Consider the following 70,777-nt stretch of genomic DNA (forward strand, 5'->3'; position numbering starts at 1 on the left):
TGTGTTGAGGCAGAATTAATTTGTGCACTATTAATAATATCCCACCAAAGTCATTTGAAGTTGTGGAATACTCAACCAATTTGTCAAATGTTTGTATTGCATGTTTCAGCAAACCACAGATGTGTAATATTTGTACATGAATATCGAGCACATATGTTGAAACTTTATGTTTCAACAGCGCTATGGTTAACATGATGTGGTCATGCTAAGGCACAAAAAAACATTTGGTTATATAGTTGGAAAAAGATCATGGTTTGGCTAAGTGGCAACCTGTGGGGATGAAAAACGAAGGCATTGTGGAAGTACCAAAAACTGCAGTTCCTGGAATGGTCACTTGAGGCTGACTCCAAGAGAGCGTCAATTCCAATGGCCACCCGTGGCTACCTCGAGGCTTTAAAAAGTGAGTCCACAAACAAATGAGTGATATCCAACCTGTTCTCATTCAAATTCGTCAAATACTGCTGCTTTGTCCATGGACTTAAAATGCTTTGCACTGTCTTTGCAAAATACATACCTGTTGTCACAGGAAAAGAACAGTGTCTGCTCACTGCATGCATATAGTATTTTTATTATATTATCTGTTATCTGATACGTGTTACTAGTGTAGCATGCTATACACATACTAGCATTCTACATTGACTCAATTCTCACTTCTCAACTCAATTGACTCCATTGACTTATGGTATCATATGGGAAATCGAACAATGGCCTCCCAAGTGAAGGTCTGGCGTTTGTTTGACCGATCCATCTCCCCTCCCACCAACCCTTTATGGAAATTCAGGCTCTTTTTATTGTGGTAGTTGCTGGTGGCATCAGAAATAGGTGCCTTCTTGTGCATATGTTACCACCATTAAGAGTATCTTGGGGCATCGGTGACTGACGCAGACATCCACTGACAAAGCGTTGATATTAAACGAGAGCAGGTGTGACTGTGGGCATCAGAAATAACTCTCACCCAGTGAGTATCATAATGCCCCGAAAGGTGCCCCTCTATGTCAGCATCTGATGCCAAAATCACTGATAAAGTGGTAATATTTGACGAATTGGAAATGAGAACAGGCTGTGATATCAAGGTGGATATCCATTGTCTTTACACAGTCTACGGTTTTGGCCTAAAAAAACAGATTTTGATGCCACAATCGCTGCTGGATATGCAGCAAACCATCACTAAAAAACATCCACTTTTGGTGGCACAGTAAGCACTGGAAATAGAGCAATGTCTCATAAAAAAAACAAACAAACAAAAAAAAAAAACTGTTGTTCTTTGGTAAACTCGCACAGTGGTCTGCAATGTCATTAAATGGATTTTGATACGTCTATTTTCAGTTGTAGATAACAAAGACAGACTGTTTCACCTTTCAGGAAAGCATCTACTTGCCCTGATGTAAGGCATATGCAAAGGGGTGCAAGTTTTCTTCAGAATGACAAGCATACCAAATTACATTAAACTCACAGAATGCTCAAATCAGGCCTGAGTATGTCCACTAGATGGTAGCAGCATACCAAGACATTTGGTGAAATAATCCATCCTCCGTTGCACTGTGATTTCCCCATTAGACCTTAGCCTGTCCAATCTGCAGAGTTATAGATTTGTTAAGTGTTTGTACTACGGCTGTCAAACAGAATCTTTTAAGTCACAATTAATCACTGAATTTCAGTAGTTTATCACAATTACTTGCACTTTTAATCACGTTTAAAATTCCATTTTATTGTGCATTTCAAAACAGTTTTGAAGTCCACATCTCTCAGGTGAAGCAATTCTTAAAATAGTGTCTTGATTGGGAATCAAATAAAGGCAATGAAAATGACTTTGTGATATTGACTTTAAGATTTATTTCTCTCAATGGCGTGCTGGACTGCAACAGCAGTGTGGTCTTGAAATCATGACTGAGAGATAGGAGACAGCTTCAAAGTGCTTATCCTGTGAAACACAGTGTGCCACACTGAGAAAGTGCTGTTACTCAGATATAAGTTTTTTGAATATTCAGTGATGTACAACGATCCCTCGGTTGATGCAACAGCGTTTGCACTTTTCAGTTCAGTCCTCGACGTTCCAGTTGAGTTGCTATATCTGATTCATACAGGTCCTGTATGTGTGAAACAATTTTTCCCACTGACGGTAAGACATATACCTGGTAACAACAACATGCCAACCTGAGGATGTACCGATAATACATAATATACTTGTATGGTGGTGTGTTTATGTTGTTTTGCAGTTACGTCTCCAAAACACTAGTCGGGGGTGGAGTGCTGTAAAGTTTGATTGATTCAAAACACAGCCAAAACACACAGTAACCTCCCCTCTAGCGTATTTTGGCATTTTTAGGATATTTTATGTTTTCTGAGTCTTGACAATGTTGTTTACTGTTTACTGTTCACCATATATTTTTTGACAAATAACTTTATTTTGCAGGGCAAGCGCGGAGGAGTTCATGCTAGGCTATCCGCTAACCCACACAAGCCAGCAGTACCTACACTTCTGGTGGCAGATGTTCACTCCCTTGACAACAAGTTGGATTACATCAGACTGTGGAGAGCCTCCAACGCAACGTGAGGAACTGCTGTGTCTCAGTTTTCACGGAGACATGGCTGAACGAGAACATCACAGACGCTGCGGTTCAGCTGGAGGGGCTAACGCTACAATGGGTGGACAGAGTAGCTTCGCTAACCAGCAAGCTGCGAGGAGGCGGTCTGGCAGTGTACATAAACAAATCGTGGTAAGTGTTGCCAACTTAGCGACTTTGTCACTATATTTAGCGACTTTTCAGACCCCTCTAGCGACTCTTTTTCAAAAAAGCGACTAGCGACAAATCTAGCGACTTTTTCTGATGTTATTGAAGACTTCTGGAGACCCTGTTGTGAGAGCACGTACCATTCTTATTCTTCTCAACGGGCAGCGGATGCTGCCGTGGGCTCCTCTCTCGCCCCAAATCACTCACAGACGGCCCAGTCCTCCCTCCCAGCAGCAGTCAGAGCAGGAGACGTTAACCCCTCCACGTCCAGACTGCAAGTGAATCGCGCATGCGTGGAACCGCCGCTGTTTGATCTATCGCTCTGATCCTGACCTGGTTTACAGTCAGGGCGGCATGTAAATGTAAAATTTTCTTTGTCTAATATAAATCACTGAAAGAAGGTTCATTTGTAGTTCTAAACATATTCAGGGTGTTTTTTTTACTCAGTTTTTGTCTCTCCCACCACGTTATTCTTCTCTCCTACAGCAGCCATTATAATTACATGCATATGGACAATAATGCAAATTAGGCGATGACGTCATTTAGCGACTTCTAGCGACTTTTAGGACAGCCAATAGCTACTTTTCTTACTGAGGAGTTGGCAACAGTGATCATGGTGCCAGGATGCTGTGGTGGTTTCTACTCACTGCTCATCACACGTAGAGTTCATGACTGTAAAATGCCAACCTTTTTACATGCCGCGGGAGCTGACAGCAGTCATTGTAACGGCTGTTTATGTACCACCAAGTGCAAACGGCAGGGAGGCTATGGCAGAGGTCTACACCGGCATCAGCGAGCTGCAGACGGATCATCTCGATGCCTTCTTTATAGCAGCCGGAGATTTCAACCAGGCAAGTGTCAAATCTGTTATGCCCAAATTCTACCAACATGTGAACATTGCAACAAGGGGAATAACACATTAGACCTGGTGTATACAAACATCAAAGACTCATGTTGGCAGCTCTGATCACCTGATCACCTGATCACCTGGCTGTCATGCTAACACCAGCATATAGACCGAGGGTGAAGTAGGACAGGCCAGTGGTCAGAGAGATCAGAATGTGGCCACAGGAAGCAACAGCAGCACTGCAAGACTGTTTTGAAATCACACAGTGGGACATTTTCAGAGAGGCAGCAACACATGACAGTGTCACTGATCTACAGGAATAGACAGAATCTGTCATTGGCTACATCAATAAATGCATAGATGATGGTCAAAACCATCAAGAGGCGTGCCAACCAGAAACCGTGGCTTACCGGGGAAGTCTGTTCACTGCTGAGGGCCCGCAATGCTGCTTTTAAATCAGGGGATATGGCAGCATATAGTCTGGCAAAGAAAAACCTGTCCCGGGGGATCAGGGAGGCAAAGAGGCTGTATGCACACAAACTGAACAGCCATTTCATGAATGACAAAGACCCACGTTGTTTATGGCAAGGTTTCCAGAACGCCACAGACACGCCACAGTGACCCCTCTCTACCAGATGAACTGAATAACTTCTACACACATTTTGAGGTCAACACCATCACTCAGGCACAGACACTCCCACCATCATCTACTGACCACTGAAGTAAAAAAGGCCTTTGCTAGCGTCAACCCACACAAAGCTGCAGGGCCGGACAACATCCCTGGGCGTGTTTTAAAGGACTGTGCAGAGCAACTGAAAGATATTTTTGCAGACATTTTTAGCACATCGCTCAGCCAGGCAGTCGTGCCTACTTGCCTCAAAAGTGCCACCATTATTCCTGTCCCGAAGAAGTCACTGTGTCTGCACTGCTAGACACAGCACCAACCACATCATAAAGTACGCTGACGACACAACAGTGGTGGGTCTTGTCAGTGACAATGATTAGTCCACTTACAGGAGGGAGGTGGAGCAGCTCACTGCATGGTGCGAGTCCCACAACCTCGTCCTTAATGTGGATAAAACGAAGGAGATGGTGATTGATTTCCGGAGGGCGGGCAAACATTATGCACCAATAAACATCCTTGGTGCTGCTGTGGAGAGGGTCAGCAACATCAAGTTCCTGGGAGTCCATCTTGCTGACGACATGACCTTCTTCATCAACACCCCCCCCCACACACACACACACACACACACACACTTGTGCACTTTTACTCAATCCAAACTGCTGCTAAATGTCTGACTGAATGCTGTGAAACAAATGATTGTTTTTCTTTTAACTATTTTATTCTTACTACTCACCTGATAAGTTTGAACTTAGTTTTACTTATTTATTATTATCCTTTAATGCACTGTAAGGAGCTGGTGAGAAATGACTTTTTGTTTCAGCCTGTGCATGCAAATACATGTGTGGAATGACAATAAAGAAATCTTGAATCATCTTGAATCTTTAGTTATATCTCTCGTTATATCTCTGTGTGTAGTTGCCTCCATCTTAGATTAGTGTGTGGTCACTTCCGTAATGGCATTTGTAGCCTATGTGCAGTTAATGGCTGCAATCAGTGCACTGGCAAGAATAGCACAGCACACCATCTACCTCTCTCACTTGCTCTCTTCTGTACTGTCTCTTGGCCACAACGCAAGGATAGACTTATTACTGAGGCCCACCGCCTGAGATGCAATTGTTAAAAGTTTGCACCGTCCAAAAAGTCGAAAAGTCAAATTAAAAAAGATAAAAAGAATCACAGTAGTGCCCGGGGCAGTGCTGGTGCTGCGAGTTGAGGAAAGAGTGGCTGATGCTAATAGACTGTGCCCCTCCTCAGTGTCCCATAATTCCATAATTGCATTTCAAGCGGTAGACTTCAACAACATATCTATCCTACCTACAATGGACTGTGGCCAATGTGCACTTGTGTGGCCAGAGTGTGTAGGCAGCTCTGGATGACAAAAGCATTGATGCCACTGACTGGCCCCATGAGGCCGGGCATTGTCCTGCACCAGGAGGAACCCAGGGCCCACTGCAGCAGTGTAAGGTCTGACAATCGCTCTGAGGATTTCAGTCATGCTGGGTGATGTTACAGATAGCATAGCATTCACCACGGTGTGTCTAGACTCTTTCATGCCCGTCACATGTACTCAGTGTGAACCTGCTCTTATCTGTGAAGAGAACAGGGCACCAGTGGCGGACCCACCAATTCTGGTGTTCTCTGGCAAATGTCACTAAAGCTGCGTGGGGCTGGGCTGTCACACAGGTCCCTCTCGAGGCCCTCATGCCACTCTCATGGAGTCTGTTTCTGACAGTTTGGTCAGCACATGCACACAAGTAACCTGCTGAAGGTCATTTTGTAGGGCACTGGCAGTGCTCCTCCTGTCTCTCCTTGCACAAAGGAGCAAAGGAACTCTTGAGACTGTGCTGGGAGACACCGCAAACCTTCTTGCAACCGCAGGTATAGATGTGCCATCATGGAGGAGCTGGGCTACCTGTGCAACATGACTGGGCTGCAGGTACCACCTCATGCTGCCAGTAGTGACATGGACACTAGCAGAACATAAAACTGTATAAGAATCAGTCAGGAAGGATAAGAAGGGAGCAACAGTCTGTGGCCACCATATGTAAACCATTCCCTTTTTGGGGGTTGTCTTGCTTTTGCCTCTCCATTGCACCTGTTGTCACTTTCATTTGCACCAAAGCAGCTGAAACTGATTAACAATCACTTGTGCTTACTTATTGCGCGTTTGCATGTAAACTGAGATAAACGGAGATAAACGGAGTTATAGGCAGCCGACGTCACAGTATGCGCCGGAACTTGCGCCTGTGTCAAAAGTGCGACCTATGTTGCTATGGTGACAATGGATACATGGAAGGCTTGAGCTTCTCGTTACACTGCCACCTACAGGTTTGGCATGCTCTTGTGTATATATACACGGGTAAGTGTAAACGAAGATCTTTTTGAAAACGGAGACGGTGAAATGTCTGTTTATGAAAATAGCCGGCCACGTGTAAATGGCCTCTTAAATGGTCGGATTGATTTCCCTTAAGTTTAACTGACCTGGTGTTATACTGTGACCAATAAATGTTCCCTTCATTTTTTTGAACAGTGTAACAACAACAACAACAACAACTGTCTTTTGCTGGACACAGTTTCCCCAGTAATACAATAAGCTAACATTATTAGCACAAGCCTTTGGCATTTTATATTGTATAAATTAGCCTAGGGGCTAGCAGGAGTTTTTCTCTAATTATTACTGTAGCAATGGCCACATTTCCCATCATGCCCTGTCCTGAACTTTTGCTGTTTTATGTTCCAAAATGCAAATGTTATCTTTTGTTAGTGTGTATAATGTGTGTATTTAAAACATGGTGGTTTACGCTGGTCACTTTTTTGTTAGTTTATAAATTACAGTTTGTCTGAACTGGGAGGTGAGTGAGGCATACGCTAGGTGTGTAGCAGACACTAGATATCTAATTCTCTTTTCCAATATGGCGAATCTTACAATGTTCATAATCAAAAAATATTTCCAAGTTGACTAAAGGATACATGTCAGCAGGTCATTTGCTGAGACAAAATTTTACTGAATTGAAAAAAAAAAAAATCATACAGAACACTCAGTGCACTGATGACTAGGCGTGGGGAAAGAATGTAAACAGCATAGTATCATGACATTTTTATGTGGAAATAATGTATAATCACACATTGCCAAGTATACTTTTTATTATATTAATCACTGATATTACAAATACAAATTAAACATTAGGTAGCTTACCAGAGCAATATAATCAATTGCTTTTTTGGTCCACTGGGTACATTTTGCTGCTGCAAAAACATGGCTGAAGTGAGATGAATACACTGAAAACTTTATCTTTTTTGATAAAACAAACATTGACAAAGTTTTTCTAAGGGGACAAAATTAACAGTTTAAAAAAAGTGATAAATCACAATATATCTTTTTATATTTTATCTCAATACTCAATACATACATCTCAATACATATTGCAACATATTTAAAATGCAATAATATTGTGTTGTGACTGAGATAATATCGTATTGTGGGGCCTCTGATGATTCCCAATTACATCCAATTTCTCCACTTCATCAGTGGCTGGCAGTTCACATTAGAATTTCAAATGCTGGTGGAGGGATGCAAGCCTGAAAAGTCAGCAGAATTGGCCTGTCTCTCCCAGCTACTAAACACATTGTTGCTTGAAAATCATACATACATCTGCAGAGCTATTCTTCAGAGACAGTGTCATTTAAATTATTTGAGAATAAAGTGACACTGACCATATTTATGGAAATTAAGAAATATCTTCCCACTGGTGATGACCAAGGTTCTCTTTGATTGCAATTGTTGTAAGGCAACTGTGAAGTTCTGTGGCATGCATAATTAGCCTAACAACTGATATCAGACATAATATTGCTAATATTAAAAAAGATAAAAGCAAAGCTGGTGCTAAAGAGAGCAAAGTTCATACATTGTAGCTCTAGTTCTGTGGTGTGAAGCTGAGCTTTCTAACCTTGTGACAGTGCCATTCCTACAATTGCTAACTTAGTGGAAGTTACAGACTCTGTATAGTCAGAATAGGCAAATGCTATCACGGTCAGCTTCTCAGATGCTTGTATTTGGTACTGTGTAATTCTATCAATGGTGTCTGCAATTCCTTTATACTTTTTGAATTTAGGGGCAATATAAAAACTGGTGAGTGTATCCACATCAACTCTAGACAGATCAAAAAGTAACTGATATAATAATGTTAGATGAACCCACATAGTATGTGCTTTTTTATTCTGAGTAGCTTACAATTTAACAAGGTGTAATGTTACTTTACACCATGAAAAGACACAAAAGACGATAATATCATTTGAAGTGCAAGTGCTTTGTAATTTTAATTGTATCCTGGAGAAAAAATAGAATAACATCTTGTATTTAACATATTCTCGCATATTTGATCCAACTTTTCCCTTATCAGCCATTTTTTCTTAAAAACATAACATTGCTACCACTATTAAACTATTTTTCTGCCTGTATTTTTGTGCTTTACAGAGAAACTTAATTAGGTCTGTCTCATGAAACTAAGTGTGGGTTTTATGACTCAATGCCACGGCCCATGATTGCTTTCTTTGTGTTCCTCTCTGGCCTCAACAGGATAATGTAACATTTGGGTCCAAACAGTGACACCAAGAGGCCAAAACTGGAAGCTAGGATGGCAAATACCTCAACTGCATCTGCATATTTGCCTGGTGAACTGACATAAGCAGGGACAAAGGCCACCCACACTGCACAGAAGATCAGCATGCTGAAAGTGATGAGTTTGGCCTCATTGAAACTATCTGGAAGATTCCTGGCGAGAAATGCAATCAGACAACTGAGGATGGCCAGTAAGCCAATATAGCCCAGTAACACTCCAAAACCAACTGTGGACCCAACTACACACTCATAAACTATCTTGTCATTGTGGTATTGAGTGTTTTTATGAGGAGCTGGTGAGGAAGAGACAAGCCAAGCAGTGCAGATTGCTGCCTGAATAGAAGTAAGAACCAGAACTGTTCCTCTCTGCTGCAGTGGTCCAAACCACTTCAGATGGGCTCCACCTCCTGGCTTGGAGGCCTTGAACACAGCCAGAACCACCATGGTTTTCACCAGGATGCATGATACACAAAGCACAAAGCTGATCCCAAATGCTGCATGTCTCAGTTGGCATGTCCACAGCCTGGGACGTCCAATAAAGAGCAGGGAGCAAAGGAAACATAATTTAAGAGACAGCAATAGCTGGAAACTCAGTTCTGAATTGTTTGCACGTACTATAGGGGTGCCACGATGACAGATAAAAATTCCCAACACAACAACACATATAAATGTGCCCAACAATGAGGCAGTTGTCAGGCAGATACCCAGAGGCTCGTAGTAGGAGAGGAACTCTGTTTTCTTAGAAACACAGTGGTCACGTTGAGGGCTGGACCAGAAATCCTCTGGACAACTGGTGCACTCCATGGAGTCTGTGAAAATTGGTAAAGTGTTGAGATACATGTTAATATCATATCTCGAAAGTGCAATAATCAGAAGTGCAATATTTAAAACTGTATACCAACCAGTCTTATTAGTGATCTTTCCCTCAGAACAAGGGATGCAGTCAAAACAACACTCAGGTTCTCCCTTCTTTCTGGCCATGCGGGTACCTGGAGGACAGCTGTCACTGCACACTGACCGGGGTGGCTGTAGAGAGAAAAATAAATACGTCTTTTTCTGCTCACATTGACTCTGCTATAATAAGTTATCCACGAGACATGAAATAGGTGACTGAAAAATAAGATGTAACCTGTTTGGATTCAAAGTTCCAGAAGATTTTGTCTTCATCAAGTGTGAGTTCTTCACCTTTGGCTGACTCTTTCACCTCACCTACATTCTGAACTTTAGTTTGTCCATCAGGGAGCCACAACCAGTTCATGACATCATATATTGGTAAGACATCACCATTCTCATCAAATGACACCTGATCACCAAACGGTGTGGTGAAGTTGACCTTTTCCAAGTAATACACAAGCTATGGATATCAGAATAAGAGACAGAGGAAGACCAGTAATGGCAACAATGTTATTATGACCATTGTGAACACAGTGAAATCCAGTATTCAGTAATCAAACTGCATACTGTACTTATGAACATATGAGCACTAACAGTCCGTTCAAAGCATTTCTTTTATAGTAAAGTCACGTCACTGATACTATTGTATACCTGGTGCAAAGACATTGCTGTCTGTGACTTGATAACACTATAAAATGCTGTCACCCAGTGGTAAGGAAAATCATTTCAGCTATCTGCTATGCGGTCGTGTGTGTGTGTGTGTGTGTGTGTGTGTGTGTGTGTGTGTGCGTGTGTATAAACTGATATCACACCTGCCATGGTACCAGTCTTTGCAAAGTAGCACAGCTGTTCCTATTGAAAGGTCCTCTCCCTGGCTCACACTGCAGCATGTTATCAAGAGCATATGCCAGGGCATACACAGCCTTGTACACATTATATTCTGGCCTGAGGTTTGAAATGTCCAATAATTCAGTGTCCACATTTTCTAGATCTTCCTGTCCAGTGCATAGAGATCCCCCAGCTTCCACCCAACCTGCTTGAGGTGGTGCAAATTTACACTGAAATGTGTGTTCCCAAAACTTTTTTACCTGAAATGTATTGAAAATAGGGGTGTTACATTAGACAAAAGTCCCGGGTTGGAGTCACGGTTTGGTGTGTGTTCAGTACAGCAGAGAACAAAACAAAACAACAAACAAACAAACAAACAAACAAACCAACAAAACCCCTCAAGACAGAAGGATCTTTTTTCTGAAAATACATGGAATATTAAATAAAACTTGTGCTTTTGTATAGTGCATAGTATGACTGTTTTGCATGCCTATTCACTTTGTGTGCTAACCCTGGCATATGTTAATGGCATATGGCTAAATGTTTTTGGGCTGAGCTTGTGAACTTTGGTTCCACATTGTGTGCATCAATTTACATGTCATGTATTCTGCGTGTGGCTGCTTGCACCAGACCGTGACCCCATACCATGATGTTTTGGTACAGTTAATAAACTGTTACACCACTAACTGAAAACTGCTTGTTATACACAAAGATAGTACAATATTATTCTTACTAATACCAGGCTAAATTGCAAGGTTAAACTCTCACCAGGATATTTCCATAGCTGGTGTTGTGTTGTAGGTCAGACCGCATTTGTAGCAAGAAGTCCCTGAACCCTGGTATGTGTCCTCGACGGATAGCAATGCCCAGAGTGCCACCCAGGTATGGCATGAACTGAGGAGTCTGAAGCACGGTAGCTGCAGTCCAGGCTTCACTGGCCATCCACTGCAGGCCTGTCACATTCTGCCTCACCACCTGTGCATTGCATTGTACAAAATACATAAATTCATACTGTCATGACATGGTTGATATCTTGTCTTACTCATAAACTGGTGCAGTCCTGTGTTTTACACAGTATTATGAACAAAGTGGTGCATGTCATCATAACTGGAGGTCAGTAAAATTTGTCTAAGTTAGTGCCTATAACAAATAAGAGGTGTGATTTATTCAAATAACTCTATTTGTAACAGGACAATTTTTTTATTGTAACTTAAATCCTTTGGTTTGACCATTAAAACATAAAGCTGTATAATAACATGACGTTACAATTGAGATGTTTTTCCAAGCCTAACCTCTTTCATGAGGTTTATCATGAGATTTTCATGTGCAAACGCAATGACCACACGAGCTGTAGATTTCCTCATAACATCCACAATCCTCCTTAGTTCAGCTGGATCATTGCCCCAGGGCAAAACCTCTAAGTAGGCCAGACAGCCTCCACCAGACTGAGCCAGGTCAGATTGGAAGGATCGGGCAGCATGGAGTCCATAATCATCATCACTGACCAGCAGACCTGCCCAAGTCCAGCCAAAGCGCCTGAGAATCTGAATCATAGCACGCACCTAAGTAAGTACAGAGTGGAGGGATTAGAGCACAGGTTGGAATAATCTTAGAGTGGAGAAGCTGCTAAATAGGTTTCACAGTGGATCATGTTTAATTATTGTCTTTCAGCTTTGTTAGCTGAGACCAAACAGGTCCAGTGATGCAAAGAATATGACAGATTTTTCACAAAAGGAATATATTGTTCCTTTCAGTACAGGGAAGTTATTTCTTAAGAATGTTTAACTGGACATGCTTTTTCAAATGCATTTGTATTTGCTGATAGATGGTCACCTGGAAAGCATCACTTGGGATCGTCCGAAAAAACGATGGGAACTTCTGCCGGTCGCTCAGGCACGAACATGTGGCAAAATAACTTACCTGTGAAAGACAGACTGTTCATCCTAAAAAACATTATAAAACTTAATCGCCTCTTTCAGCTTTTGGAGTTTGATTAGTCAATGTTTATAATTGACGTTAAATTTAAAATATAATCAAAATGATCCAAAAGAATTATGGTGGAAAACTTACCATAGGTACTCTGTACAAACCTAAGACAGCAGAGATGGCAATGGAACGTGTAGAGGAAGCATCACCCACAATCCCTACTACCGGAGGGTTTCCTGCACAGGTCTTATCTAATATGAACTGCTCCTCTTGACCACTGGCTAATGACAATGCTGCACGGAATCCAATGCCTAGTGAGAGGCAGTTGTCATAAAGACTGTATCCCAGAGTCACATTAGGCAGCAGGTTGGAATTTCTGTTGATCTCATCAATAGCAAAGGCCATGGTCTGGGCCTGCCTGAATCCTAGAACATCAAAACTAAAAGAAAAATATCACTGTTGGAAAATACAACAACTGATATTTACATGCACAAATACAGATTTTACTAAAAATTAAACAGTTGAACAGCAACAATTATTATAATACTTGAATATGAAATGATTAAAAGAACCAATAACAAGTGATAGGTCTGAAATGGCATAAATACAAAATGTAATCTGTAAGAGTAAGATCTTATTATTAAAAACACATTCAAGTCATGGGACTGATTTCCCCCAGTCTTTGCTTTTCACTATTTCACTGACAGACTGACCTGTGGCAGGTAGGGTGTTGTGGCTCTGAGGTAAAAGACAGGTCAGGAAAGACAGAAAAGATGTGGATCTCAAACAACCCACCCAGAACCACATCTCCTGCCATGTGCATCCCATTTAGATGAAACTGTCCCAGTAACTGGCAGGAGGTGGAATCAAGAGGAGAGATCATGGCATAAGAAAAGTAGAAATACAACAACATGAAACACATGAGCAAGAACAAGTTGATATGTAAAAATGCAGACATGACTTTCCTCCTGTTTACCCCTATCTGACCTGACGTCAACTTCTTTTATCGACTTATTTAATCTTGCACACCACCCATCAGGGCATAAGCGAAGGTAGGGGCAGGACTTAATATTCATTACATTAGAGAATTATTTTGTGTTGAGGCAGAATTAATTTGTGCACTATTAATAATATCCCACCAAAGTCATTTGAAGTTGTGGAATACTCAACCAATTTGTCAAATGTTTGTATTGCATGTTTCAGCAAACCACAGATGTGTAATATTTGTACATGAATATCGAGCACATATGTTGAAACTTTATGTTTCAACAGCGCTATGGTTAACATGATGTGGTCATGCTAAGGCACAAAAAAACATTTGGTTATATAGTTGGAAAAAGATCATGGTTTGGCTAAGTGGCAACCTGTGGGGATGAAAAACGAAGGCATTGTGGAAGTACCAAAAACTGCAGTTCCTGGAATGGTCACTTGAGGCTGACTCCAAGAGAGCGTCAATTCCCATGGCCACCCATGTTAAAATGGCCAACTTTACAGCACAAACAAATATACAGCCTGGAATCAATCAAAATTCAGAATATGACACAGAAGGTAGCCTCCTGCATCCATTTTAGACATTCATGGATGGTGTTTCAATTGATGCTTTGCACTGTCTTTGCAAAATACATATCTGTTCTCACAGGACAGGCACAGTGTATGCTCACTGCATGCATATAATATTTTTCAAAACAAACTTACTGAATAGGTAAAACACTTCGTTTTTATATTTTTTTTATTAGATTTAGAAAAAGGACATGGTTGGGTTAACATCATGGTTTGGCTTGAAACAAATACGGTTCTTCCAAACATATTGTCATGTTATGTGACATGTTATCTGATAAGTGTTACTAGTGTAGCATGCTATACACATACTAGCATTCTACATTGACTCAATTCTCCCTTCTCAACTCAACTGACTCCATTGACTTATGGTATCATATGGGAAATCGAACAATGGCCTCCCAAGTGAAGGTCTGGCGTTTGTTTGACCGATCCATCTCCCCTCCCACCAACCCTTTATGGAAATTCAGGCTCTTTTTATTGTGGTAGTTGCTGGTGGCATCAGAAATAGGTGCCTTCTTGTGCATATGTCACCACCATTAAGAGTATCTTGGGGCATCGGTGACTGACGCAGACATCCACTGACAAAGCGTCGGTATTAAACGAGATTAAACGCGAAATAACTCTCACCCGGTGTGTATCATAATGCCCCGAAAGGTGCCCCTCTATGTCAGCATCTGATGCCAAAATCACTGACAAAGTGGTGATATTTGACGAATTAGAAATGAGAACAGACTGTGATATCAGGGTGTGCATTGTCTTTACACAGTCTATGGTTTTGGCCTAAAAAAACAGATTTTGATGCCACAATCACTGCTGGATATGTAGCAAACCTTAAAACACTAAAAAACATCCACTTTTGGTGGCACAGTAAGCACTGGAAATAGAACAATGTCTCATAAAAAAAACTGTTGTTGTTTTTTGGTAATCTCGCACAGTAGTCTGCAATGGTCTGCAGGTTGTAGCTCTCTCACCTAGGTGACACACTATCCCCTTCACCTTCCAGAGACAAAGTCAGCTCATATACATGTCAAAACCATGCTACTGTAGAAGTGTTCATAAGATACATATGTAATATACAAATGTAATGCATCCTTGGTTTGCAGAATTTGTACAATGCCAACATTTTCTTCTAGCGACTGGGCTGTGACTGTAAATGTACTTAAATTTGCTCAACAATCATATTATGTGTTCATTAGATTTTTTTGAATGTCATTAAATGGATTTCAATATGTCTATTTTCAGTTGTAGATAACAAAGACAGACTGTTTCACCTTTCAGGAAAGCATCTACTTGCCCTGATGTAAGGCATATGCGAAGGGGTGCAAGTTTTCTTCAGAATGACAAGCATACCAAATTACATTAAACTCACAGAATGCTCAAATCAGGCCTGAGTATGTCCACTAGATGGTAGCAGCATACCAAGACATTTGGTGAAATAATCCATCCTCCCTTGCACTGTGATTTCCCCATTAGACCTTAGCCTGTCCAATCTGCAGAGTTATAGATTTGGTAAGTGTTTGTACTACGGCTGTCAAACAGAATCTTTAAAGTCACAATTAATCACTGAATTTCAGTAGTTTATCACAATTACTTGCGCTTTTAATCACGTTTAAAATTCCATTTTATTTTGCATTTCAAAACAGTTTTGAAGTCCACATCTCTCAGGTGAAGCAATTCTTAAAAGAGACCTGTCTCTTTACTGCCACAGTTTTCAAAGATACTAGAAAAACTATTCAGCAGCAGACTGGACACATTTTTGGAAAAGCACAACATACTTGAAGAGAATCAATATGGGTTCAGGTCAAACAGATCAACTTCATTAGCAATAATAGAAGCAATATAAGAAATCACAAATGCTATAGACCATAAACAATATGCTGCTGGGATATTTATTGATTTGAAAAAGGGTTCTGACACAATCAACCATGATATTTTACTTAGCAAACTGGAAAGATATAGTGTTAGGGGAATAGTGCTTGACTGGGTCAAAAGTTATTTAAGTGGGAGACAGCAGTTTGTGAGATTGGGCGACTGCTCCTCATCATGTTTGGGAATTACTTGTGGTGTCCCCCAGGGGTCAGTATTGGGCCCTAAATTCTTCATTGTGTACATAAATGATATTTGTAAAGTCTCTCAGTTATTGCATTTTGTTCTTTTTGCGGATGATACAAATATTTTTTGCTCTGGGGACAGCTTACAACAATTACAAGAGGACATCACTAAAGAAATGAAGAAACTAAAAATGTGGTTTGACAGAAACAGGATGTCATTAAATTTGAATAAGACAAAAATAATGTTATTTGGTAATTGTAGAATGAATACACAGGTCATGATAAAAATAGATGGAGTTGAAATTGAAAAAGTTAATGAAATTAAATTTCTGGGAGTAATTATAGATGACAGAATTAGCTGGAAATCACATATCAAACATGTACAGACTAAAGTCGCAAGAAGCATTGCAATAATAAACAAAGCAAAGATGGTTTTAGATCAGAAATCACTCCGCACCTTATACTGTTCTTTAGTCTCACCTTACTTACAGTACTGTGCTGAGGTTTGGGGCAACAACTATAAAACCACGCTATCTCCTCTAACTATTCTTCAAAAAAGAGCTATACAAATTATTCACAAAGTTGGTTACCAGGAACACACAAACGCATTATTCATACAGTCAAAATTACTAAAGTTTACAGACATTGTTGAATATCAAACGGCACAAATAATGTTCAAAGCTAAAAATAATTTACTACCAAAAAATGTACAGAAATTATTCAGTGACCAGGAGGGGGGTTATAATTTAAGGGGAAAATTCAATTTTAAAATTAACTTAATTCGAACCACCAGGAAAAGTTTTTGCATCTCAGTCAGAGGGGTGAGCCTATGGAATGGGTTTACTATGGAACTTAAGCAGTGTTCAAGCATTAAACAGTTTAAAATAATGTACAAAAACATAATTTTCAAGAGGTACAGGGAAGAGGGAGGTGTTGGAAATCACCAGGTGTTATAGGGGTATTGTTTATTCACGTAGTTATTCTCAGGTCTCTGTTCTTTTTTTGTGCATGTGTACATGTATATGTGAATGCATGTACATGTATCTATGGTCTATGTGTTATGCATGTCTGCATGTATGCAGTGCATATGGGTATGTGTATGTTGGTGTACGTGTATGTACATGTATGTATATATATGTGGATATACAGGTGTATGTCTATATGTGTATTATATATAATATGTTCTTGCTGTATGTATTAAAACAGGACATTAATGGATACTTTGGTTTAGACTAGGTAGGGAGGTTGTTATTGTTATTGTTATTTATTATGTTAGGGAGAAGGGGTGGGAGTAAATAAGTTTTACTTCTTCTCACTCCTTTTCGGATATGCATATTGTTTGATTTATGTTACTTATTGGATTCAATATGTTTTTAAATTTTATTTTATTTTATTTATTTATTTTTTCTTCTTTCTTTCTTTTTCATATTGTTTATTATTATTTTCCTTTTATTATTGCATCGTATTCGAAATAAACATCTCAATCAATCAATCAATCAATCAATCAATCAGTCTTGATTGGGAATCAAATAAAGGTAAAGAAATTGACTTTATGATAGTGACTTTTAGATTTATTTCTCTCAATGGTGTGCTGGACTGCAACAGCAGTGTGGTCTTAAAATCATGACTGAGAGATAGGAGACAGTTTCAAAGTGCTTATCCTGTGAAACACAGTGTGCCACACTGAGAAAGTGCTGTTACTCAGAAATAATTTTTTGAATATTCACTGATGTACAACGATTCCTTGGTTGACGCAACAGCGTTTGCACTTTTCAGTTCAGTTGAGCTGCTATCTCTGATTCATACAGGTCGTGTATGTGTGAAACAATTTTTCCCACTGACGGTAAAGACATATAACTGGTCACAACATGCCAACATGAGGATGTACCGATAATACATAATATACTTGTATGGTGGTGTATTTATGTTGTTTTGCAGTTACGTCTCCAAAACACTAGTCGGGGGTGGAGTGCTGTAAAGTCTGATTGATTCAAAACACAGCCAAAACACACTGTAACCTCCCCTCTAGCGTATTTTGGCATTTTTAGGATATTTTATGTTTTCTGAGTCATGACAATGTTGTTTACCCCCCACTGTTCACCATATATTTTTTGACAAATAACTTAATTTTGTGCTGAAAATTAGATGTGAAGGCTGTTGCTAAAAATGGAAGATGATGTATGACTATGGTAAAAACTGCAAGTCATACATCATCCGCGGGTGCAGGTCATAAACACTATAAACATTGTAGTAAGCAAGCTAGTCAACTTATCTTGTAATTTACCAGTACTGCAACATTAGCTTTAGTTATCTCTCATTTTATCTCTCTGTGTAGTTGCCTCCACCTGGTGTGTGGTCATTTCTGTAATGGCATTTGTAGCCTATGTGCAGTAAATGGCTGCAATCAGTGCACTGGCAAGAATAGCACAGCACACCATCTACCTCTCTCACTTGCTCTCTTCTGTACTGTCTCTTGGCCACAACGCAAGGATAGACTTATTACTGAGGCCCACCGTCTGAGATGCAATTGTTAAAAGTTTGCACCGTCCAAAAAGTTGAAAAGTCCTAAAGATAAAAAGAATCACAGTAGTGCCTGGGGCAGTGCTGCTGCTGCTCGCAGCACCAGCACTGCTGCGAGCTGAGGCGAGAGCGACCGATGCTGATAGACAGTGCCCCTCCTCAATGTCCCATAATTCCATAATTGCATTTCAAGCGGTAGACTTCAACAACATATCTATCCTACCTACAATGGATTGTAGCCAATGTGCACTTGTGTGGCGCCTTGGTGCAGCAACAGCCAAACACCAGGGCATCACTGAGCTCCTGAATAGTCTGCGGCAGTACTTGGTGGCATCGGATGCACCAATACATAATGTCCCATAGGTGCTCGATTGGATTTAGGTCAGGGTAATGAGAGGGCCAGTCAGTAGCATCAATGCTTTTGTCATCCAGAGCTGCCTACACACTCTGGCCACATGAGGCCGGGCATTGTCCTGCACCAGGAGGAACCCAGGGCCCACTGCACCAGTGTAAGGTCTGACAATCACTCTGAGGATTTCAGTCATGCTGGGTGATGTTACAGATAGCATAGCATTCACCACGGTGTGTCTAGACTCTTTCATGCCCGTCACATGTACTCAGTGTGAAACTGTTCTTATCTGTGAAGAGAACAGGGCACCAGTGGCGGACCCACCAATTCTGGTGTTCTCTGGCGAATGTCAATCGAGCTGCGCAGTGCTGGGCTGTCACACAGGTCCCTCTCGAGGCCCTCATGCCACTCTCATGGAGTCTGTTTCTGACAGTTTGGTCAGCACATGCACACCAGTAGCCTGCTGAAGGTCATTTTGTAGGGCTCTGGCAGTGCTCCTCCTGTCTCTCCTTGCACAAAGGAGCAAAGGAACTCTTGAGACTGTGCCGGGAGACACCGCAAACCCTCTTGCGACCACACGTATAGATGTGCCATCCTGGAGGAGCTGGGCTACTTGTGCAACATGACTGGGCTGCAGGTACCGCCTCATGCTGCCAGTAGTGACAAGGACACTAGCAGAACATAAAACTGTATAAGAATCAGTCAGGAAGGATAAGAAGGGAGCAACAGTCTGTGGCCACCACATGTAAACCATTCCCTTTTTGGGGGTTGTCTTGCTTTTGCCTCTCCATTGCACCTGTTGTCACTTTCATTTGCACCAAAGCAGCTGAAACTGATTCACAATCACTTGTGCTTACTTAAATGGTTGGATTGATTTCCCTGAAGTTTAACTGACCTGGTGTTATACTGTGACCAATAAATGTTCCCTTCATTTTTTTGAACAGTGTAACAACAACAACAACAACAACAACAACTGTCTTTTGCTGGACACAGTTTCCCCACTAATACAATAAGCTAACATTATTAGCACAAGCCTTTGGCATTTTACATTGTATAAATTAGCCTAGGGGCTAGCAGGAGTTTTTCTCTAATTATTACTGTAGCAATGGCCACATTTCCCATCATGCCCTGTTCTGAACTTTTGCTGTTTTATGTTCCAAAATGCAAATGTTATCTTTTGTTAGTGTTTATAATGTGTGTATTTAAAACATGGTGGTTTACGCTGGTCACTTCTTTGTTAGTTTATAAATTACAGTTTCTCTGAACTGGGAGGTGAGTGAGGCATACACTAGGTGTGTAGCAGACACTAGATATCTAATTCTCTTTTCCAATATGGCAAATCTGACACTGTTCATAATTAAAAAATATTTCCACATTTACTAAAGGATACATGTCAGCAGGTCATTTGCTGAGACAAAATTTTACTGAATTGAAAAAAAAAAATCATATAGAACACTCAGTGCACTGATGACTAGGCGTGGGGAAAGAATGGATACAGCATAGTATCATGACATTTTTATGTGGCAATAATGTATAATCACACATTGCCAAGTATATTTTTTATTATATTAATCATTAATATTACAAATACAAATTAAACTTTAGGTAGCTTACCAGAGTAGTATGATCAATTGCTTTTTTGGGCCACTGGGTACATTTTGCTGCTGCAAAAACATGGCTGCAGTGAGATGAACACACTTAAAACTTTATCTTATTTGATAAAACAGACATTGACAAAGCTCCTCCGAGAACCGTCACCTTATCGTGGTGGAGGAGTTTGAGTGCCCTAATGACCCTAGGAGCTATGCTGTCGGGGGCATTTTGCCCCTGGTAGGGTTTCCCATGGCAGATTGGTTCTGGGTGAAGGGTCAGACAAAGAACGGTTCAAAGGACCCTTCATGATGGATATCAACAAGGACTCGTGTACCCGGCCCGGAGGGTTACCGGGGCCCCGCCCTAGAGCCAGGCCTGGGGTTGGGGCCCGTGGGCGAGCGCCTGGTGGCCGGGCCTTCGCCCATTCGGGTCGGGGAATGGGCCCTGACTGTTGTCTGTGCTTATGCGCCAAACAGCAGTTCAGAGTACCCGCCCTTTTTGGAGTCCCCAGGACGGGTGCTGGATAGTGCCCCGACCGGGGACTCCATTGTTCTGCTGGGGGACTTCAACGCTCACGTGGGCAATGACAGTAGGACCTGGAGGGGCGTGATTGGGAGGAACGGCCTGCCCGATCTGAACCCGAGCGGTGTTCAGTTATTGGACTTCTGTGCGGGTCGCAGTTTGGCCATAACGAACACCATGTTCGAACATAAGGATGCCCATCGGTGCACGTGGCACCAGGACAGGACATTATTGACCTGCAGCTGTATGTTCTGGACACTCGGGTGAAGAGAGGAGCAGAGCTGTCAACTGATCACCACCTGGTGGTGAGTTGGATCAGATGGCAGGGGAGGACGCCGCGCAGACCTGGCAGGCCCAAATGAGCAGTGAGGGTCTGCTGGGAACGCCTGGCGGAAGAACCTGTCAAGATGATCTTCAACTCCCACCTCCGGAAGAACTTCGACCGCGTCCTGAGGGGGACATTGAGTCCGAATGGGCCTTGTTCCGCTCTGCCATTGTCGAGGCAGCTGTTGTGAGCTGTGGCTACAAGGTCGCTGGGGCCAGTCGCGGCGGTAATCCCCGAACCCGCTGGTGGACACCAGAGGTGAGTGGAGCTGTCAGGCTGAAGAAGGAGGCCTACAGCACATGCTTGGTCTGTGTGTCTCCCGAAGCAGCTGATGGGTACTGGCGGGCCAAGTGAAGTGCAGCAGTGGCAGTCGCAGAGGCAAAATCTCGGGCGTGGGAGGAGTTCGGTGAGGCCATGGAGAAAGACTATCGATCGGCTCCAAAGAGGTTCTGGCAAACCGTCCGGCGCCTCAGGGGGGGAAGGCGGCAACTTGCTTACACTGTTTACAGGGGGGGCGGGGAGCTGCTGACGTCAACTGGGGACATTGTCGGGTGGTGGAAGGAATACTTTGAGGAGCTCCTCAATCCCACCAACACGTATTCCAGTGAGGAAACAGAGCCGGGGGTCTCAGGAGTGGGTCGTCCACTTTCTGGGGCAGAAGTCACCGAGGTAGTGAAGCAACTCCGCGGTGGCGGAGCCCCGGGGGTGGATGAGATTCACCCTGGTTATCTCAAGGCTCGGGATGTTGTAGGGCTGTCTTGGTTGACACGCCTCTGCAACATTGTGTGGACATCGGGGGCAGTGCCTCTGGAGTGGCAGACCGGGGTGGTGGTCCCCATCTTCAAGAAAGGGGACCAGAGGGTGTGTTCCAACTACAGGGGGCTCACACTCCTCAGCCTACCCGGTAAGGTCTACTCCAGGGTGCTGGAGAAGAGGGTCCGGTCAATAGTTGAACCTCAGATTGAGGAGGATCAATGTGGTTTTCGTCCCGGACGCGGAACCGTGGACCAGCTCTTTACCCTCGCCAGGGTGCTGGAGGGGGCATGGGAGTTCGCCCAACCAGTCCACATGTGTTTTGTGGATTTGGAGAAGGCTTATGACCGTGTCCCCAGGGGCATCCTGTGGGGGGTGCTCCGGGAGTATGGGGTTGGTGGCCCCTTGCTAGGGGCCATCCAGTCCCTGTACCTAAGGAGTCTGGTTCGCGTGGCCGGCAGTAAGTCGGATCTGTTCCCGGTGAGAGCTAGACTCCGCCAGGGCTGCCCTTTGTCACCGGATTTGTTCATAACTTTCATGGACAGAATTTCTAGGTGCAGCCGAGTGGTGGAGGGTGTCAGATTCGGTGACAGGAGGATCTCGTCCCTGCTTTTTGCGGATGACGTGGTCCTCCTAGCTCCATCGAACAGTGACTTCCAGCTATTGCTGGGACGGGTCGCAGCCGAGTGTGAAGCGGCTGGGATGAGAATCAGCACCTCCAAGTCTGACGCCATGGTCCTCAGCTGGAAAAACTGAAGAAAAACTAAAACAAAAATCAACTCTGCACCAGGCTATGCCCCCTTTAAGTTTGGGCACCTGGCAGTAACAGCCGCTGTGGCCGGCTTGCTAGACAGATCTCAGAAACTCGAGAGAAGCTTCCAACTCCTGCATATATAGACAGTAGCTCCTCCTACACATGGGAAATACAATTAATAAATCAATCAACAATCAGCAGTGATTAATTCATACTCTTCAGACTACTTTTTATAAGCCAACAGTGAAAAACATTGCTACACACTCCAAAAGAGTAAAAATGTTCTTAAACTGCTCAAAATCAACACTTGCACAAATATCTCCCCAAAACTCCCCCTCATCCATACTACACTTGGCACATTCCCCCAGGAACTTGACTATAAAAGGAATCCAAATGGGCAGGGTCTGGTTTGGCAGTTCCTGAGTCCAAACCAGAGGTTGGCCAAGTGCAGTCTAGAGGAGAGGTGAGACACACAAAAGAATTAGTCAAATAAAGAGATTTAAAACCACAATATTGTCAGACTTTTCTTCCTGACTTCATGTAAATGTGCCTGTGACACTGAAGCACCAAAACAACTACACACCTACAACTATCAGGTTTCAACCTTAATTGTGCTAATTACCAACCCCACACACCTGCCGGCTAGATGGTGTGTGAAAGTGCCTGGAGGTAGACAAGCATTGTGTGTGTTTGTCTTTTACCATTAGAGGTCACGGGCATCCCCGTGACACTGGGCTTCTCTGCTGAGGCTGCTGCCCCCGTGACCCGGACCCGGATAAGCTGAGGACGACGTGTACGATGACGAGTACATTGACAAAGTTTGTCTTAGGGGACAAAATTTACAGTTAAAAAAAGTGATAAATCACAATATATCTCAATATATTTTATCTCAATACTCAATACATACATCTCAATACATATTGCAACATATTTAAAATGCAATAACATTGTGTTGTGACTTAGGTAGCATGATAATATTGTATCGTGGGGCCTCTGATGATTCCCACCCCTACTGATTACATCCAATTTCTCCACTTCATCAGTGGCTGGCAGTTCACATTAGAATTTCAAATGCTGGTGGAGGGATACAAGCCTGAAAAGTCAGCAGAATTGGCCTGTCTCTCCCAGCTACTAAACACATTGTTGCTTGAAAATCATTGCATACATCTGCAGAGCTATTCTTCAGAGACAGTGTCATTTAAATTATTTGAGAATAAAATGACACTGACTATATTTATGGAAATTAAGAAATATTCTCCCACTGGTGATGACCAAGGTTCTTGTTTATTGCAATTGTTGTAAGACAACTGTGAAGTTCTGTGGCATGCGTAATTAGCCTAACAACTGATATCAGACATAATATTGCTAATATTAAAAAAGATAAAAGCAAAGCTGGTGTTAAAGAGAGCAAAGTTAATACATTGTAGCTCTAGTTCTGTGGTGTGAAGCTGAGCTTTCTAACCTTGTGACAGTGCCATTCCTACAATTGCTAACTTAGTGGAAGTTACAGACTCTGTATAGTCAGAATAGGCAAATGCTATCTCAGATGCTTATGTGTAATTCTATCAATGTTGTCTGCACTTCCTTTATACTTTTTGAATTTAGGGGCAATATAAAAAACTGGTGAGTGTATCCACATCAACTCTAGACAGATCAAAAAGTAACTGATATAATAATGTCGGCTGAACCCACATAGTATGTGCTTTTTTATTCTGAGAGAATAGCTTACAATTTAACAAGGTGTAATGTTACCTTACACCATGAAAAGACACAAAAGACGACAATATCATTTGAAGTGCAAGAGCTTTGTCATTTTAATTGTATCCTGGAGAAAAAATAGAATAACTTCTTGTATTTAACATATTCTCGCATATTTGATCCAACTTTTCCCTTATCAGCAATTTTTCTTAAAAACTTAACACTGCTACCACTATTAAACTATTTTTCTGCCTGTATTTTTGTGCTTTACAGAGAAAATTAATTAGGTCTGTCTCATGAAACTAAGTGTGGGTTTTATGACTCAATGCCACGGCCCATGATTGCTTTCTTTGTGTTCCTCTCTGGCCTCAACAGGATAATGTAACATTTGGGACCAAACAGTGACACCAAGAGGCCAAAACTGGAAGCTAGGATGGCAAATACCTCAACTGCATCTGCATATTTGCCTGGTGAACTGACATAAGCAGGGACAAAGGCCACCCACACTGCACAGAAGATCAGCATGCTGAAAGTGATGAGTTTGGCCTCATTGAAAGTATCTGGAAGATTCCTTGCGAGGAATGCTAACAGAAAACTGAGGATGGCCAGTAAGCCAATATAGCCCAGTAACACTCCAAAACCAACTGTGGACCCAACTACACACTCATAAACTATCTTGTCATTGTGGTATTGAGTGTTTTTATGAGGAGTTGGTGAGGAAGAGACAAGCCAAGCAGTGCAAATTAGTGCCTGAATAGAAGTAAAAACCAGAACTGTTCCTCTCTGCTGCAATGGTCCAAACCACTTCAGATGGGATCCACCCCCTGGCTTGGAGGCCTTGAACACAGCCAGAACCACAATGGTTTTCACCAGGATGCATGATACACAAAACACAAAGCTGATTCCAAATGCTGCATGTCTCAGTTGGCATGTCCACAGCCTGGGACGTCCAATAAAGAGCAGTGAGCAAAGGAAACATAATTTAAGAGACAGCAATAGCTGGAAACTCAGTTCTGAATTGTTTGCACGTACTATAGGGGTGCCACGATGACAGATAAAGATTCCCAACACAACAACACATATAAATGTGCCCAACAATGAGGCAGTTGTCAAACAGATACCCAGAGGCTCGTAGTAGGAGAGGAACTCTGTTTTCTTAGAAACACAGTGGTCATGTTGAGAGCTGGACCAGAAATCCTCTGGACAACTGGTGCACTTTATGGAGTCTGTGAAAATAGGGAAAGTGTTGATATATATAGTTATATTATTCATTCAAACTGCAACTGAATACCAACCAGTCATATTGCTGATCTTCCCCTCAGAACAAGGGATGCATGCAAAGCAGCATGCAGGTTTCCCCTTTATTCTAGCCATGCGGGTACCTGGAGGACAGCTCTCACTGCACACTGACCGGGGTGGCTGGAGATAGAAAAATAAATGTGTATTATTTTGCTCTGCTTTACACTACTATCATGAGTTATCCAATGGGAAACAAAATAGGTGACTGAAAAAATCAGAAGTAACCTGTTTGGATTCAAAGTTCCAGAAGATTTTGTCTTCATCAAGTGTGAGTTCTTCACCTTTGGCTGACTCTTTAACCTCACCTACATTCTGAACTTTAGTTCGTCCATCAGGGAGCCACAGCCAGTTCATGACATCATATATTGGTAAGGCATCACCATTCTCATCAAATGACACTTGATCACCAAACGGTGTGGTGAAGTTGACCTTTTCCAAGTAATACACAAGCTATGGATATCAGAATAAGATACAACAATAAACAAACAATACTATTATGACCATTGTGAACACAGTGAAATCAGTATTCACTAATCAAACTGCATACTACACTTATGAAGATATGAACACATTAACAATTCATTTATTTACAGTAAATTCACAATATTGTGTACCTAGTGCACAGACATTGTTGTCTATGACCTTATAACACTATACAATACTGTCACCCAGTGGCAGGGATAATCCTTTCAGCTATCTGCTATACAGGTTGTGATTAGTCTCATAGCGTTGTATTCAGTCCTGTACCCTAAATGCTTCTCTACACGAAATGCTAAAGCATAGCCATTAGACATATAAACAGGGGTGTAGTGTGTGTGTGTGTGTGTAAAATGATATCCCACCTGCCATGGCTCCAGTCTTTGCAAACTGCCACAGCTGTGCCCACTGAAAGGTCCTCTCCCTGGCTCACACTGCAGCATGTTATCAAGAGCATATGCCAGGGCATACACAGCCTTGTACACATTATATTCTGGTCTGAGGTTGGAGATGTCCAAGAACTCAGTGTCCACATTTTCTAGATCTTCCTGTCCAGTGCATAGTGATCCCCCAGCTTCCACCCAACCTGCTTGAGGTGGTGCAAATTTACACTGAAATTTGTGTTCCCAAAACTGATTTACCTGAAATATATTCAAAATAGGGGTGTAACATTAGACAAAAGTCACAGTTTTGTTCATACCAAACAGGTACATTTTTATTGGCTACTGCACCTGTGCTACAAAAATTAAATATCTGTAATTAATGGAATAATAAATAAGAAAACTTTTGCATTAGTATAGTGCACAGTGTGACTGACTTGCATGCCAACCCACTTGGTGTGCTAACCCCTGCATGCGTTTACAACAGTGAATGGCTAAAGTTTCTCTGCTGAACTCGCACATTTGAACTTTGGTTGCGCATTTGGTACATCAGTTCCCATACACTAGACATGAACCCCATACCGTGATGATTTGGTACAAGTACACAAACTGTTACAGCACTTAGTGAAAACTGCTTGTTATACATAATGACAATACTGTATTAATCTTATAAATATATTAAATTGCAAGGTGAAACTCACCATGTTATTTCCAAAGCTGTTGTTGTGTTGTAGTTTAGGACGTAGTTGTAGCAGAAAGTCTCTGAACCCTGGTATGTGTCCTCGACGGATAGCAATGCCCAGAGTGCCACCCAGGTATGGCATGAACTGAGGAGTCTGAAGCACAGTAGCTGCAGTCCAGGCTTCACTGGCCATCCACTGCAGGCCTGTCACATTCTGCCTCACCACCTGTGCATTGATATTCATATTGTCATGACAGGGTTCATATATTGTCTTACTCAATTCATGAACAGGTGCAGTCCTGTGTTTTACACAGTATTGTGAGCGAAGTGATGCATGTGTCATCATAACAGCAGGTCAGTGAATTTGTCTGAGATAGTGATCTCACTCAAAAACCCTGCAGTGTCTTTAACATATAAGAGGAGTACTTTATTCAAATAAATCTATTTGTAACAGGACAATGATTTAGGCTAACCTCTTTCATGAGGTTGATCATGTGACTTTCATGTGCAAACACAATGACCACACGAGCTGTAGATTTCCTCATAACCTCCACAATCCTCCTTAGTTCAGCTGGATCATTGCCCCAGGGCAAAACCTCTAAGTAGGCCAGACAGCCTCCACCAGACTGAGCCAGGTCAGATTGGAAGGATCGGGCAGCATGGAGTCCATAATCATCATGACTGATCAGCAGACCTGCCCAAGTCCAGCCAAAGCGCCTGAGAATCTGAATCATAGCACGCACCTGAGTAAATACAGAGTGGAGGGATTAGTGCACAGGCTGGAATAATCTTTTAGTGGAGAAGCTGCTAAACAGGTTCCACAATGGATCATGTTTAATTATTGTCTTTCAGCTCTGTTAGCTGAGACCAAACAGCTCAGGTGACACTGTGACACATTTTACAGAGATTGTACTGATGTAGTTTATTATTAATTTCAGTGCAGGGAATTTATTTTTGACAAATGTTTAACTGCACATGCTTTTTTAATTTCATTTGTATTTGCTGATAGATGGTCACCTGGAAAGCATCGCTTGGAATCGTCCTAAAAAAGGATGGAAACTTCTGCCGGTCGCTCAGGCACGAACATGTGGCAAAATAACTTACCTGTGAAAGACAAACTGTACATCCTAAAAAACATTTAAAGCCTTTATCATCTCCTTCAACTTTTCAAGTTTGATTAGTTAATGTTTACAAACAACATTAAATCTGAAATTAAATGAAAATTATCCAAAAGAATTATGGTGGAAAACTTACCATAGGTACTCTGTACAAACCTAAGACAGCAGAGATGGCAATGGAACGTGTAGAGGAAGAATCACCCACAATGCCTAGGACTGGAGGGTTTCCTGCACAGGTCTTATCTAATATGAACTGCTCCTCTTGACCACTGGCTAATGACAATGCTGCACGGAATCCAATTCCTAGTGAGAGGCAGTTGTCATAAAGACTGTATCCCAGAGTCACATTAGGCAGCAGGTTGGAGTTTCTGTTGATCTCATCAATAGCAAAGGCCATGGTCTGGGCCTGCCTGAATCCTAGAACATCAAAACTAACAGAAAAATATCACTGTTGGAAAATACAACAACTGATATATACATGCACAAATACAGATTTTACTAAAAATTAAACAGTTGAACAACAACAATTATTATAATACTTGAATATGAAATAAATAAAGGAGACATATGAAGTGATAGGTCCAAAATGGCATAAATTCACAATGTCATTCTGTCAGAGTATCATCTTATTATCAAAAATACATTCATCTAATGGGAGTGATTTCCCCCAGTTTCTCCTTTTTCCTGTCTCCCTGACAGACTCACCTGTGACAGGTAGGCTGTTGTGGCTTTGAGGTAAAAGACAGGTCAGGAAAGACAGAAAAGAAGTGGATCTCGAACAGCCCACCAAGAACCACATCTCCAGCCTTGTGCATCCCGTTTAGATGAAACTGTCCCAGTAACTGGCAGGAGGTGGAATAACCAGAAGAGGGCATGGCAGAGGACAAGTAGGCATACAACAATATGAGATACATGAGCAAGAACAAGTTGATATCTAAAAATGCAGACATGACTGTCCTCCTGTTTACCCCTCTCTGACCTGGTGTCAACTCCTTTTATTGACTTGTTTATTGCTGTGCACCACCCACCAGGACATAAGCAACATTAGGGGCAGGGCCTAATATACTGCACATCTCATTTAAGATTCATTTTGTATTGAGCCAGATTAACTTGTGCACTTTAAAGAACATCTCATCACGGTCATTTTTGCTACCTTTCCAAGTAGTGGATGACCCAACCTATCACAGTTGTATTGTAGCATTATATATTTCTGCAAACCACAGATATGTGACATTTGTATGTAATTATCTAGCAGATATGATGGAACTCTATGCTTCAACAACACTACGGTTAACGTGTGGTTTTGCTTTGGCACAAAAATCACTTGGTTATGGTTGGGAAAAGATCCTGTTTTGGCCAAGCAGCATCCTCTGGAGCTAAACAATGAAACCAACATGCAAGTGCTTAAAAACTGCAATTCCTGGAATGGTCACTAGAGGCTGGCTCCAAGAGAGAGTCAGTTCCCATGGCCACCCATGGTAAAATGCCCAACTTCACAGCAGAAATAAACAGCCTGGTACAAAAACGGTTTTGGACTTTAATTTACCCATTTATGACAATTGTACTGGGGGTGAGGTTTGATATAACTCAGTCATAGTTATAGTTGAACTCACTTGTTTAAATTTTGTTAAGAATCAAAGTGATGCAAAATAAGGGTGTGGCATCTTTGAGTAATAAGTTGTCTATGAGGTGTCACCACAAACTATAAGTCACATCCAGTCTCACCCCTTCATAGCTCCACCCTCTCGTCTAAATTTGATCACTTCTGGCTCCAAAAAGATGGCCAAAAAACAACCAGTGTAATTGTTTGTTGGGCTTGAACACTAGTGACTATTGGTTGGCCACTTGGCAACTGTCTCACCTAGATGTCCCACCATCCACCATTTCCTTCCAATTATAAAGTTGGCTCATATACATGTAATTAGAACAATGTCACTTGAAATGTGTTTGTGGAAACTTACAATGCCAACATTTTCTTCTGGCAACTGGGCTGGGATGACCACTGAAATGAATTAACTACTGAATTTTGCACAAGAGTCATGTTATGTGTTTATTATAATTTTTGGTAACACTTTATATTAAGGTACTGTAATAAGCATTAATTAATGCTTAATAAGCACAAATTAACCAGTTAATGAGCACTTACAAGACAGTATAAGATGCTTATTAATATTAATAAGGCTAGACTAAGTGTTTATTACAGCATAACTGACTGAGTTATTATTGCTTATAGGAGCATTATAAGCACTTAATAGGAATGTTGGTAACAGTTTATAAACCTATACTAAATATTAATAAGATATCTCTTTACATTAATTATAATTTATGAGGATTAATTATAGAATAATAACCACATTTATTACTGGTTTATAAGACAAGATAAGATGAAATTAATAAGGTGTTAATTAACATTAATGAGACTATAATTACTTAATATAAATGCCATATTACAGTTAATAAATGCTTAATTATGCACTTATTAATAGCAAATAATGATCCTTTGCAGCTAACATCCAGATATGATTCATTATTTCAACATTAAAGAATTCTGATGCATTCTTTTCACTCTAGTATGTTATTATTTTCTTTAGCAAAGGATCATGGGAATCTCATTTCCTTAAAATGGCATATTAAGAGAAACATGAGTTATTTGAACTTAAACATTTGAGCAGATTGATTCAGAGTTAGCTGCTTTATTCACTTGTGATGAGAATTCAGCCTACCAATGGTGGTGAAAACACAACATAAGGACATATTTCCTTTTCATATTGATTTTTAATGCAACCACTATTGTCAAAAACAGGAAAAAAGGATTGGAAACCCTAATAGCTGAGTTCTAAAAAAAAAAGACAGATCTGAGTTCATTTAGCTTTTTCAAAAGTTTTGTTAACTTAGAATGACTGTTCAGGAATACAGTGTTCCACAAAGCTCCCTGTAACCCATCAGTTTTCTGAAAGTGAGTGACAAAAGTCTCAACATCGGCCAGGCCAAAGGTGGCCAGGTCAGTGATGTCTTCAGGCCAGTTGCTTAGGTCAAACGTGGTGGCAGCAGCCTTCAATACACCCTCATCAAGGTTGCCAAACCGTGTGGTGAGGTTGTCACAGAAGCCATTGATTAGTTTATCTTTCACTTTGTGGAAGTCATCATCATCCACTTGTTTCTTGTTGAGTTTTACACCAGAGAAGGTGTTTCCGGGAAAAGGTCCCACTTCATCCAGGAACTGCTTCAGATGCTGACCTGGGACTGTCTGAAATACAGAAGAAAAAAACTTTTACTGTCACGATTGCTAAACGTACACAGTAGCATATTAATTTATAGGGAGTTTATTTTTTTGGCCACTTGGGGTTGGCTCCCAAACAGAGCAAATCCCCATAGACCCCCCCATGTTAAAATGCTCAACTTTACAGCAGAAATACAAAAAAACAGTTTTGGTCTCTATAGCTAATTTCCCCTTTCATGACAACTGTGGGGGGCATAATTAAGGGCGTGGCCATTTTGAGTGACAGGAGGCACCATCACGGGTGGCTAACTAGCATGCTAACTAGCCGCTGGCTCCGCTGTGCGAAGCTGAGCTCAGACTCGGCCGTCTGCTTGGCGTCATCACAGCTAATTCGCGTCCATGTTCAAGCCATTGAACCTGTCCTCCCAGCCGTGTTTGTGCCCTTTGGAAATATTTTTCAGAAAACTATTGGAGTAATATGGCTTGCTGTTTGATTAATTATACCAACAGACCATCCAAGAAGTATGTGCTCCAGTTTTTTTGGTAAGTGAAATTCGGAAATTCTAGTATTATTTTATTTATGTTTATATGTTAATTAGCGTGTATCGGTGTCTGTGGTCACCACCTAGCTTGTCAGCTTATTGTTATTATCATTAAACCTTTCTCGTTGAGACTAGGGCCTCTAATTTCGCAGACCGGGCCAGGCAGAGGCGCAGCGCACCTGCGCTTCACCAACTGGGTGTGGCCAGGCGGATTTTGCAAGTTTGGCACACCGTTCCCACCTCCATCCCTCCTACCTGCGCAAGTCGGAAAGAGGGAGGAGAGAAGGCGTGGAGTGGGTTTTACACACATCCTCGCCCTTAAATGCGCCGCGTGAAGGCGTAATGAGAGTTTACTCAATTCGCCATGGCAGAAGAGAGCAGCAGCGTCAGACGGCCAAACTTCTCCCAGGAGGAAACTGATGTTTTGGTCCGGGAGGTCCAAGCTCCCAGTGTCCGAATATACGGAACTGCGAGCAGACCTCCACGGGCTGATGATGCAAAGGTAGCCTGGGAGGAGGTCACCACAATTGTAAATCAATGTTGCGTTTCTCTTGTGCGCCCTCTCTCTCTCTCTCTCTCTCTCTCACAGTCTCACTCTGTTTTCTTTAGACTTTTCTAAGATGACAGATGTTGAATATATGGGTCATTATATGAAAACGTGCCATTTCCCATTCTTAATGTTTGATTTTCAAAGTACTGTTTTAAAACTATTTATGACCCTTTTTGGATTAAATAGAGCCTTACCTATCAGAAATAGGTGCTGTGCCATCTCAGGCTATCTTATTTATTTTATTTTTTTCCACATTTAATCAACATACATATGTGTGTTTTGTCAACCCTGTTACGATGCACCAATTAATGTTTGAAAATGTTTTAAATGCATATTTACAACAAATCTGATATACTATGAAGGATAAATCTCCCCTTGTTACACTGATTGTGTTAGTACAGTGAGAATATTGAGGTGTTTATGTTTTATCCATGGATGAATATGCTAATTTGCAATTGACATTGAATCTTGCATCTTTCTTTTTAAGAACAGAATATGGAAACAAAACAATAATACCCACATTTCGTTCTGTAGATTATTGGTTTCTTTTACTTAACACATAAAATGAGTTGATTTGACATTTGTCTTTTCATTTTTTGAATTATACTAGAAAATTATACAAGTAACAGGGCTGACACCTCAGTAACCGAGTTGACAACAGTTACCATACTGCTAGTTTAATTTGCAGCTTTGGGTCTAATGAAGATAATGGGACATTCATAAACCTTTAATTCAACATGACTAATCAAAGAATATTTTGGAGACACATTTATTGAGAGGTTTTAGCATTTTTCAAAACACGAAGGATATTAAAAGGCCTGCTCCGAAAGTGGAACTGCCCATTGGTTCTGAAGTCCATTCCGAAATCATCATGATGCCCTGTGGTTAAGGTCTGGTTAGGTTTAGGCACAAAAACCACTTGGTTAGGGTCAGGAAAAGATCATGGTATGGGTTAAAATGAAAAAGAAAGTGACAAACACATAAGCCGTGAGCCTGCTCCGCCTCAAGCCGGTCGCGGCGCACCATATGCCCGCCAGGAGCCGTTCAGCACCGTGGACAGTCGGACTAATGGGATGTCGAACCAATGACATGGACCCCTCCGAAAGTTGCATCATTTCTTGGGAGTGAAATCAGCTTCCTTTTGTGAACATGCTGGTGAAAAGACAAGTAAGTGTCCTTTTATTTTCATGATTTTTCTTAGAGTTAATGTTTGACAGAGGGGGACAAGCTTATTGTGTCAGCCCTGTTTCCACAAAAGGACATGTTAAAAAGATATTTGTTAGAAATTTTTAATGTACATAAATAACATGATATAAGCCTCTAATGAATGCACACCATGTGGTCTCATGACCTTCACCACATGGCTAGTAATGGCTATCAAGAACATTTTTCGTCAACCCTGTTATCATTCTAGCGTAACAGGGTTGACAAAACAGGGTTAACAAAAGTATGGTTTTGTGAGTACATGAAAATATACTTTCCTTACCAATAGCAGACATTATATACATGGTTTTACAAGTGTCATCGCTAGCTGAGAGGGAAATTGAAAAAAATTGTGCACTTGGTGACAAGTTTTTGAAATTTGGCATAGTGTAAGGTATGGGTATAAGGTTTTCAAAAACCAAGTTGGGATAGCCACACATTTCAATATGGCCCTCACCGGAGATTTGGATCTGCTCCAAATTGTAATGGATTCCATGTTAGACCATGTCATACCTAGTCTCCACCAAGTTTAACACCATGCCAAATTTCAAAAACTTGTCACCAAGTGCACAATTTTTTCAATTTCCCTGTCAGTTAGCGATGAAACTTGTAAAACCATGTATATCATGTAAATATCATCAACCCTTTTACGCTAGAATGGTAACAGAGCTGACAGTAACAGGGTTGACAGTAACAGGGTTGACGAAAAATGTAATTGGCAGCCATTGCTAGCCATGCGGTGAAAGTCATGAGACCACATGGTGTGCATTCATTAGAGGCTTATATCATGTTATTTATGTACATTAAACATTTCTAACAAATGTCTTTTTAACGTGTCCTTTTGTGGAAACACGGTTGACACAATAAGCTCGTCCCCCTCTGTCAAACATTATATAACTCTAAGAAAAATCACGAAAATAAGAGGACACTTATTTGGTTTTTCACCAGCATGTTCACAAAAGGAAGCTGATTTCACTCCCAGGAAATGATGCAACTTTTGGAGCAGTCCATTATCTCAGAAGAGGTGTTTTCATTAAAAGTAACAGGGTTGATGACTACCTGGTGACCCGACTAAATTGTTTTTTTTTTACAACATTTTACAGATATTAATAATAAAACCCATTCATGATTAATGAAAGGACACTCGAGATTTTATATATATAAGTTTATGTTTTTATGACAGTTTTTTGGGCCTTAATAGCGGGAACTGCCCATTGGTCCGACAGCCCATTGGTCTGACATCCCATTGTTCCGAAGTCCGTTCCGAAATCATCATGATGCCCTGTGGTTAAGGTCTGGTTAGGTTTAGGCACAAAAACCACTTGGTTAGTGTCAGGAAAAGATCATGATGTGAGTTAAAATGAAAAAGAAAGTGACAAACACATAAGCCGTGAGCCTGCTCCGCCTCAAGCCTTTCCCAGCTGACCCAGAGCCGGTCACGACGCGCCATCAAGGTAGAAATTCACCCGCCGGGAGCCGTTCAGCACCACGGACAGTCGGACTAATGGGATGTCGAACCAATGGGCTGTCGGACAAATGACATGGACCCCTTAATAGCTAGTAAAAGCAGAACAATCATATTGAGCAACAGGCCATTTTTACAGCTTTTGAATGATGCTTCATACAAAAAGGTGTTTAAACTCTTTGAAAACAAAATAAATAAACTTTTACATTGTTTTAATGTTACAAGAGATATCATGGAAAAAAATTTCTAAAATGATTATAGTGTATTTATTGTTTACTGACATTTATAGCACAGTTTTGTTTGAGGGACACAAAATGGCACGTTTTTGTATAATGACCCATATACTCCCTATCTGATGCTGTGGCTGATTGTGGTTGGCTGAGAGGGATGTGAACTCATTAGTTTGCAGCTGTGTTAATCAAATCAGGTTGGGTTTCCATTATGTGTGCCAAACGGTGCAAATCCCCTTTGATCTGACATCAGATGTGACGGGAAAGCTGATATAGAGATTCATTTATGTGCTGATTGCAGATAGTTGCACTGAATAGTGGTTTTTGTGGGTATTTTTTGATTGTTAATGTGCCTGACATTCTGGAAACCTGCCTGTGAGGTTTTGGTGACGTGTGCGCACTGTCCGCCGGTCAGCCAAACTTCCACTTACACCAGCTGCGCTCCACCTGCGTTGACAGTAGACCTGGTTTCAGCTGGCGAGCTTTTAGCGCACCTTTGGCGAAGCCTTTTGGCACAAAACTGTCACTGCGCCAAGCTGGATCTGTCGACACCTCCCCCTGCTGCGCTGCCACACCCATCTCAGCGCACCTCGGTCTGCCAAACTGAGTGCGCCTCAGGTTGTGCTGCTCGAAACAAGCTCTGCGCGGGGTTCGCCACCCTGCGCCACCCTGCGCCACGCCGGGAAACTAGAGCCCCTTGTAACAAGTATAACACTGCCTTTCTCTAGCAATTTCTGCATTTCTTTATCATGTTCTAGATGATAATCTCGCAATGCGCTGTTGATAACCGTAACATTAACATTACAGATACATTTCAGTCCCCTTCGGACTTTTATCAGTGTCAAAATCATAAATATGCACGCTGGTTGGAATAGTGGTGTGGGTACTAGGATATAATCTTTAATGTCAGCCGTTATGCACACTGCAAATCCAACTACTAACTCGAATTTCTTGTTTGGTATCAACAAAACATTAATGGTAAGAAAGAACACTACCGTTAAATGGGACTTAGCTTATTAACATTATTTTATTCAAAGTATAATCAAGTGACATACAAATAAACAACTCCTTACTAAAGTTACGTGAAAATCTAAATTCAAGTCAATTGATTGGCTTCAAATTATTCATTATATATGTATTAAATAAACATTAAGCTGATTCACTGTAACCCTGGCCAAATTACTGCAAGTCTCGACAAAATCAAGTGTTGCAAATGAACGTAACGTTACCATAATTAGCGTTATATATTTAAAAACGTTGAAGCGTTTTTTAAGATTGTGTAATCTCAATAACAGCTGAATCATTGTTTCAAGATTTGTTGTATAACGTTAGTTTCAGGTAAACTCAACTTACCTCAAGTTTCGTGAATGAGGTGGCACCAAGCGGGAGCAGCCGACACCACAGGGCTAGCCAAAGTAGTGTAGCTTGTTAGCCTAGTAGCTTGTTAGCCTAGCTTGTTAGCCTTAGCTAACTTAGCAGCGCCGAGCGAGGCGGGCGTTTTTAAGCGACCAGACTTAATTTGGCCCGCCTCTTTGCCCATCTTTGATTGGCCGGTAGTTGGGCGGAGTCAGGCACTGCCAAGATGGCGACGGCCAGAGCCCACTATTTTGAGCTTAAAACCCGCTCCTCAGAAACGAATGGGTGAAGTCACGGTGAATACGTCCATATTTTTATACAGCCAATGGCCGCGACACACACACACACACACACACACACACACACACTCTTAATCGCGGTCAAAGTCAGTGTCTCTGAGGGTCACAGCTAACACATAACATGGCTATTGTTATCTGGGTGTTCATTATACTCAGCTTACCTATAGGAAATTTAGAAATATGACTGGCTGCTAGTTCAAGCATGACCTTCATCTCTGTAGCTAAAGTTGCTAACCTAATTATTACTGACTGAATGAACCGAGTACACCTCCTCTGATTAACTGTAATGTTACCGTCATTATCATAAACAACAAAATTTAGAACACAGTCACATTTTATAACTTTGTAAGGCCATCATGTACATGATTAGCTGAGTTGCTAGTGTTAGCTATCACAAAGAACTAGAATTAGCTAAAAATCAACAAGCTAATGTTAGCCTATAGCCTATTTTAACAACAGGGGCAGAAACAGATGAAACATTGTGCATCGCACGTGTGGAGCCAGATCAGGTGCAGCAAAAGCCACTGTATTTTTGCTGTTCATAAGTTTTTATTGAAATTATTCAAGCGACAAAAGCGACGTTCAGATACCCATACGTAATGACATTGTAAATAACACTCATTTAGATATTGCTTTTACATTTTTTTTTGCTGTCCCGGAATTGTCCCAGACACATCATCTTTGTGTCCCAGTAGCAATTTTTCTAGTCCCGGGACGTCGGGACACAGTTTTATTATTAACTATTAACAACACCTTATTCATTTAATTTGATAGGGTCTAATAGTGTCTTATAAATCAGTAATAAATTTGGTTATTGTTCTATAATCAACCCTTATAAATCATAATTAATGTAAATAGACATCTTATTAATCAATATTTAGGATAGCTTTATAAACTGTTATCAAGTTTGTATTATGTACTTATAATGCTCATATATGTAATAATAACTGTATTAATTATGCTATTATTAACACTTATATAGTCTTATTAATGGTAATAAACATCTTATTTTGTCTTATACGTGCTCATTACAATGCTTATTACAGTACCTTAATATAAAGTGTTACCTATTTTTTTTACTGGAATTAAATGGACTTTGACTGCAAACCACAGATATGTGACATTTGTATGCAATTATCTAGCAGATATGATGGAACTCTATGTTTCAACAATACTATGTTTGCTGTCGATGGCCCAGGATACACCACCAACAAACACAAACAGTTGAATTCAAGAAACAAAAGCACAAGGTTAAGTTTACAAAAAAAAATCTTGATTTGGCACCTGGGAAGTGAAAACAAGGCTCCCGGGTGAAAGTCCGGGGTTTGCTGGATCCATCCACCACCGCTCCCACCCACCCTGCACAGACTTTCCTGTTCCAAATAATAAGGCAACCTGACGCCATCCAGCAGCGTATAATAAGGCTGCAACAAGTTCTGTCCGGCTTACCAGCGGCATATCAGAACAACCAAAAAAGTTACGCCCAGCCGTGTTACATACTGACGCTGCCCGGCCACGTCTCATACTGCTGCGGAAGGTGGCTTTTGGTGTCACACGTCTGATGCCAAAACCACTGACAAAGTGTCGATATGTGACAACTTTGGATTGAGAACTGGCTGGAGGGGGAGGTCTTAATCACTGATAAAGATGTTCCTGCAGCGAATGTAACAGCCTGGCTTGCAAATGGCCTGTGTCCCCCTCATAATCTTTATCTGACCTATTGCTATCACAGTCACTGAAGACTGATCCGGTCACCTAGCTCCCACATATCCAAAAATTTTACTCAAAGTAAGCCAAAGAGAAAAAGGCCTACTTTACGTTACATGGTTCAAGTGACCCAATTCCGATTTTTTCCTCTCAAGTGGCACAGATCGGATCTGTAACATGAACGTGTAAACAGGAAAAAAACGCTTGATATCGGATATTGTCAGATCAGATTCAGGCCTCCTTCATATGTGGAAATATATCGGATATGAATCAGATATCTACCAATAGGTCTGTAATCTAAACAGACAGATCGGATATTTCCTGGCAATCCATGTCGTACGTCATGAATAATGGGAACTGCGCATTGGTCCGACAGCCCATTGGTTCAACATCCCATTGTTTCGACCATATTAAACTCATTGTTCCGAAGTCCGTTCCGAAATCATCATGATGCCCTGTGGTTAAGGTCTGGTTAGGTTTAGGCACAAAAACCACTTGGTTAGGGTCAGGAAAAGATCATGGTGTGGGTTAAAATGAAAAAGAAAGTGACAAACACATAAGCCGTGAGCCTGCTCCGCCTCAAGCCGGTCACGGCGCACCATACGCCCGCCACGAGCCGTTCAGCACCGCGGACAGTCGGACTAATGGGATGTCAAACCAGTGGGCTGTCGGACCAATGACATGGACCCATGAATAATGCGACGACAGTGCATTTTGATGACGTGCTCATGAGCGAGGGAAAGGAAGGAAAGCCGAATAAATCGTACGTTAATCAAAAACTATGAAACAAAAAAGCACAATCTATCCCGAGTAAGACAAACTGCTTGATCCCTGTCTCCAGTGTACCAGCAGAGAACCTGCAGAACCGAATCCGCGAAAAACACACCGTGCTACACAGCCTCTCTACCTGAGGCTCGCACCCTCGGCACCCAGACACACAGACTATGCTTCCTCATATCAGCCAAACTTGTGCGCAACTGTGAGAAATAAATATGTGAGGTGTACGCTGCTTTTCTATCTTTTTTTTCTGTCAGCGACATACACTCATAACACAGGACGGGTTGTTTTTATTGACTGAGTTGATTATTAAGCCACAGTGATGCGCGGATTGGCTCTGATAGCCCCCGAATCAGCATGTACCTATCAATCATCCAGCCACACCCGTCTGCAGCTACACGGACATGGTAGTGTAAAGGCAGCCAAAGAAACAGAGTAGACAGTTAGGTAGCACAAGAACTATATATCTGTAAGTATGTGTACACCTAGATGCACTGCGCTATCCCGCTGGTCACTATTGTTGCCGTTGTGTTTACTAATTCTTCTATGACCACGCTGACTAAAGATGTGTAATTGCAGATACACAATACTAGATGCCTTGAAGATAATGTTTACTAAAAATTTCTGCTCTGTCCTTATGTTAACATACTTTACTTACCTTTTGTTTGGGAGCTTTGATGCACCTATCCTCGTCTCATGGTGAAACCAGGAAGTAAACAGCTCTGGTCATGTGACAATCTACATTAAACATGTGACACTGCACAATTGTCATTCAGACACATTATTATTTTAATATTTACCTGAAATGCTTTGATACATCATTCAGCAACATTTTTAGAGCCTTAAAACTTAAACTTTTTTTGGCGGTACCTATAATGACTGATGGGATTATTAACTACTTATTTACCTCAATGCCTAATGAGTGCAGGCAAATACTTTTCATCTCTATTCCCCCTTACCTGAAATAAAGCAGAATATTGCATTCATTAGAAGTCCATTTCATTTTACTGATGGGATTAAACCTTTGTGACGTGTCTCAGGAGTAAATATATTGCAATTCATATCTGAAAACCAAACAATAAACAAACTCATAATATAAATGTGATAGCCTGTTGAATTAAATTACTAATAAAAACTAGACTGACAGCATGTCAAATCACAAATATGGCAGACACTTCAAACCAAATTTTCTAAATGAGTGTAATTCCATGCAGGCTTTAGAAAACAATTGTAACAATAAATACAACATCTCAAAAAGGTATAATTTCTTTCTGTTTAATATTTGACCATTGCATTGTCATATATTCCAGAATTTATGGCCACTGAAGCACAGTGGGGCTTCTCTCAGACCAAATCACTACTTTGTTCACAAAAACATGGAGAGTTTCATCAGGTAGAGAGTAATACAGTTGGGTGCATTTTGTCTTCCACCTCATGAGGGGGGCAGGAAGGCAAAATTGCATCTACTCTGTCCAGTTTGTGCATTAGGATCTTATGTTGAATGCACAGGCCCCCAGACATATTCAACAGCTGATTGTGTGCTTTGGTGATTGCGTGGCCCTATCCAAGAATGCCTTGCAAGATGGCTTTGTGAGTGCATCTCCCAAACTTACAGGCAGGCGGGCAGGGAACCTCCCACTGTGGTCTGGGTACTCTCCTTATATGGTGTGGCAATGTCTGTGGCCTTGTTCAGCGGGTTGAGTGTCGAGGACATCTTGGACTACGCTCTGCCTGTTTCAATGGTTCTATCTCTTGGACACGTCAGGCTTCTTTTCAAGGTCTGTGCTCACTGAAACAACACAGGACTGGTGAAAACATTTGGGTGTGTTGCACCTGACTGGCCCCTGGGCATGATACATTAGCATGTTTCCATGCTCCTTGATGACCCAGGAAATGTGGTGTGCAGGGTGTCTATTGCTTGTTTTTCGAACCCTGCAAGGTTACGCCAAAGCTCCACCCAGTTAGGTTGCCTACTATCTCTGTTGGCTAAGGCGCGCTACTTCCTCAAAGAAAAAGTAGGTGCACTACATCAACTAACCTTCAGCCGGTCAGGATCATTGTAGCTTAATGTTATGTCTTGACAGGGCATTCATTTATCAGGCTCCACCACTGTATCCAAAGAGTCCAGCAAAGAGCTCAGCCTGTGCTAATAGAACTAGGGTTACAATATTGTAACTTTCGCTCTTCTGTCATTGATAATAATCCTAACAACTGATATCAGGCATTATATTGCCAATATTAAAAATAAAATTACTCTAGCCTATTTGTGCTTGTAGCAACAGCAAAGCTGGTGATAAATAAAGCTAAAATTACACATTGTAACCCTAGTTCTATGGTGTCGAGCTGACCCTTCCAACGGCTGAAATAACGTGGGACACAGGACGTGACACATCACGTCAGGTAGGTGACGTAGGATTCTTAACCTGCTACACAGACTCCGTCTCATGTGGTTGCTGCCATCTTCACTGTATGCGTTTTGAGTTTTGCCAAGTGATATTACAGTTAGTTATGGAGGGTTTGGAAACTTATGCTATGTAAACTGTTACTGAATTAATTAACTGAATTGCTTTAAGAACAGTTTGGATTCATTTATTAAATGTGAAATGTAAAAACACACGCAACCCAGATAGCACACATACATCTGTCCGACGTCGGCCTGAGGACGACACATCGGCCCTGAATTTATAACGTCTGACAAGCATCGGCCGCATGGGCTGATATCTTTAAATTTAATACTCTTTTGTCCCAGATCATCAGACGTCTCTGTTACGTCGGCTTTGGGTCGGCCAGTACCGTAGAATGTCTGCCCACATACGGAAGTCGCCGCAAAGGTGGAATTTAACCTCCACGGTCTTTGTTTCGAACTGAGCTCGAGGGACATAGCATCTCATCGCAGTTGATTTCAGGTAAGATAATTGGAATAAATTGTCAGAAAATAGCTATGTTGTTTCTTCTGTGACCATTAAAAGAGGTTCCTGGTGAGTGGCAAGGCACGACTGGGTGTATTTAGCACATGTCCCCACCAGCTAACGTTATCTTTCGTTAGCAGGTGGGGACAGGCTACAACTGTGGTGTTTTCATTTTATTTTCCCTAGTTGACGTTATCTGCTCATCTGGTTATTGTGAGCACTCGTATTGGGTTAAAGTGAAAGTGCCCGCAGCTGCGACCCATGGTCCCGTGGCCCCCCGGCCTGACCTCTGGGGCCCTGGATGGGTGCTCAAGTGTGCATGAGAGGAGCGGAGAGGAGCGCAGAGGTAAGGCGGGGTGGGCCGACACTGTGTATCCCAGAACGGGTGCTCAAGTGTGGGGGAGAGGAGTGGAGAGGAGCGCAGAGGTCAAATAGTGAAGTTTAAGGATGCCGTCGGTATGTTGTTAATGTGATTTTATGGGCAATTTGTCAGTCGAGGTCTCCTCCTCTGCAAAGCAAACTGACCCGGTGGCTACAGGTAATAGCGCAGTTTTGAAAACACTGTTTTTCCGAGATGAAGGACTGATTGTTGAGCTGCTGTTAACAGTTAACGGCGTTAACGCTGGATCCCGTTATTTAACAGTTTCAACACTAAGAGTGATGGACCCAAAGCCTTCAATCTGGCTAAAAGACAGCTGACATGCTAAAAAAAAAATACAGTGGTGAAGTTGGGATTTGTTTCTTGAAGTTACGTGCTCATCATCTTTTCTGTCTCTTGCAGGCTGCCAGGAGAAGCGGACTGGCCATCAGATATCGTTTGTGGAAATTCGAAAATAAAGTTTGTCAAACTGACTTTTGTCTCTTCATTGTGCACACTTACACACTAAATAGGGTAACAGTCAGCTATTTTTGAATGTTAGCATTGATTTCTCACATTGAATGGTGAAATATTTGTAATTTGAAAGGTCCGACTTGAATGAATAAAGGTCGTAGTTAACGAAGCATATGAATATTATTGAAGGAGCGCCCACTGAGGGCGGCTTCTTTTATTGATCGTTTGAATGTCGCATGGTGGTCGTTTTTGATTAAAGGCCGATGTCTCAGCAACGTCTTGGCAATGAGCAAACGCTCTCCCTGCTACGTCTTAACGATCTAAACTTGATGCACCGGGCCAACGTCGGCCAGATGTATGTGTGCTATCTGGGAAGGTTGCTCTGCTGCTTTGCATTACCTCTGGTACAATAAGGTGTTAATTATTCAACATGTTTAAGCAGATTGTCTCACTTCTTTGCACAGATCTATGTAGTTTTTAACTGATTGCACAACACCTTTGTCCCATGTATGTTGGTCGTAAGAGTAGAGTCGTAATGTGTTGTGTTAAAGTATTCTCACCCATATTATCCAAGTTATCTGTCCCCAGCTATTCTTTCTCAATAACTTAACATTGCTGTTACTATCAGCCTGTTTTTGGCTGTGTTTCTGTATCTGCATATAGAAAATGGATTAATGTCTTATGAAACTAAGTGCAGGTTTTATGACTCAATGCCACGACCCATGATTGCTTTCTTTGTGTTCCTCTCTGGCCTCAACAGGATAATGTGACATTTGGGTCCAAACAGTGACACCAAGAGGCCAAAACCTGAAGCCAGGATGGCAAATACCTCAACTGCATCTGCATATTTGCCTGGTGAACTGACATAAGCAGGGACAAAGGCCACCCACACTGCACAGAAGATCAGCATGCTGAAAGTGATGAGTTTGGCCTCATTGAAACTATCTGGAAGATTCCTTGCCAGGAATGCTAACAGAAAACTGAGGATGGCCAGAAAGCCAATATAGCCCAGTAACACTCCAAAACCAACTGTGGACCCAACTAGACACTCATAAATTATCTTGTCATTGTGGTATTGAGTGTTTTTATGAGGAGCTGGTGAGGAAGAGACAAGCCAAGCAGTGCAGATTGCTGCCTGAATAGAAATAAGAACCAGAACTGTTCCTCTCTGCTGCAAAAGACCAAACCACTTCAGAAAAGCTCCACCTCCTGGCTTGGAGGCCTTGAACACAGCCAGAACCACCATGGTTTTCACCAGAATGCATGATATACAAAGCACAAAGCTGATCCCAAATGCTGCATGTCTCAGTTGGCATGTCCACAGCCTGGGACGTCCAATAAAGAGCAGTGAGCAAAGGAAACATAATTTAAGAGACAGCAATAACTGGAAACTAAGTTCTGAATTGTTGGCGCGTACTATAGGGGTGCCACGATGATGGATAAAGATTCCTAGAACAATAACACATATAAATGTGCCCAACAATGAGGCAGTTGTCAGGCAGATACCCAGAGGCTCATAGTAGGAGAGGAACTCTGTTTCCTTAAGAACACAGTGGTCACGTTGAGGGCTGGACCAGAAATCCTCTGGACAACTGGTGCATTCCATGGAGTCTGTGAAAATAGTGAAAGTGATTAGATACATGGTTATATTATTCATTCAGACTGCAATTTTTAAACTGAATACCAACCAGTTGAATTGCTGATCTTTCCCTCAGAACAGGGGATGCAGTCAAAACAGCACTCAGGTTCTCCCTTCTTTCTGGCCATGCGGGTACCTGGAGGACAGCTCTCACTGCACACTGACCGGGGTGGCTGTAGAGAGAAAAATAAATATGTGTTATTCTACTCTTCTATTACACTGCTATAATAAGTTATCCACAAGACATGAAATAGGTGACTGAAAAAATTAGAAGTAACCTGTTTGGATTCAAAGTTCCAGAAGATTTTGTCTTCATGAAGTGTGAGTTCTTCACCTTTGGCTGACTCTTTCACCTCACCTACATTCTGAACTTTAGTTTGTCCATCAGGGAGCCACAACCAGTTCATGACATCATATATTGGTAAGACATCACCATTCTCATCAAATGACACTTGATCACCAAACTGTGTGGTGAAGTTGACCTTTTCCAAGTAATACACAAGCTATGTATATCAGAATAAGAGACAGAGGAAGACAACTATTTAATGACCACCATGAACACAGTTGAATCCAGTATTCAATAATCAAACTGCACTCTACACTTATGAAGATATTAACAGTTGATACACATTATTTATTTAATAGTGAAATCACATCACTAACAATATTGTGTTTTCAGTGCCAAGACATTGTCTTGTCTCAGATCTTATAACACTATACAATGCTGTCACCCAGTGGTAGGTAAAATCCTTTCAGCTATCTGCTATGCAGTTTACAATTAATAATCTCATAGCATTTAGACAGATGAATGGTAGGGTGGTGGTGGTGATGATGGGGGTGTAAAATGATATCCCACCTGCCATGGTTCCAGTCTTTGCAAACTGCCACAGCTGTGCCCACTGAAAGGTCCTCTCCCTGGTTCACACTGCAGCATGTCATCAAGAGCATATGCCAGGGCATACACAGCCTTGTACACGTTATACTCCGGCCTGAGATCTGAAGTGTGCAATAATTCAGTGTCCACATTCTGTAGATCTTCCTGTCCAGTGCATAGAGATCCCCCAGCCTCCACCCAACCTGCTTGAGGTGGTGCAAATTTACATTGAAATGTGTGTTCCCAAAACTGATTTACCTGAAATATATTCAAAATAGGGGTGTAACATTAGGGAAAGGAATAGGGTTAGGGAAAAAAAAATAAACAACTAAATGCTTTTTTTTTTTTTTTTTAACTGTCATAAGTGTGTCAAGAGAGAGACACAATCTTCTTGCTGGGGACAAAAGCATTTTGCTCACTGACAATTTTAGGGAATAATTTTCATTATAGAAATGAGGAATATTACTAAAACTGTCCCACGTTGCTTAAACACTTTCCCAGAAGAAAATTGGTCACAATAGGCCATACAAGTTAAAAGCATTTGTTATCTTACTTATGAGCAAGGACTCTCTGTATGTCTGTTTAAATGTGAAGACACACCATCCTTGTCTCAACATTACACAACTCCTGTTGACCTGGAACCCCCACGCGGGTCGCCAAATTCCTGTATTACATTTGTGCTCTTTGTGCTCACAAATCTTAAACTTATAATACAAGATTAATTAGCAAAGATCAACTCCTACCAGGTAGTTTTCATAGCTGTTGTTGTGTTGTAGGTCAGGAAGTATTTGCAGCAGAAAGTCCCTGAACCCTGGTATGTGTCCTCGACGGATAGCAATGCCCAGAGTGCCACCCAGGTATGGCATGAGTTGCGGAGTCTGAAGCACAGTAGCTGCAGTCCAGGCTTCACTGGCCATCCACTGAAGGCCTGTCACATTCTGCCTCACCACCTGTGCATTGCATTGTAAAAAAACAACATAAATTCATACTGTCATGACATGGTTGATATATTGTCTTACTCAATTCATAAACTGGTGCAGTCCTGTGTTTTACACAGTATAATGAATTAAGTGATGTATGTCATCATAACTGGACATCAGTGAAATTTGTCTAAGTTAGTCACTCAAAAACCCTGCAGTGCCTTTAACAAATAAGATGTGTGATTTATTCAAATAGGGCAATTTTTTATTGGAACCTAAATCTATTTGTTTGACCATTGAAACATATATAAATATAAGGGTTGCAATTGAGTTGTAATTTTAAGCCAAACCTCTTTCATGAGGTTGATCATGTGACTTTGATGTGCAAACACAATGACCACACGAGCTGTAGATTTCCTCATAACATCCACAATCCTCCTTAGTTCAGCTGGATCATTGCCCCAGGGCAAAACCTCTAAGTAGGCCAGACAACCTCCACCAGACTGAGCCAGGTCAGATTGGAAGGATCGGGCAGCATGGAGTCCATAATCATCATGACTGATCAGCAGACCTGCCCAAGTCCAGCCAAAGTGCCTGAGAATCTGAATCATAGCACGCACCTGAGTAAATACAGAGTGGAGGGATTAGCGCACAGGCTGGAATAATCTTTAAGTGGAGAAGCTGCTAAACAGGTTCCACAGTGGATCATGTTTAATTATTGTCTTTCAGTTTTGTTAGCTGAGACCAAACAGGTCCAGTGACACAAAGAATGTGATGCATTTTACACAAAACAAATACAGTATTAGTTGCATTCCAGAGATATTATTTCGGAAGAATGTTTAACTGCACATGCTGTTTCAAATGCATTTGTATTTTGCTGATAGATGGTCACCTGGAACGCATCACTTGGGATTGTCCTAAAAAAGGATGGGAACTTCTGCTGGTCACTCAGGCACGAACATGTGGCAAAATGACTCACCTGTGAAAGACAGACTGTTCATCCTAAAAACATTCAAAGCCTTTATTGACTCCTTCAACTTTTCAAGTTTGATTAGTTCATGTTTACAAATAACATTAAATCTGAAATTAAATCGAAATGATCCAAAAGAATTATGGTAGAAAACTTACCATAGGTACTCTGTACAAACCTAAGACAGAGGAGATGGCAATAGAACGTGTGGAGGAAGAATCACCCACAATGCCTAGGACTGGAGGGTTTCCTGCACAGGTCTTGTCCAACATAAACTGTTCCTCTCGACCACTGGCTAATGACAACGCTGCACGGAATCCAATTCCTAGTTTGCCGCAGTTGTCATAAAGACTATAACCCAGAGTCACATTAGGCAGCAGGTTGGAGTTTCTGTTGATCTCATCAATAGCAAAGGCCATGGTCTGGGCCCGCCTGAATCCTAAAACATCAAAACTAACATAAAAATACCACTGTTGGAAAATTCAACAACTGTTCTGACATGTACATGCACAAATACATATTTTGACCTGACAGACTGACCTGTGGCAGGTTGGGTGTTGTGGCTTCGAGGTAAAAGACAAGTCAGAAAAGACAGAAAAGAAGTGGACCTGAAACAGCCCACCCAGAACCACATCTCCAGCCTTGTGCATCCCATTTAGATGAAACTGTCCCAGTAACTGGCAGGAGGTGGAATAAAGAGGAGAAATCATGGCAGAGGAAAAGTAGGTATACAACAACATGAGGTACACCAGCAAGAACAAGTTGATATCTAAAAATGCAGACATGACTGTCCTCCTGTTTACCCCTCTCTGACCTGGTGTCAACTCCTTTTATTGACTCGTTTAATGTTGCACACCACCCATCAGAACATAAGCATTAGTAGGGGCAGGGCTTAATATATAATTAATTTGAGATCAACTTTGAATTGAGGCAGAATTAATTTGTGTACCTTTAAGAATATCTCCCCAAGGTCATTTTAGCAACGTCTCTAAAATAAAATAAAATACAATAAATAAATAAAATTAAAATTTGACATTGTACATTTTTGCAAACCACAGAGATGTTACAATTGTGTATTATTGTCTAGGGGATATAATGGAACTGTGGTTTACTAGTTATGCTTTGGCACACAAACCACTTGATTATGGTTGGGAAAACATCGTATTCTGGCCAAGTAGCATCCCCTGGAGCTAAAAAAAATGAAGCCAACATGCAAGTGCTTCAAAACTGCAATTCCTGGAATCGTCACTTGAGGCTGGCTCCAAGAGAGAGTCAGTTCACATGGCCACCAATGTTAAAATGTCCAACTTTACAGCAGAAAAAAAAAGCCTGGTACAAAAATGGTTTTGGCCTTTAATTTACCCATTCATGACAATTGTACTGGAGGTGAGTTTTGATATAACTCAGTTATAGTTATAGTTATAGTTATTTTAGTTATAATAGAACTCACTTGTTTAAATTTTGTTAAGAATCAAAGTGATGCAAAATAAGGGTGTGGCATCTTTGAGTGACAAGTTGTCTGTGAGGTGTCACCACAAACTATAAGTCACATCCAGTCTCACCCCTTCATAGCTCCACCCTCTCATCTAAATTTCTGACAGCCAAAATGCTCAACTCAAGGCTTCAAATGGTGAGTCCACAAACCAACTTGGTGATGTCACAGTGGCTACATCTATTATTTGTATGCAGTCTATTGTTTTGGCCTAAAACACACAGTTTTGGTGCCACAGTCACCTCTGAAAACACAGTAGTGCGTGGCCAAAAAACAACCAGTGTAATTGTTTGTTGGTCTTGAACACTGGTGACTATTGGTTGGTCACTTGGCAACTGTTTCACCTAGATGTCCCACCATCCACCATTTCCTTCCATTTATAAAGTTGGTTCATATACATGTAATTAGAACAATGTCACTTTTGAAAAGTTGATTTGAATGAAATGTGCAATTTTAAGGTATTCATAGTTTGTGGAAACTTACAATGCCAAATTTTCCTTCTGGCGACAGGGCTGGGATGACCACTGAGATGAATGATCTAATGAATTTTGCACAAGAGTCATGTTATATTATGTGTTTATTATAATTTTTGAATGATATTAAATGGACTTTGACATGTACATTGAGTTGTAGATAGATAGATGTAGATAGACTGTTTTACCTTCCAGTAAAACATCTACTTGCCGTGTTGTAAGGAATATGCAATGGGAAACAAGCTTTTAATCACTTTGCAGTTTAATACATACAGTACAGGCCAAAAGTTTGGACACACCTTCTCATTCAATGCATTTTCTTTATTTTCGTGACTATTTACATTGTAGATTCTCACTGAAGGCATCAAAACTATGAATGAACACATGTGGAGTTATGTACTTAACAAAAAAAGGTGAAATAACTGAAAACATGTTTTATATTCTAGTTTCTTCAAAATAGCCACCCTTTGCTCTGATTACTGCTTTGCACACTCTTGGCATTCTCTCGATGAGCTTCAAGAGGTAGTCACCTGAAATGGTTTTCCAACAGTCTTGAAGGAGTTCCCAGAGGTGTTTAGCACTTGTTGGCCCCTTTGCCTTCACTCTGCGGTCCAGCTCATCCCAAACCATCTCGATTGGGTTCAGGTCCGGTGACTGTGGAGGCCAGGTCATCTGCCGCAGCACTCCATCACTCTCCTTCTTGGTCAAATAGCCCTTACACAGCCTGGAGGTGTGTTTGGGGTCATTGTCCTGTTGAAAAATAAATGATCGTCCAACTAAACGCAAACCGGATGGGATGGCATGTCGCTGCAGGATGCTGTGGTAGCCATGCTGGTTCAGTGTGCCTTCAATTTTGAATAAATCCCCAACAGTGTCACCAGCAAAACACCCCCACACCATCACACCACCTCCTCCATGCTTCACAGTGGGAACCAGGCATGTGGAATCCATCCGTTCACCTTTTCTGCGTCTCACAAAGACACGGCGGTTGGAACCAAAGATCTCAAATTTGGACTCATCAGACCAAAGCACAGATTTCCACTGGTCTAATGTCCATTCCTTGTGTTTCTTGGCCCAAACAAATCTCTTCTGCTTGTTGCCTCTCCTTAGCAGTGGTTTGCTAGCAGCTATTTGACCATGAAGGCCTGATTGGCGCAGTCTCCTCTTAACAGTTGTTCTAGAGATGGGTCTGCTGCTAGAACTCTGTGTGGCATTCATCTGGTCTCTGATCTGAGCTGCTGTTAACTTGCGATTTCTGAGGCTGGTGACTCGGATGAACTTATCCTCAGAAGCAGAGGTGACTCTTGGTCTTCCTTTCCTGGGTCGGTCCTCATGTGTGCCAGTTTCGTTGTAGCGCTTGGTGGTTTTTGCGACTCCACTTGGGGACACATTTAAAGTTTTTGCAATTTTCCGGACTGACTGACCGGCTGTCGGCTGTGTATTAACCTGACTTCTGCACAACACAACTGATGGTCCCAACCCCATTGAAAAAGCAAGAAATTCCACTAATTAACCCTGATAAGGCACACCTGTGAAGTGGAAACCATTTCAGGTGACTACCTCTTGAAGCTCATGGAGAGAATGCCAAGAGTGTGCAAAGCAGTAATCAGAGCAAAGGGTGGCTATTTTGAAGAAACTAGAATATAAAACATGTTTTCAGTTATTTCACCTTTTTTTGTTAAGTACATAACTCCACATGTGTTCATTCATAGTTTTGATGCCTTCAGTGAGAATCTACAATGTAAATAGTCATGAAAATAAAGAAAACGCATTGAATGAGAAGGTGTGTCCAAACTTTTGGCCTGTACTGTACGTGTATCAGAAGAGTTACTATTTACTGTGTATAACTCAAAATTTGCGTGACAAGCATACCAAGTTAAACTCACCAAATGCTCAAATCAGCCCTGAGTAGGTCCACTAGATGGTAGCAGTATACCAACCCATTTGGTGAAATAATCCATCCTCCCTTGCACTGTGTCTGTATGATGGAGAGTTATTGTATCTGGATGGTCCCCATAGTAACTTGGCAGGTATTAGATACAATAAGTTCTGCGGAAACATTTGCAAGGCACATTTCCCCATTAGACCTTAGTCTGTCCCACTGGCAATGTTATAGATATGGTAACTGTTGGTACTATTTCTATGATTACAGGCACAAACTTTAAAGAGTGCAGTAATCCATTTAATCCCAAATTTGTCCCAGACATAAAACTTTCCAAATGATATGTCACTGGTAACCCTTAATCAATCATTATTAATTTTTTAAATTTTCCAGGAAAAGTCAGTGAAAAGTCAACCAATCAATTCAATCAATCAATCAATTTTATTTATAGAGCCCAATATCAAAATCACAATTTGCCTCACAGGGCTTTACAGCATACGACATCCCTCTGTCCTTAGGACCCTCAGGCGGATAAGGAAAAACTCCCCCAAAAAAAACCTTTAACGGGGAAAAAACAGTAGAAACCTCAGAAGAGCAACTGAGGAGGGATCCCTCTTCCAGGACGGACAGACGTGCAATAGATGTCGTACAGAACAGATCAACATAATAAATTAACAGCAATCCGTATGACACAATGAGACAGAGAGAGAGAGAGAGAGAGAGATGCAGGACAGACGGTAATGACAGTAGCTTACAACAACATTAATGAAAGTAATAATATTATAATTATAATTCTGGCTATTGTGGTACAATATGTTGAAAGTATATATTAATATCTAATAGTATACATATGTAACAATAATCATATGTGTATAATAACAGTAGAAGTATGACTAATGATAACAGCAGCAGCAGGAGGCATCTGGCAGGACCACGGCAGCAGCACAACCACACACGTCACACTATCCAGGCACCGCTGCGATACGAGTTAACCTGCGAGACAGTGGCGTGGCTTGCGGCGGGCGTATGGTGCTCCACGACTGGCTTGAGACGGAGCAGGCTCATGGCTTATGTGTTTGTCACTTTCTTTTTCATTTTAACCCACACCATGATCTTTTCCTGACCCTAACCAAGTGGTTTTTGTGCCTAAACCTAACTAGACCTTAACCACAGAGCATCATGATGATTTCGGAATGGACTTCGGAACAATGAGTTTAATATGGTTGGAACAATGGGATGTCGAACCAATGGGCTGTCAGACCAATGGGCAGTTCCCGGATTTTACAGGGAGCCAGTGCAGAGGAGCTAAAACAGGAGAAATATGATCTTGTTTCTTATTTCCTGTTAGTACATGTGCCGCTGCATTCTGAATTAACATATATAGAGTAAATAGGATTGGTCCGAGCACAGAACCTTGCGGAACTCCAAAACAAACTGAATGTGAACAAACTGAAAACGATCAGATAAATAAGATTTAAACCAACTTAGTGCAGAACCTTTTAGGCCAATTAAGTGTTCCAGTCTCTGTAGCAGAATTTGATGTTCAATAGTGTCAAACGCCGCACTAAGATCTAATAAAAGAGATATAGTATATAGTTTATATAGTATAGAGATGAGTCCTTTGTCTGAAGCAATCAGAAGATCATTTGTAATTTTAACTAGTGCTGTCTCAGTGCTATGATGCACTCCAAATCCTGACTGAAATTCCTCAAATAAATTATTATCATGGAGAAAATCACACAGCTGGTCTGTGACTACTTTCTCAAGGATCTTTGAAAGAAAGGGAGGATTAGATATTGGTCTATAGTTGGCTAACACCTCTGGATCCAGGGTGGGCTTTTTTAGGAGAGGTTTAATTACAGCTACCTTAAAAGACTGTGGTACATATTGATCATATCTAATAAGTGAGTGTTAACTAAACGTAACACGTCCTTAAGTAGCCTAGTTGGGATGGGGTCTAAGAGACACATTGATGATTTAGATGAAGAAATCACTGTGGTCAATTGTTTGTGTGCCTCTAATAGTTAGAATTTTGTCGTTAACCCTATGGGCCCGAACGACGCATAGTGCGTCCAAATTCACACCCGTTCGTCTCTACTGATTTTCTCCGCGACCATCAAAGCGAGAAGCCACGCATATTACGTGAAACAGCGACTGCAGCTGGAACCACAGCTCTTCCCAGCCTTCTTCTGCCGGCTAACAAAGCAGTACACCATCAAGTGACTCTTTCTCCCATCCACTCAAGGATCGGTAAAGTAACAACTGGGCGTAGCTTTATCACAGCTTTACAGGCTAAGCAAGACTGTTTAACTTGTATGTAATTTAACCCTATGGGCCCGAACAATGCATTGTGCGTCCAAATTCACACCTGTTCTTCTTTATTGATTTTCTCCGCAACCGTGCGTCATAGCGAGAAGCCACACATATCGCTTGAAGCAGCGAAATTGTAGCTTTCCGACAAGACCAAGCACTTGTCGGTAGTCCAATGTTTTCATAGCGAAAAAATGACATAGTTACACTAAAATTATGTATAACAGAGCTTTCATACAGCTCTGCACACACTTGGATGGATTACTCGCGAACGCAGGCTCGCACAGAAATGCCACACATATCACATTAAAGCACAGGACCAGAGCTTTCCAGTGATGCCACACACACCATTGTGCTGTCATCCCATCATGCTATAAATCCAGATTAATTGTCTACAAAATAAAAACCTGACGAATTTCTTTACAATCCATTATACAGATATTGTTATCAGTCACTTCATATAGCGAGGAATATACATTGAGGGGGACACGTGCCCCCCCACCCATAACCAAAATGTCCCCCCATTAAACTGAAACTGAAAAACAAATATTATCTTGGAGGACATCATTGCACTTGGTTGACTATTTTTCTGTGACCTTAGATGTAAATATTGCATGTTTCTTTCAGATAAAACACATTTTTGACTTGTGAATGAGTCAATTTCTTGCAATAATGAAATCATAAAGAATACTGGCAATTATGTCCGCTTGCACAAACCACATGTTTTGGACAACTGTGAAGTGACAGAATGTCCCACCATCATGGTTCTAATATTGCCAGATTCCAGAGAGTCTCCCCTCTTCATATATGGCACAATATGTCATTTTCCAACTTAGCATGTGTATGTAGCCTTTATAATGACTGTGATATGAGCTTAAAAGTTAAGGCAGTAAAAATACCCCCAAAACGCCTAGGGCCCATAGGATTAAAAAAGCTCATAAAATCATTACTGCTAGGGGCTAAAGGAATACAAGGCTCAATAGAGCTGTGACTCTCAGTCAGACTGGCTACAGTGCTGAAAAGAAACCTGGGGTTGTTCTGATTTTCTTCTATTAAAGCTGAGTAATAGTTTGCTCTGGCATTGCGGAGGCCCCTCTTATACGTTTTGACACAGACTAAATGAGATTCTTCCAGTTTGGTTAATAGGCAATTCCTTTCAAATTTTCACGATATTTGTTTTAACTTACAGGTTTGAGAGTTATACCAAGGAGCGAACTTTCTTTGCTTTGTTAACTTCTTTTTAAGAGGTGCTATGGAGTCGAGTGTTGTTCGCAGCGAGCCTATGGCGCTATCGACAAGATGATCAATTCAGGAGAGTTTAAAGTCGGTACAGGAAACCTCTGTTACTGAAGGACATGGTATTAAAGTCAACGACCAAGGAATCATTTCTTTAAATTTTGCAACAGCAGTGTCTGATAAACATCTAGTATAGTAACTGAAGTAGTAAAAAGAAATCAAAAGTAATCAAATAATGATCCGATATCGAGGGATTCTGTGGAAAGACTGTTAGGTTATCAATTTCAATTTCATACGTCAGAACTAGATCGAAGGTATTGTTAAAACAGTGAGCAAGTTTATGTACACCCTGACTGAAGCCAATGGAGTCTAATAATGAGATAAACGCGGTAGGCAGGGAGTCATTATCAACGTCAACATGAATGTTAAAATCGTCTACAATAATAACTTTATCTGATTTAAGAACTAAACTGGATAAAAACTCTGAGAATTCAGATACAAATTCAGAATATAGGCCAGGAGCATGGTACACTATAACAAATAAAAGTGGCTGCGAGGTTTTCCAGGTCGGATGTAAAAGACTAAGAACAAGACTTTCAAATGAATTATAATCTAGTTTAGGTTTAGGGCTGATTAACAGACTAGAGTTAAAAATGGCTGCAACTTCCAATGTGGGTATTATTATGACTGGGAGGAGTGGATTCATTTAGACTGACATATTCATCTTGACACAGCCAGGTTTCAGTGAGGCTGAGTAAATCAATATGATTATGATATTGATATGATATATATGATTATTAATTTGTTTACTAACACTGCTTTCGATGATAGAGACCTGGGCCTGTATTCACAAAGAATCCTAAGACTAAAAGTAGCTCTTAGTGACGTCCTTCTAACAAAAATTGTAGAATTCCTCGAATTCTAAGATTTTTCTTAGAATTTTCCCTTGGTAAAATAAAAGTTATTCACAAAGCATCTTAGGCCTTAAGAGAGCTCCTAAGGTGAAAAACTGTTAAGAGGAGGGAGGAGGACTTTTAAGAAGGCTAAGAGTGTCTTAAACAGAGAAGATGACGGAAAGACAGAGAGGAAGGAGAGATATTCTCCGTATATTGAATGACAATGATTTAATAAGACGCTACGGGCTTGATTGTGCAGGGATAATGTTTGTGGTTGACCTCATCAGTGATGAGCTTACTTTTCCCACCCAGCGTAGTAACGCAATGACACCCACTTTGGATTGCAGCACGCACCAGCGCTTCTCACACTCATCGCTTGTGCATAAAAGGAGAGGGAACGACGCATTGATTTGTCGGGCAATGCGCTCCCAAGTCTGCCTCTTCCCTTGTGCCGTGATCCCGGGACCGAATTTCCCTATTAAAGCTCCAACCTGATCTCAGAGAAATACGTGAAATGACCACGACCTCTTAACACCGCATTCCATGGTGGCATCACGTAATGGGTTGAAATTACGTGCTGCCACCACGAAAACAATGCCAATGTAAAGTCAATTAGGATCCTCTCCCGTGGTGGACACATGGATTCCCTGATTCAATCACGTCACGTCAACCTCGTTTTCCTCAATGATATCTTTAACATTCCTGTACACACACAAAAACGCGGAAGTGTCCTTGATAACTCAACAATATGACAGGATAATGTCAAGGCCATAAAATAAAATAAATGTATTTTGCCAGCTTTTGATAGCGTAGGGCTTTAAGAGCATTGTGCTGTGGGCGGATGGGGTGCGGCTGCCCCGCTGGTTATACCTCCAACCGTGGCAGCTGTCACACAAACCGCTGCTGAAAATTATACATTTTGATACAGGTAGGGTATATACATATTGCAAAACTCTGTAAAAGTACACCAAAGCATATTTTCGTTTCCAAATATTTATTTGAAAACTAAACCATTCATACGGTCAATATAAAACATTTTGTTAGTAATAAAAAACAAATGTAATCTCAATGTGACCACGCCAGCCGGCGGGACTGTGGCTGAACCACTTCCAATGTTCATTCATTCATTCATTCAATCGCGTGTTCAATGTGTGTGTGTGTGTGTGTGTGTGTGTGTCAGAGAGGAGTATCAATAAAAAAAAGTAATTATTTCGGTGTTTATTTCTTTTATTCTTCTGGTTTTTTTTTTTAATTAAAATGCGTAATATAGCCAACAATATTATAGACCAAATGTTAATCTAATTATTATTGTAGAATGTATTTAGCAAATCACCACTCTCAACTGGAGACAGCAGCAAAAAAAAAAAAAAAAGGCATTATAAAAAGCCAACAAATAGTGTTAATTAATTGACGTGAGACACTGAAGAGGTTGTCTCCTATAGTCTGTAATTTTTTATTTTGTTTTTATCATAACTTATTGGAAATTACTCAAAAGTAGAACATGCTAAAAGTAAATACAATAATAGGCTAAATAGTATCTAAGCAATAACAAAGTGTCTAAACAATAATAAATATTATCTAAGTTATCTATTAGGCTACCATTCCACTCTGTAAATAGATTTTAACATTTCAATATGATTTTAATATTATTTTTGCTTATTTCATTATTGTTATTATTGGTTTTACTTTTTAGTAGTATTGTATTGTCTGAGGATGACTCATTTTACTAACTATCTACAGTAAAAAAGACAAAAACAAGCAAAGAAACAAACAAAACTCATTTTATACACGGGGCCTTCAAAGTGCTCTCTGAAACTACACCTGGCATGGCTTGTGTCCAAAAAATGAAAAAAATCTAAACTTTGTCGTAGAGCTAAACCAAATACATCATTGGAAAGGTCTCAACCTGGAGAGTAACATATGTCAGTATGAAGATTCTACATGGCTCCTGCTTTCAGCCATTGACCTTTGAACCTTGACCTCAGTGCATGTTTGAGGGCTTATAACTCAGCAACGAAAGGGGGTACAGACATGGGACCAACTGTTATAGAGAGCTCTTGACCTCAGCTATCATGTGAGTGTAGTCAACAACTGTGGGTGCTGTCAGATATGGATAAAATATGGATAAAATTAATTTTCACCCATTTAGAAATTAGATATTTAAAATCTGATTTCACAAATGTGTTTACCATCCCCTTCAAGTCCACAGTGTACTCTCAATTCAATATTTACAACTTCCAAATCTGGGAAAAACACTTAGATTTTTAAAAAACTACAATTCCCTGGGACCGCACCATGCAGTTTGATACATATCAGCAACATAGTTGTAGTTCTTCTGATTTGCAAAGTAGGGTTCTAAATAGGGTTGTAAAAAGATATATCTACTGAATGTATCTAATATCAAGTAAAGCCGAACGAGTTATTACACTCCACCTAGATGAACTATGGTAAGAAAAAGTAAAAATGTCGGCTAATTTTCAATATTTTAGCTAATACACTAGAAATGGCGTTTTTGGGACAGTAGGTTCATTTGCGGCTTGTAAAATAGAGTTGTAAAATAGGGTTGTAAAAAGATAGATCTACTGAATAAATCTAATATCCAGTAAAGCCGAAGTAGTTATTACACTGCACCTAGATGAACTATGTTAAGAAAAAAAGCAAGGATGTTGGCTAATCGTAGTTATTTTAGATAGTACTCTAAAAACGGCATTTTTGGGACAGTAGTTTTTTTTGCGGCTTGTTGTAAAACAGGGTCATAAAAAGAATATATCAAATCTCTAGTAAAGCTGAACTAGTAATGACACTGCACCTAGATGAAATATGTTAAGAAAAAGTAGGCATGATGGTTCATTTCAGATATTTTAGCAAGTTCTCTAGAAACGGCGTTTTTGGGATTGAATATTTGAATAGGCTATAACAAATATCTAGAACAGCCGAACTATCACGTTATTATCATTATTATTATTATTGGTGGGAAATTATAACAGAGGAATATATTTGCCGTTTTAATATCAAGAACACTTCCGCGTTTTTGTGTGTATACAGGAATGTTAAAGATATCATTGAGAAAAACAGCGTTGACGTGACGTGATTGAATCAGGGAATCCGTGTGTCCAACAACAGGAGAGGACCCTAATTGACTTTACATTGGCATTGTTTTCGTGGTGGCACGGAATGCGGTGTTAAAAGGTCGTGGTCATTTCACGTATTTCTGTGAGATCAGGTTGTAAAACTCCTTTGTTCTCCTCCACGAGCTGCGCCAACAGCAGGCACTGCTCTTCTGTCCAGTTCGGCTTTCTCGTTCTTTTATTCTCCATTTCATTCGTTGTTTTGGTCATTCTGCCAAATCAAACCGCTTTTTACCATCAGGCCAGCAATCACAGTAATTGCTGACAGCTGAGTCTGCGTCCACCATTAATATCAAATAGATTAAGTAGTAAAATTACCAGCATGGTGAGTAAACATAATAAGCAAATCAATATAATAATCAGCATGTGAATGAGGTACGTTCAAACATTTTGAAGCTGTGTATCAATTAATTTAATTTTGCTGAGTTTCATCATCATGACATAAAATTATTTTCACGATTACACATTTCTTAATAGCCTACAGTCTAAGTTTTATGATCGGTTGATTTCACTGTCCATTCATTACTAGAAGTGCATTTGATTTTCTTTTTTTTTTCTTTTTTCCTTTTTGTAACAACCAATCACAGCTTTTAGAAGACTGCGTCATACCTAGCAACGGGGTCAACCACACCTCCTCACTGAGATAAAAGTTTCTGTCTCCTCCTTGCTCAGAGTTGCTCTCAGAAACTTCCTGAATCACTTTTAAGCGAAGATTCCTTGCTAGGAATTTTTAGGCTAAGTTAGGAGCTCTCTGAGAGGACTCTGAGAATCTTTGTGAATACGGGCCCTGATATTTAACACTCCGCATTTAATTCTCCTGTTTTGTCTTTCTGTCACAGAAGAGGTTTTAATTTTTATGAGGTTGTTATGCACAACTCCTCTTTGTTTAATTTTAGATTTAGATAATTTAGGTGGTCGGGGGACAGACACCATTTGTTTAAAACTATGGGTGTGTAACTGCACTAGAAGCTCAGAGAAGCGTGTAAGACTTCGATTCTGAGTCCTTTGCCAGGTTCCTAGATATGAGAGCAGCTCCATCCAAAGTGGGATGAATGCCGTCTCTCCTTATAAGACCAGATTTTCCCCAGAAAGTTTGCTTTATGGTCTGTTACAATTGTGACCAGCAGGATAATGTGTTATATCTACCATTTATTGACTGAATTCACATAATCTCCTTTGAGTTAATCAAAATTCACATCTATTCCAGCTCAGTTATTAACAAATTGAATGGTTGTTACTGCACAATGAAGTAATGTAGGTTTTCACCAGATCCACACACTTGAAGGCTGGTGTTGATGAACATCCCTTCCAATGGGTCTGGGGGTTGCCCACCATCCTGTCAGCTCTCTCATCTCATCTTAAACTTTTAGAGTATATAACATAACAAACATAAACAAACGTAGACTGTACATTAGGGTGAGCAACTCCCTCCTAAGGGTTCTGGGTGTTGCCACCAAATGTTGTCAGCTTCCATTCAACAGTAATTAAAGATTAGAATGGTGGTAATGTTCCAAATAATAAGGCAACCTGACGCCATCCAGCAGCCTATAATAACGCTGCAACAGGTGCTGTCCAGCTTACCAGCGGCATATCATAACAACCAAAAAAGTTACGCCCAGCCGTGTCACATACTGACACTACCCGGCCATGTATCATACTGCTGCAAAAGGTGGCTTTTGGTGTCACATGTCTGATGATGAAACCACTGACAAAGTGGCGATATCTGACAACTTTGGATTGAGAACTTGCTTCCCTAATCACTGATGAAGGTGTTCCTTCAGCATATGAATGTAACAGCCTGGCTCACAAATGGCCTGTGTCCCCCTCATAATCTTTATCTGACGCATTGCTATCACAGTCACTGAAGACTGATCCAGTCACCTAGCTCCCACATATCAAAAACTTTACTCAAAGTAAGCCAAAGAGAAAAAGAAACAGAGTAGAAAGTTAGGTAGAACAAGAACTATGTATCTGTATAAGTATGTGCACACTCAGATGCACTGTGCTAGCCCGCTGATCACTATAGTTGCCGTTGATGTCTAATTCTTCTATGACCAGCTGACTAAAGATGAGTAATTGCAGATGCACAACACTAGATGCCTTGAAGATAATGTTTACCAAAAATTTCTGTTCTGTCTTTATGTTAACATACGTAAACAGCTCTGGTCATGTGACAATCTAAGCTAAACATGTGTTGGGATCAACATATTTTGCCTCACCAAGGGGCACCAAATATGTTGGGAACATATTTTTAGGTTTCACACGGCGGCACCAAATATGTAGTGATCAACATATTAGGCCTCACCAAGGGACACTAAATATGTAGGGATTTAAATTCAGGCTTCACACGGAGGCACCAAATATGTTGGGGTCAATTGGCTATCGGAAATCATTAATAATTATTAATAATAATTAATAATCATGTTAAATAATATTACTTAATTAACATTAAATCACCTCGTGGGGCACCATTCCCGTAAAGGGAAAAATGATAGCCAGTGAAAGATATCAGTCTCATAAAATATGCTAAACTATTAATTTGGAGTTTTGATTAATAATTAAATTAATGACAGTAACCAAAATTAGCAGTAAAGCCTGAAGGATTTCGGAGTTCTTGACGCAGCAGAGGTTGACTATTCATTCACTCTTCTGCAACATTAAACAGACAGCAGGTATGATTCCAAAGAAATATATTTATTCACAACCTAGCAAAGCAAACCAAAACACACAAATTTTAACTAATTATATACAAGCTTGGTGTGTGTGTGTGTGTGTGTGTGTGTGTGCGAGAGAGAGAGAAAGACAAAGGCGGGTGTGGTGATCAAAAAGCCGTTTGGCCTACAAACAAAAAGGCTGACAACTGAGAACTACAAGATGGCCGAATCAAAGCTGGCTTCAGTTTTGGGGGAGGTGTTTGTCTGACCGTGTGGTCAGGACAAAGACAAAGGAAAAGAAGCGGGAACTTTGAGATGCCTGGCTGGGTGTAGCTCTGTTGAAAGCCTGTTTGTTAATGAGTCTATGTCAATGTGATTTGTGTTGCAAATGGTCTGGATTAGTGCAGAGATTGTTTACTTGTGTGCAAGAATCTGTTTGTGAACAGTATTAGCAAACTAAACACTTAGCTTTGGCGAAGCCAACTAATCAATGACCTAACTGCAAAGAATCACAACAATAACTCAATGACAGTATTAACCCTATGGGCCCTAGGCGTTTTTGGGGTATTTTTACTGCCTTTACTTTTAAGCTCATATCACAGTCATTATAAAGGCTAGATACACATGCTATATCTTGTTTTTTTTCAGGTCAATCAAGGCTATCCAGATTTGCCATCATTTCATGTCCTTCTATGTGCCTGTATTTTATATTAATTTTTATATCAATGAAAAAAACATTGTGACTAAATTCTTACATTTTTACATGTATCTCAGCATAGCAAGTTGGAAGAAGACATATTCTGTCATATATGAAGAGGGGAGACTCTCTGGAATCTGGTAATATAAGAACCATGATGCTGGGACATTCTGTCACTTCACAGTTGTCCAAAACATGTGGTTTGTGCCAGGCGGAAAATGATTGCCAGTATTTTTTCATTATTGCAAGAAATTCCATTGACTCATTCACAAGTCAAAAATGTGTTTTATCTGAAAGAAACATGCAGTATTTACATCTAAAATCTTAGAAAAATAGTCAACCAAGTGCAATGATGTCCTCCAAGATAATATTTGCCACTTTGTTTGCAGTAAACAAAGTTTGTTGTTGTTTTTCAGTTTCAGTTATATATTGGGGGGGCATTTTGGGCATTGGGGGACACACATGTCCCCCTCAATGTATATGGTGACTACGGCCCTGTCATGCATGCATAATTAGGCTGCAGTTGTCTGGGTGCGCAAAGGTGAAGTGGCTGGTCTTGTCATACAAAGTTTGGATATTTGCATCTTGAAAGCTGGACTACAAATGTGGATAGACAGGGAGAAACACATGCAAGCCTAAGACGTGGTAAGATACGATATTCCTCACTATATGAAGTGACTGATAACAAGATCTGTATAATGGATTTTGAAGAAATTCGTCAGGTTTTTATTTTGTAGACAATAAATCTGGATTTATAGCGTGATGGGATGACAGTACAATGATGTGTGTGGCATCACTGGAAAGCTCTGCTCCTGCACTTTCATGTGATATGCGTGGCATTTCTGTGCGAGCCTGCGTCTCTCGTTTAATCTGCGCAGACCATGTCAAAACGTATAAGAGGGGCCTCCGCAATGCCAGAGCAAACTATTACTCAGCTTTAATAGAAGAAAATAAGAACAACCCCAGGTTTCTTTTCAGCACTGTAGCCAGTCTGACTGAGAGTCACAGCTCTATTGAGCCTTGTATTCCTTTAGCCCCTAGCAGTAATGATTTTATGAGCTTTTTTAATCCTATGGGCCCTAGGCGTTTTGGGGGTATTTTTACTGCCTTAACTTTTAAGCTCATATCACAGTCATTATAAAGGCTACATACACATGCTAAGTTGGAAAATGACATATTGTGCCATATATGAAGAGGGGAGACTCTCTGGAATCTGGCAATATTAGAACCATGATGGTGGGACATTCTGTCACTTCACAGTTGTCCAAAACATGTGGTTTGTGCAAGCGGACATAATTGCCAGTATTCTTTATGATTTCATTATTGCAAGAAATTGACTCATTCACAAGTCAAAAATGTGTTTTATCTGAAAGAAACATGCAATATTTACATCTAAGGTCACAGAAAAATAGTCAACCAAGTGCAATGATGTCCTCCAAGATAATATTTGTTTTTCAGTTTCAGTTTATTGGGGGGACATTTTGGTTATGGGTGGGGGGGCACGTGTCCCCCTCAATGTATATGGTGACTAAGGCCCTGTCATGCACACATAATTAGGCTGCAGTTGTCTGAGTGTGCACAGGTGAAGTGGCTGGTCTTGTCATGCAACGTTTGATGGAGTGTCCGGACAATATGGAGAAATTTGCATCTTGAAAGCTGGACTACAAATGTGGATAGACAGGGAGAAACACACGCAAGCCTAAGACGTGGTAAGATACGATATTCCTCACTGTATGAAGTGACTGATAACAATATCTGTATAATGGATTGTAAAGAAATTCGTCAGGTTTTTATTTTGTAGACAATTAATCTGGATTTATAGCATGATGGGATGACAGCACAATGGTGTGTGTGGCATCACTGGAAAGCTCTGGTCCTGTGCTTTAATGTGATATGCGTGGCATTTCTGTGCGAGCCTGCGTTCGCGAGTAATCCATCCAAGTGTGTGCAGAGCTGTATGAAAGCTCTGTTATACATAATTTTAGTGTAACTATGTCATTTTTTCGCTATGAAAACATGCTGTTTCACGTGATATGCGTGGATTCTCGCTATGATGCAGGGTCGCGGAGAAAATCAATAGAGAAGAACAGGTGTGAATTTGGACGCACAATGCGTTGTTCAGGCCCATAGGGTTAAATCACATACAAGTTAAACAGTCTTGCTTAGTCTGTAAAGCTGTGATAAAGCTATGCCCAGTTGTTACTTTACCGATCCTTGAGTGGATGTGAGAAAGAGTTACTTGATGGTGTACTGCTTTGTTAGCCGGCTGGGAAGAGCTATGGTTCCAGCTGCAGTCTTTGCTGTGTCCTTGTGAGTTAGATGCTGGGTGCTAACTCACTTAGTTCCTTGTTGTTGGGAAGCAAGTTGCAAACCTTGTGCTTGCAAGTGTAACTTCTCTGGTTCAGGTTTGCCTCAGCCTTGAGCGTGGGCAAGTCGTGGTCCAGGAAAAAGAGAGTCTGTTAGCAATTAGCCCCACCTTTGATGGTTCAGGGCAAGGAGCAAGGGCCTGAGCATCGGGGCTGTTCCAGGCCCAGCAGGAAAGAGGTGTGGGCTGCTCCGTAGTTCCCGAGCAAGAGCGAGATTTGTCTGAAGGGAGCAGACCTTCTACAGATGCCTGTGACATCACAGAGTCACATGTCACTGTAAAAGTCCTGTCCACAAGTTGTGAGACTTGTGCCTCACTGAGGTGTGAGGTGAGACCTCCTGGAGATGGGTATCAAATAGCTGTCTTTGTTTGGAGAACAAAGAGTATGCAGAGAAGGAAGCCTTTAAATGTCCAGTTTAGATTTTACCAAATGGCAAATAATCTGTTGTCCTGTGAATCCCAGCACATGTGACACAACACAAATTTCATTCAGACTGTTATTATTTTAATATTTACCTTAAATACTTTGATGCATCATTCAGCAACATTTTTAGAGCCTTAAAACTGAAACTCTTTTTGGACTGATGACTGATGGGATTATTAATTACTTATTTACCTCAATGCCTAATGAGTGCAGGCAAATACTTTTCATCTCTATTCCCCCTTACCTGAAATACAGCAGAATATTGCATTCATTATAAGTCCATTTCATTTTACTGATGGGATTAATCCTTTGTGACGTGTCTCAGGAGTAAATATGTTGCAATTCATATCTGAAAACCAAACAATAAACACTCATAATACAAATGTGATAGCCTGTTGAATTAAATTACTAATAAAAACTAGACTGACAGCATGTCAAATCACAAATATGGCAGACACTTCAAACCAAACTTTCTAAGTTTTGAGTGTAATTCCATGCAGACTTTAGAAAACAATTGTAACAATGAATACAACATCTCAAACAGGTATAATTTCTTTCTGTTTAATATTTGACCATTGCATTGTCATATATTCCAGAATTTTGGCCACTGAAGCGCAGTGGGGCTTCTCTCAGACCAAATCACTACTTTGTTCACAAAAACATGGAGAGTTTCATCAGTGCAAGGCACAGCCCCCCAGACATATTCAACAGCTGATTGTGTGCTTTGGTGATTGCGTGGCCCTATCCAAGAATGCCTTGCAAGATGGCTTTGTGAATGCATCTCCCAAGCTTACAGGCAGGCGGGCAGGGAACCTCCCACTGTGGTCTGGGTACTCTCCTTACATGGTGTGGCAATGTCTGTGGCCTTGTTCGGCGGGTTGAGTGTCGAGGACATATGGCAGCATCTTGGTCTACGCTCTGCCTGTTTCAGTGGTTCTATCTCTTGGACATGTCAGCACATCTATGCCAGTGAATCCACCATGGTGGATGAATGATTCAGTTGAATTTGACTCCCAAGACGATCCACACCTAGCTGTCGATTGAGACTGGCCAATAGGAACATGGCCCTGCCCATGACATTATTTTCACAGTGAGAGCAAAATCCTGACACGAGAGCAAAGACTTAGGTTTTGAGAGAGAGAAGAAAAATGTTTTGAGAGAAACAATTTTTTTCTTTTTGAGAGAAAATGTTTTCACACTGATAGCAAAACAATAATATTTGAGAGTAAAAAAAAAAAGGTTTTTGAGAGAGTTTTTTTTCTTGGAAATCATTTTTTAAATCTCAAATTTTTTTTTTATATTCTATGACAAAATACTTTCACTCAAAACTTTTTTTAGTCTCAAATATTATTATTTTTTGCTATCAGTGTGAAAACTTTTTCTCTCAAATATTTTTTTTTCTCTCAAACATTTTTTTCCCCTCTCATATCATTTATTTTCTCGCATGTATTAAAGACACAAATATATCTCCATAATATCAGGCATTATATTGCCAATATTAAAAATAAAATTACTCTAGCCTTTTTGTGCTTGTAGCAACAGCAAAGCTGGTGATAAATAAAGCTAAAATTACACATTGTAACCCTAGTTCTATGGTGTCGAGCTGACCCTTCTACCGACTGAAATAACATGGGACACAGGACATGACACATCACGTCAGGTAGGTGACGCGGGATTCTTAAAGCTATAGTGCGTAACTTCTACAGGTCCGTAAATGTCCGTTTCACCCAAGCCACTACTAGAGGAGATGACACAATGCTGATTAAGCCGATCGACTCCTCTAACATCTCGCGGTATTTTTCAATATATATCATTTTTAGTATGCATGTAGACAGGCAACATTCCCGCGCTGGCACACAGGAAATGCTTCCTCACAACAAGAAGGGAGGGGGAGGAAGAGCGGAGAGTGTCATAGCAAGAGGTAGGTAGGTAGAAAGAGAAAGCAACATGGCGGAGAAGCAGCCGAGACACGGTTCAGAAGTGGATCCTACCACAAAGGCAAGTGTTACTCTGTGTACGGTGTGTGGCGACTGGCAAGTGTTACTCTGTGTACACGGTGTGGGGTGAGTGTTACTCTGTGTACATGGAAGCGCCGCTGGCTTATTAGTTGTAATAACCCAATATCTGCTTGGAGGCGAAAGAAGTTACGCACTATAGCTTTAACCTGCTCACAGACTCCATCTCATGTGGTTGCTGCCATCTTCACTGTGTGTGTTTTGAGTTTTGCCAAGTGATATTACAGTTAGTTATGGAGGGTTTGGAAACTTATGCTATGTAAACTGTTACCGAATTAATTAACTGAATTGCTTTGAGAACAGGTTGGATTGATTTATTTAATGTGAAATGTAAAAACACACACAAGGTTGCTCTGCTGCTGTGCAGTGCCTCTGGTACAATAACGTATAAATTATTTATCATTTTTAAGCAGATTGTCTTGGTTCTTTGCACAGATCTATATCGTTTTTGACTGTTTGAGGGCTGTGGAGCCGCACACAGATTGGGGAAAAATAGACCATCCACACAAAAATAGAGTTAAGCAGTGCAGTGCCTGCGCAATCAAGCTTGGCTTCCATGTTCAGTGTTGCAGCTTCAGTTGATACATGGTTTCCTGCAGCCATGCCCCCGCTGATGTGTCGCACAACACCTGTGTCTCATGTATGTTGGTCATAAGAGTAGAGTCGTAATGTGTTGTGTTAAAGTATTCTCACTCATATTATCCAAGTTATCTGTCCCCAGCTATTCTTTCTCAATAACTTAACATTGCTATTACTATCAGCCTGTTTTCTGCCTGTATTTCTGTACTGCATAAAGAAAATAGATCAAGTCTGTCTTATGAAACTAAGTGCAGTTTTTATGACTCAATTCCACGACTCATGATTGCTTTCTTTGTGTTCCTCTCTGGCCTCAACAGGATAATGTGACATTTGGGTCCAAACAGTGACACCAAGAGGCTAAAACCTGAAGCCAGGATGGCAAATACCTCCACTACATCTGCATATTTGCCTGGTGAACTGACATAAGCAGGGACAAAGGCCACCCACACTGCACAGAAGATCAGCATGCTGAAAGTGATGAGTTTGGCCTCATTGAAAGTATCTGGAAGATTCCTTGCCAGGAATGCTAACAGAAAACTGAGGATGGCCAATAAGCCAATATAGCCCAGTAACACTCCAAAACCAACTGTGGACCCAACTAGACACTCATAAACTATCTTGTCATTGTGGTATTGAATGTTTTTATGAGGAGCTGGTGAGGAAGAGACAATCCAAGCAGTGCAGATTGCTGCCTGAATAGAAGTAAGAACCAGAACTGTTCCTCTCTGCTGCAAAAGACCAAACCACTTCAGAAGAGCTCCACCTCCTGGCTTGGAGGCCTTGAACACAGCCAGAACCACCATGGTTTTCACCAGGATGCATGATATACAAAGCACAAAGCTGATCCCAAATGCTGCATGTCTCAGTTGGCATGTCCACAGCCTGGGACGTCCAATAAAGAGCAGTGAGCAAAGGAAACATAATTTAAGAGACAGCAATAGCTGGAAACTAAGTTCTGAATTGTTTGCACGTACTATAGGGGTGCCACGATGATGGATAAATATTCCTAGAACAATAACACATATAAATGTGCCCAACAATGAGGCAGTTGTCAAACAGATACCCAGAGGCTCGTAGTAGGAGAGGAACTCAGTTTTCTTAGAAACACAGCGGTCATGTTGAGAGCTGGACCAGAAATCCTCTGGACAACTGGTGCATTCCATGGAGTCTGTGAAAATAGTGAAAGTGATTAGATACATGGTTATATTATTCATTCAGACTGCAATTTTTAAACTGAATACCAACCAGTTGAATTACTGATCTTCCCCTCAGAACAGGGGATGCAGTCAAAACAACACTCAGGTTCTCCCTTCTTTCTGGCCATGCGGGTACCTGGAGGACAGCTCTCACTGCACACTGACCGGGGTGGCTGTAGAAGAAAAAATAAATATGTGTTATTCTACTCTTCTATTACACTGCTATAATAAGTTATCCAATGGGACATGAAATACGTGACTGAAAAAATCAGAAGTAACCTGTTTGGATTCAAAGTTCCAGAAGATTTTATCTTCATCAAGTGTGAGTTCTTCACCTTTTGCTGACTCTTTCACCTCACCTACATTCTGAACTTTAGTTTGTCCATCAGGGAGCCACAACCAGTTCATGACATCATATATTGGTAAGGCATCACCATTCTCATCAAATGACACTTGATCACCAAACTGTGTGGTGAAGTTGACCTTTTCCAAGTAATACACAAGCTATGTATATCAGAATAAAAGACAGAGGAAGACAATTATTTTATGACCACCATGAACACAGTTGAATCCAGTATTCAATAATCAAACTGCACACTACACCTATGAAGATATTAACAATTCATACAAATTATTTATTTAATAGTGAAATCACATCACTAACAATATTGTGTTCCCAGTACCAAGACATTGTCTTATCTCAGACCTTATAACACTATACAATGCTGTCACCCAGTGGTAGGTAAAATCCTTTCAACTATCTGCTATGCAGTTTACGATTAATAATCTCATAGCATTTAGACAGATGAATGGTAGGGTGGTGGTGGTGGTGATGATGGGGGTGTAAAATGATATCCCACCTGCCATGGTTCCAGTCTTTGCAAACTGCCACAGCTGTGCCCACTGAAAGGTCCTCTCCCTGGCTTACACTGCAGCATGTCATCAAGAGCATATGCCAGGGCATACACAGCCTTGTACACGTTATACTCCGGCCTGAGGTTTGAAGTGTCCAATAATTCAGTGTCTGCATTCTCTAAATCTTCCTGTCCAGTGCATAGAGATCCCCCAGCCTCCACCCAACCTGCTTGAGGTGGTGCAAATTTACACTGAAATGTGTGTTCCCAAAACTGATTTACCTGAAATATATTCAAAATAGGGGTGTAACATTAGACAGAAGTCACAGTTTCTTCATTCATACCCTGGTCATGGTTCAGTGTGGGTTTGGTTAGGGAAAAAAACAACAACTAAATGCTATTTTTTTTTTTTTTTTTAACTGAAGTGTGTCAAGGCACAGACACAGTCTTCTTGCTGGGGACAAAAGCATTTTGCCCACTGACAATTTTGGGAAATAATTTTCATTATAGAAATGAGGAATATTACTAATAG

The 70,777-nt window shown here is 40.9% G+C and overlaps 4 protein-coding genes across 4 annotated transcripts in view; all 4 read right to left on the reverse strand.

Annotated features, from left to right (window-relative positions):
- Nucleotides 1–8,661: 8,661 nt before the first annotated feature.
- Nucleotides 8,662–13,311, reverse strand: LOC117259192 (extracellular calcium-sensing receptor-like). The gene is made up of 9 exons (XM_033630444.2): nucleotides 13,184–13,311; nucleotides 12,615–12,909; nucleotides 12,378–12,464; nucleotides 11,837–12,106; nucleotides 11,313–11,519; nucleotides 10,529–10,804; nucleotides 9,952–10,176; nucleotides 9,725–9,848; nucleotides 8,662–9,631 (listed from the first exon to the last, which is right to left on the reverse strand). Exons 1-9 carry the CDS (start codon nucleotides 13,291–13,293, stop codon nucleotides 8,721–8,723), a joined length of 2,505 nt encoding a protein of 834 aa, XP_033486335.2. The 5' UTR covers nucleotides 13,294–13,311; the 3' UTR covers nucleotides 8,662–8,720.
- Nucleotides 13,312–24,910: 11,599 nt separating this feature from the next.
- On the reverse strand, nucleotides 24,911–29,441 carry LOC117260198 (extracellular calcium-sensing receptor-like). Its single transcript, XM_033632122.2, has 9 exons — nucleotides 29,257–29,441; nucleotides 28,688–28,982; nucleotides 28,451–28,537; nucleotides 27,907–28,176; nucleotides 27,453–27,659; nucleotides 26,737–27,012; nucleotides 26,120–26,344; nucleotides 25,891–26,014; nucleotides 24,911–25,821 (listed from the first exon to the last, which is right to left on the reverse strand). The coding sequence occupies exons 1-9, from the start codon at nucleotides 29,424–29,426 to the stop codon at nucleotides 24,911–24,913; spliced, it is 2,565 nt and encodes an 854-aa protein (XP_033488013.2). The 5' UTR covers nucleotides 29,427–29,441.
- A 14,900-nt stretch (nucleotides 29,442–44,341) lies between these two features.
- LOC117251699 (extracellular calcium-sensing receptor-like) lies at nucleotides 44,342–48,799 on the reverse strand. Its single transcript, XM_033618199.2, has 9 exons — nucleotides 48,585–48,799; nucleotides 48,203–48,497; nucleotides 47,967–48,053; nucleotides 47,425–47,694; nucleotides 46,898–47,104; nucleotides 46,137–46,412; nucleotides 45,559–45,783; nucleotides 45,330–45,453; nucleotides 44,342–45,252 (listed from the first exon to the last, which is right to left on the reverse strand). Exons 1-9 carry the CDS (start codon nucleotides 48,782–48,784, stop codon nucleotides 44,342–44,344), a joined length of 2,595 nt encoding a protein of 864 aa, XP_033474090.2. The 5' UTR covers nucleotides 48,785–48,799.
- A 19,653-nt stretch (nucleotides 48,800–68,452) lies between these two features.
- The window catches only part of LOC117260156 (extracellular calcium-sensing receptor-like), a 6,442-nt gene continuing 4,117 nt past the window's right edge, over nucleotides 68,453–70,777 (reverse strand). The window contains exons 6-9 of the mRNA XM_033632061.2: nucleotides 70,252–70,527; nucleotides 69,671–69,895; nucleotides 69,441–69,564; nucleotides 68,453–69,363 (exon numbers count right to left, since the gene is read on the reverse strand). Of these exons, the coding sequence (XP_033487952.2) occupies nucleotides 68,453–69,363; nucleotides 69,441–69,564; nucleotides 69,671–69,895; nucleotides 70,252–70,527 (1,536 nt within the window). The remainder of the gene's footprint in view (nucleotides 69,364–69,440; nucleotides 69,565–69,670; nucleotides 69,896–70,251; nucleotides 70,528–70,777) is intronic.

Source organism: Epinephelus lanceolatus, chromosome 4, assembly GCF_041903045.1.
Source record: "Epinephelus lanceolatus isolate andai-2023 chromosome 4, ASM4190304v1, whole genome shotgun sequence".
Classification (NCBI taxonomy): Eukaryota; Metazoa; Chordata; class Actinopteri; order Perciformes; family Serranidae; genus Epinephelus; species Epinephelus lanceolatus.

What these genes read in the sequence shown, in the direction of transcription:
- LOC117251699 (XM_033618199.2), bottom strand. Translation starts at nt 48,784, where the DNA reads ATGTTGTTGTATACCTACTTTTCCTCTGCCATGATTTCTCCTCTTTAT. An exon ending in CAACACCCAACCTGCCACAG is followed by an intron (nt 48,498 to 48,584) that starts GTCAGTCTGTCA and finishes TTTTTATGTTAG; the next exon opens with TTTTGATGTTTTAGGATTCA. An exon ending in AAAGATCAGCAATTCAACTG is followed by an intron (nt 45,253 to 45,329) that starts GTTGGTATTCAG and finishes CTATTTTCACAG; the next exon opens with ACTCCATGGAATGCACCAGT.
- LOC117259192 (XM_033630444.2), bottom strand. Translation starts at nt 13,293, where the DNA reads ATGCACATGGCAGGAGATGTGGTTCTGGGTGGGTTGTTTGAGATCCAC. An exon ending in TCCCAAGTGATGCTTTCCAG is followed by an intron (nt 12,107 to 12,377) that starts GTGACCATCTAT and finishes GTACTTACTTAG; the next exon opens with GTGCGTGCTATGATTCAGAT. An exon ending in AAAGATCACTAATAAGACTG is followed by an intron (nt 9,632 to 9,724) that starts GTTGGTATACAG and finishes CAATTTTCACAG; the next exon opens with ACTCCATGGAGTGCACCAGT.
- LOC117260198 (XM_033632122.2), bottom strand. Translation starts at nt 29,426, where the DNA reads ATGCCCTCTTCTGGTTATTCCACCTCCTGCCAGTTACTGGGACAGTTT. An exon ending in TTCCAAGCGATGCTTTCCAG is followed by an intron (nt 28,177 to 28,450) that starts GTGACCATCTAT and finishes GTATTTACTCAG; the next exon opens with GTGCGTGCTATGATTCAGAT. An exon ending in GGAACTTTGAATCCAAACAG is followed by an intron (nt 26,015 to 26,119) that starts GTTACTTCTGAT and finishes TTCTATCTCCAG; the next exon opens with CCACCCCGGTCAGTGTGCAG.